At 39.0% G+C, this 72,089-nt stretch overlaps 1 protein-coding gene and 1 pseudogene across 2 annotated transcripts; one reads left to right on the top strand and one right to left on the bottom strand.

Moving 5' to 3' along the window:
• Nucleotides 1-28,601: 28,601 nt before the first annotated feature.
• PPP1R2 (protein phosphatase 1 regulatory inhibitor subunit 2) lies at nt 28,602-66,144 on the bottom strand. Its single transcript, XM_080656702.1, has 6 exons — nt 65,531-66,144; nt 40,772-40,879; nt 38,233-38,310; nt 37,613-37,707; nt 33,088-33,255; nt 28,602-30,465 (listed from the first exon to the last, which is right to left on the bottom strand). The coding sequence occupies exons 1-6, from the start codon at nt 65,653-65,655 to the stop codon at nt 30,419-30,421; spliced, it is 621 nt and encodes a 206-aa protein (XP_080512828.1). The 5' UTR covers nt 65,656-66,144; the 3' UTR covers nt 28,602-30,418.
• Nucleotides 60,489-61,453, top strand: LOC308242416 (polycomb complex protein BMI-1-like; annotated as a pseudogene). Its single transcript has one exon. The product of its transcript is annotated as a polycomb complex protein BMI-1-like (transcript).
• Nucleotides 66,145-72,089: the final 5,945 nt, after the last annotated feature.

The raw sequence follows: 72,089 nt of genomic DNA, 5'->3' as shown, positions 1-72,089 counted from the left end.
GACTCCCAGCTTTCTTATCTCTAGAAAAATTGTTAGAGTGAAGCTAGTAGGTGGGCTGGTGCCAGTGGCATGCAGCCACTGACAAAAGGGGTGTGTGGCACCACTGGCATTGGTTACATTGCTATACACATATAATCAGCCAGAGTCAACCCTCCCCTCCATTCATGGAGCAGCTGACCTCCCAGGCAACTTCTGGCAAAGAAGTTCTGCAGAGATGACCATGGGGCATGTGCGGACCTCCAATATTCTGGTGCAGCACTTAGAGTTCTCCTTAGCTGATTCCATAAATGGCAACCAAAAGGGGCCAGGGTGGGCAGAGGGACTGCACTGAGCTGTTGGCAGCTTGTGGATGTGACTCTCAAAGGCAGAGAGGTGGGTGGCACTATGGAGATAAACAGTTCACACCTCCCATCCTTCCTCCCACTCCTTAACTTGGAAACACAAGGTACTGTGGGATCTGGATTCAGCCTCCTGCAGCTGTTCTGCTATGGCTTGTGCTTCGCCAACTGCTTCCTGGGGGCTGTCCTTTGAGGAGTGGTTGGGGTTTGCCTTTAACTTACTATGTCGCAGCAAGACATTTGAACACACACCCAAACAGGGAGATTTCCTACATCTAGAGTCATAATTCTACAGAGCCAGAAGATTCAGGGAAGGACTCACCAGAATGACATGGCTAGCCTGCAGAATACGAATTAGAACAGGTCCCATGAACAGTGTCTCTCAAACTCATGAAACCATACTTGATCCATGGTCAGAAATACACTTTATAAGCTACCCAGTGAGTGTGAGTGTGATATATAATTATGTGAGGATAAATACATCCACATATGGCCCAGTCGGTGCGACTCAGCAGTTGAGCATCGACCCAGGAACCAAGAGGTCATCTGTTCTGATTCCTAGTCAGGGCACAATGTCTGGTTGCAGGCTTGATCCCCAGGATGGGGCATGCAGGCGGCAGCCAATCGATGATGTTTTTCTTTCATCAATGTTTCCATACCTCTTTAAAAATCAATCAAAATATTTAAAAATATATATTCACCTATTTAATTAAAACAGAAATGGCATGACATAGTACCACCTTTCCCAAATGTTATTCTCCATTTTCTACTATTGTTTTTTAAAAGCTGTTTTTGACCCACAAAATTGGTCTATGGTCAGATAAGCAAAAATTCCTTGTGTTATTTTTTTTTTAAATAAATCTTTATTCAGATTATTACAATTATTTCTCCCTTTTTCCCCCATAGCTCCCCTCCACCCATTTCCCACCCCACCTTCTGCCCTTACCTACCCCCCACTGTCCTCATCCATAGGTGTATGATTTTTGTTCAGTCTCTTCATGAACCCCCCATACCCCTTTCCCCCTGAGAATTATCAGTCCACTCCCTTTCTATGCCCCTGATTCTATTCTATTCACCAGATTATTCTGTTCCTCAGGTTTTTAATTCACTTGATTTTTAGGTTCACTTGTTGATAGATATGTATTTGTTGTTCATAATTTTTATCTTTCCTTTTTTCTTCTTCCTCTTCTTTAAGAATACCTTTCAGCATTTCATATAATACTGGTTTGGTGGTGATGAACTCCTTTAGCTTTTTCTTGTCTGTGAAACTCTTTATCTGCCCTTCAATTCTGAATGATAGCTTTGCTGGGTAGAGTAATCTTGGTTGTAGGTTCTTGCTATTCATCACATTGAAAATTTCTTGCCACTCCCGTCTGGCCTGCATAGTTTCTGTTGAAAAGTCAGCTGACAGTCGTATGGGTGCTCCCTTGTAGGTAACTAACTGTTTTTCTCTTGCTGCTTTTAATATTCTCTCTTTGTCTTTTGCTCTTGGCATTTTAATTATGATGTGTCTTGGTGTGGTCCTCTTTGGATTCCTTTTGTTTGGGGTTCTGTGGGCTTCCTGGACTTGTAAGTCTATTTCTTTCACCAGGTGGGGGAAGTTTTCAGTCATTATTTCTTCAAATAGGTTTTCAGTATCTTGCTCTCTCTCTTCTTCTGGCACCCCCATAATTCTGATGTTGGTACGCTTGAAGTTGTCCCAGAGTCTTCTTACATTATCTTCAACTTTTTGGATTTTTTTTTTTGCTTTTTGCTTTTTCGGTTGAGTGTTTTTTGCTTCTTTGTATTTCAATTCTTTGACTTGATTTTTGTGTTCCTCTTGTCTGTTTTTGGGTCTCTGTATAATATTTTTTATTTCAGTCAGTGTATGTTTAATTTCTAGTTGGTCCTTTTTCATCTCTTCGAGGGTCTCGTTATATTTATCGGCCTTTTCTAGGATATTCTTAAAAAGCCTTATAACCGTGGTTTTGAATTCTATATCCAGTCGTTTGTTTTCCTCCATTTCTTTCGTTTGTGATCTGATTCTTAGACGCCGCATTTTCACTGCTTCCCTGAGTTGGTAGATTTGTGTGCTAGGTTTCCAATTTGGCCCAGTGGGTCTGCCTCCCCAGTTAACCTGAGGTGGACACTCTTGGTGCACACCTTTGTGAACTGTGTGTACAGCCTTGTTGTAATTAAGTCTTTATTGTTGTTGGTATCACTGGGAAGAATTGACCTCCAGGCCAGTTGGCTGTAAGGATCAGCTGTGTCTATGCTGGGAGAAGTCCGGTGCTGGATACAGCCTTATAGGATTAGACTTGCCAAATTGCAATAGCCTCTGTGCTCAGCTTGGATGGGGTGGAGTCTCAGTCTTGGCTTCCCGTCAGCCTTGCCCTTGCGTGCACGTGTGTGCCTTTAGTCCTCTGCCTTCCCGGCTCCCGATTCTCCGCCCGAGAGTCCAGACTCCCCCCACAAGAGCGTGGGTCTCCAGGGGCTCGCCTGGAACTGGGGTTCACTGCAGTCAGAACTGGGGTTCAGTGCCGTCAGGAGCCTCTCACTCCCTTCCACTAGGGAAAGCCTGTGGCAACCTCCGCAGCCTTTGTGCGCACTGGCGCGTGCGGACTTTCAGTCCTCCGCCTTCCCCGGCTCCTGAGTCTCCGCCCGAGAGTCCAGACTCCCCCCACAAGAGCGTGGGTCTCCAGGGGCTCACCTGGAACTGGGGTTCACTTCAGTCAGAACTGGGGTTCAGTGCCGTCAGGAGCCTCTGACTCCCTTCCGCTAGGGAAAGCCTGTGGCAACCTCCGCAGCCTTTGTGCGCACTGGCGCGAGCGGACTTTCAGTCCTCCGCCTTCCCCGGCTCCCTAGTCTCCGCCTGAGAGTCCAGACTCCCCCCACAAGAGCGTGGGTCCCCAGGGGCTTGCCCGGAACAGGGGTTCAGTGCAGTCAGAACTGGGGTTCAGTGCGGTCGGGGGGTGCAGTCAGAACTGGGGTTCAGTGCGGTCGGGGGCTCCCTTCCCCCTTCCGCCAGAGAAAGTCAGCCAGGCTCTCAGCCGCCCTTCCTCTCTGCGCGCACAAAGACCCTTTGCCGTACCTCCAATTCTCTGTGAGCTTTTCTCTATCCTTCTAGTTGTAGAATTTTCACTCAGTCAGCTTTCCTGCGGTTCTGGATGGTGTCCGTTCTGTCTTTTAGTTGTAGTTTTGAAATTGTTGTGCGAGGCAGCAGTTTAGGTGTTTACCTATGCCGCCATCTTGGTTTCTCCTCTCCTTGTGTTATTTCATACCGAGTCATCTAACTCATGTTACACTACATAGTAAACATTTCTGAAAATAACAGTAATCATCACTCTTAGTTCAAAGAAGGTTTCATATTTCAATGTAAAGCCCATTTCAGAAAACAGTTCCTTTTCCAGCTCATTATTCTCCATCCATGCACACATAGCTGAAGCAAGGCTTCTAAATCATAACTCTATCATGTCAGTCCATTGCATAAAACTCTTCAGTGGCCCCTGTTTGCCAGTAATGACAATAGCTAACACACCATGCTTACAATGTGCTAGGTTCCCCTCATTCATCCCTCACAATACCTCTAAAGGGCTGGGTTATTTCCACACCTATCTTACAAAGATGATGAGCAACCAGCTCAAAGACCCACTGCTAGTAAGAGGCAGGGCTAGGATGTGAACCTAAGCAGCTGTCTAGTTCTCTTGGTCACCGTGCCACAGTTAACAGTAAATCCAGCTTCTTAAAATAGTCTCCCAACCTCAGCATGATGCCTCTTATACTCCAGCCTGCTGGGCAGTTGTATGGCCTCACACATGCTGTTCCCATGTCTAAAATGAGTCCTACACTTGGTTCACTTCTACACAAGCTTCACTCCAGGTCTCCCCTCACTCCCTTACACTGTCCTAGATGTCCTCTCTGCATTCTGTCTTTCCCTCCTTCCCCTCACTCTCCCTCATTCATCCATTCAATTCATTTGATAAATATTTACTGAATACTTACTCCATGCATGGAGACATAGCAGCAAAAGCATAGTTGCAAGTTAGCTCATATTTTCCAAAAAGGGGTGGGGAGATAATAAATGATTAAATACTATGTCAGATGGTGATACGTGTCAATGAGAAAAATAAAGTGGATGGGGGCGTGCACAGGACCAAGGGGCATGTGCCTATTTTATATTGGGACAATATGAAAGGGCTCATTAAAGAGGTGATATCTCAGCAGAGGTCAAAGGCAGCGAGAGGCAGCATGTGGTTCTCTGGAGGTGGAACAGTCCTTAAAAGAGACAACAGCCAGCACAAAGACCCTGAGCGGAGAGAGTGCTTGGAGGGTTCGAGGAACAGTAAGGAGGCCAGTGTGGCTGGAACAGAGGTAGCCAGGGGGGACCAGAAGGAAGTGAGGTCAGAGAGCCACCGCGGGACAGAGGCGTGGAGCTTCCTTGCAGGACACTTCGTCTTTTACCCTGTGTGAGGCGGGGAGCCTGGGAGGTTTCTGAGCCAAAGAGTAAACTAGTAGTTTTCTATTGCTACTGTAACTAATTACCACAATTTTGTGTCTTAAAACAACACAAATTTCTCCTCTTACAGTTCTAGAGGTCAGAAGTTAGAAACAGGTCTCATTGGGATAAAAGCAAGGTATCTGCCGGGCTGTGTTTCTTCTGAAGGCGCTAGGCTTGTGCTCTGGGGAGAATCAGAATTCTCCAGGGGAGATTCCATTTCACCTTTTCTAATTTCTAGAGGCCCTCCTTGTCCTTTTCAAAGCCAACCGTTTACATTTCTGTGGCCATTCTTCTGTAGTCACATCTCCTCTGACCACAGTCAGGAAAGGGTACCCACTTTTAAGAATTTGTGTAATTAGTTTGGGCCCACCTGAGTAATCCAGAAAAATCTCTGCATCTCAAGGGCCTTACCCACAAATGCAAAGTCCCTTGGTCATGTAGCATATTCATAGATTGCAAAGATGAGGACATAGACATTTGCGGGGAGGGTATTAACCTGCCTACAACAAATGACATGATCTGACTTGAGTTTTACCAGGATCACCCCACGTGCTCTGTGGGGAATAAACTGTAGGGGACAAGGGTGAAAGCAGGGAGACCAGGTAGAGGCTGTCAGAGTAATCCAGGAGAGAGTCGATCAAGGCCTCGGCCAGGGTGCCAGCGGTATAGGCGGTGAGATGCGGTTGAATTCTGGATGTTTTGTGAGGGTAGAGCTGACATAATTTGCTGATGAACTGGATGTGGGGTGTGAGAGAAGAGGAGTCAAGAATAAGCCCAAGGTTAACACCCTCTGCCCTTAGAGTACTTGATGTATGTTGTGTTTATTTAACTATCTCCCTAATAGGCTGAAAGTTCTGAGGGAGAAGGGCTCCAATCTGGCTTGTTCATTGTTGTATTCTCACATGAATGAGTGCATAGAACATAACAATACAGTTCTTAACTACTATTTACTGAGCCATTACTATGTGTCAGGCACTTTATATAATCCCATTTAATCATCAGAACGGCCTTGAGAGGTATGCACTATTATTATTCCCATTTACTAAATGAGGAGACAGGCTTGGAGAGATTGAATGACTTATACCAGTAAATAGAAGAGTGGAATTCAAATCCATATTAAATAAATGAATTAATTCATTAAAATTAAGCAAAGCTTGGGGTTAGCTAAATATTCTGACCACATATGAAATGGGAGATGGAGAAAAGTACATAGGTTTATAAGTACTTCCGTTTTAGCCATAGAAAAATAATGTCAAGAAACAGCAAAAGTTAGAGCCTTAAGAAGTCTCATCGAGAGTCAATCTGTGGTTTGGTTGCTGTGATGAGTGATGCAGACAGTAATTGCAGAAATATTCTGTAACCACTCCAGAGTCAAAGAAGAGAAAAACAGATGACATCAGGCAGACCGTGGTGGTACAGTGTAAAATGCCCAGACCCGAGAGGGAGGAGAGCGGGATTTTAGTCTCACGTTAGTCTCAACCACTGTTAGCCAATACATTTAAGGTATTTATTTCACCTTTCTGAGACCATCTTAACTATAAAAAAGATGTATTTTCTGCCTTATCTACCTTATAGATTCTTGGGAGAAACTAAATGTATTCAGCCAATGGACACCAGGCACAGGTCATGAACCAACAGACAATATCCTCACCCTCATGGAGTTTGCATTATAGTGGAAAGGGAGACTGACAAAAACAAGAACACATAAGTAGATAATTTCAAGAGTATTCATGGTGTGAAGAAAAATAAAACAAGACAGAGGTTATAGAGTGATCAGGGAGGAGGTAACATTGGATAGAGACTTAAATTAAAAAAAAAAAAAAAGAACAAGCTATAAAGTAATCTGAAGAAAGGGCCATCTAAGTAGAGAGAACAGAACTTAAGTTCCAGAGGTCAGAATGAACTTGGGATTCATATCTGAGGAATAGCAAAAGTGAGTAAGGGGGAGAGTGGTGGATGATGCTGGAGAGGTAGGCATTATTACTTTTAGTTATCAAGTTGTACAACTAATTGAGTTCATTAATCTAACTTTTCTAATCTAGAATCTGCAATTTACTTTTTAAACAAAAGTTACATATAAAGAAAACCATTTTTAAACAAAAAATAAATATATACTTATCATACAGAAAGTATTGTAGAATTCAGACAACAAATGAAATTAGGCTGCCCCCCCCCACAAAGTTCTGAATGATTTAAAAGTGCTTAAATATAAAGGGTTTAAATAAGCAATGAAGGGCTTTATCTGTACATTGTTCCTTCCTTTAGCCGACCCTCCCTCATCCCTAGTGATTCTTCTTCGTCCATCTAGTCCTGGTGAGGAGTAAAATGAGATCCAGGTCTGCCCAGAGTCCTCTATCCACACTCTGCCATCTGCATCCCTGCCCCCCTCCAAAGTGTACACACATAAAACCCAGACTGGGCCAAATCAGAGTCCTTGGGATTTCTGCCAAACTGTAGGGAAAGAATCCTCTCTCTCTCTCTCTCTCTCTCTCTCTCTCTCTCTCTCTCTCTCATCTCAAGCTTCTGAAAAATGCTGTGCAACGGGTACCAGCAGCCAACTCTACCATTAGGTGAAGAGAATGGAGGCCAACACAGAGAGAAGTAGAGTCAAAATGTGGAGACAGCCTGGTCAAGAATTCAGCCATAGCTAACATCAGATCTACCTCTGTTATAGGAGCCATAAATTCTATTTTGATTAAGAATTTGGTTTCTGTCACTTGCACCAAATGTGACACTCTTGATATACATACTTTCTATGAAAGACACTCTGTTTTTCTAAGACATCTATAATAGTCTGTGTCTATACAACATTCTTTATATAATGCTTCAAGAATCGGAAAAATTTTTTAAAATCAATACTGATGTGTATAATGAATAAAGATAAAAGTTAAAAATCTATTTTAAGGCACAGACTTTGTTAGTATTGTTGTTAGCCCATATTTTCAAACCTACAGAGGACCTCATGCTAATATTGAAGGCACCTTAGGAATGACCTAAGTCATGTCAAGCTTTCACTGTATTTGTTACTATTTAGCAAAAATGATTTCAATCCCAGTAAAACCTAATACATGTAGAACCATGGCCGTGCTATTTCTGCCATCTCTGTATAACAATAAAAAGGCATCATCTGTTTTCAATAGTGCAATGTGCGCCCATATCCACAAATCTACCATAGTCCATGTTTTTATAACTTCTCCCTTACTTTTACAATATTTAGCAAAGCCTATTTTTTGCTGTTTGAATATAGGAAGGAAATTGGAGTGTGTAATTGAAGCAAACCAGGTTGAGAATAAAACTATTCTAAAACCCAGTTGCCAACCAGCTACTCAATCACCTACCTTACTTAATTTGTTCTTTTGGTATCGAATAGCAGCCAAAAACAAATTCTCTTCAAAACTGGATCAAGATGCATGTGGTATGGATTAAAAAATGCTATTAAATAAGTCTTCCCATATAAATAAATAGCTTAAAAGGAACAAGGCAGAAGAAAAATCCCTGGGGATTTATGAAAATTTGGCAGACATGTGTATCATTTAGGTTATATAAGAAACTACCCCGATAATAAATAAACACACTGAAAAATTCCTTGGGTAAAGCACAGCATATTTTACCACCACTTGAAAAAGCATGTAAAAATATGTTTGTTTTTATTTTTAACCTTTCTAAATTCAGGCACCCACTGCCTTCAAGAAGCTATTTTTGGTGATAGAACAGTGTTCTGACACCTTTTCCCTGAGTAAAATTGACAAATCTGCTGAAATTAACATTTAAATCTCCATGGACCCACACGTCACTTAAAAATATAAAATATCATTGTGTTTTTCTGCTAACCAGCATTTGGAAGCAGACAGCTGTTCAAGCCAAGCCTACTCCAATCCTGAGAGAGAGACCATGTCATCACTATTCCCTACCTCCGTTGATTATTGCAAGGCCTTGCAGAAGGTGGGTAAACTTAGCTCAATCTAAAATGAACAGATGTGTCTGTGGTAGTCCAAATCCATCTGTTGGAATTTGCATATAGATAATACCTTGACAATCCTGCTAGTTTGCTTGGTGTTCAAGATCTGGAGAAAAGAGGATGGAAGAGCAATGCACCTGTAATTTTTTTTTTTTTACATCCAATAGAAAAACAGGTTCAAGGCATTAGAATCTAAGCAACCTTTCTCTTCCACCTTTATCCAGCTGTAAATTGACTCTGGGCTCTGTCATTACAGATTGGTGTCACATACTAGTGCTTCACTCGTCAATATACCTCAAGACTCAAGAATAATTAAACACCTATTGTGCACCTTTGTATGTGTTAGAAAATATAAGAAAGATGTCATTAATCCAGAGGAAGAAGAGACAAGTACACAAATAATTATAACATGGAGCAGAACAAGATAAGGGAGAAATAAGCATGCTATATACTGGGGACTGAAAGGGAAATAACATATATGAAAAAGTTCAATGAAAGAGGTGGAAATTGACCTAAAAGACAGAAAAGATCATGATAGAGGGTTGATAAAGAAAAGGAAATCAAGAAAGCAAGAACTATGTTAGAGAAAGAAGAGCAGTCTAACTTTAAAAATATATACTTTTTTATTGATTTCAGAAAGAAGGGAGAGTGAGAAAGAGATAGAAACATAAATGATGAGAGAGAATCATTGATCGGCTGCCTCCTGCATGCCTCACACTGGGGTTGGAGCACGCAACTTAGGCATGTGCCCTGACCAGGAATCAAACCATGACCTCCTGGTTCATAGGTTGACAGTCAACCACCGAGCCATGCCAGCCGGGCAAGCAGTCTAACTTTATTCAAACCCAGGGGACATATAGAGGTTAGAAATATGGCTGGAAGGTGGACCAGCACCATAGCATGAAGGATCTAAAAGCAAACTGTTTAGATTTTATCCTACACGTGTAGGAGAGCCAGGGGCTTCTAAACCAGGAATATTGCCTTTTTAAAAAATATATCTTTTTATTGATTTTTAGAGAGAGAGGAAGGGAGAATAGAGAGATAGAAGCATCGATGAGAGAGGAACATCATCGGTTGGCTGACTCCTGCACGCACCCCTATTGGGGATTGAGCCCACAACCCGGCATGTGTCCTGGCTGGGAATTGAACCAGCAATCTCTTGGTTCCTGGGTCAATGCTCAACTGCTGAGCCACAGTGGCTGGGCTAAACCAGGAATATTGTAACATATGATTACATTTAAGAGGAAATTAACATCTAGGAACATGGATGTGGCTTAGCAAGGGTAACAGAATCCTATATAATAAAAGGCTAATATGCAAATTGTCCCCTTGGGAGTTCAACCACTCACTATGACATGTGCTGACCACGAGGGGGTGGCGCGGAACAAAGGAAATGGCAGCTGGGGAAGGAAGGCCCCGGTCAGCAGCCGGAAGGTCCCAGTCGGCCTGATCACCAGCATGAATTTCATGCACTGGGCCTCTAGTAGTTGTATAAAGGATAGATTTACAGAGAATCTGTAAAAAGGACAGATTTAAGTGACATTTTGAAGGTAATATTGGCAGCTTAGTAATTGATAAGATGTAAGGGTGAAGACAAAGGGCATAAAAATTGACTTTGCATGGTAACATGACAGGAAGACACTACTTCACAACTTTGGTGTTGTTTAGTAGAAGTTTATGTTTAGTTTTGTACACATTGAGTTTAAACAAAAGAATGTAAGCTTAAAATCTACTTTTTCTCAGATATGCTTTTGAAAAAATCTGCTTTGACTGCTGAGTTCCAAAATTAGCTCTGAGCTGTCTACCTCTGTGCTCAAGTGTCTTGTTTTGGAGTATTGGAATATCCCCTTTCTCTAAGACCTGCCACTTTTACTGTCCAAAGTTTCATATAACAAAAAATAGGGGTGGTAATTGTAAATGTTTTTCTCAATAGCCTTTTTTTTTTTTTTTTTTTTTGCCAAGAGTAGATATTTTAATTTTAACTAAATTTTGGATCCAATAACTTTTGTTAATAAGATGTGTGAATAAAGAACTATAAAGTTTGGGGTTCTAACTTAATATTATATACTAAAGCTTCTGACCCTAAAAATAATTTTTCAGTTGTTGTGCCATCTGTTTAGAAACTAATTAATGGTTTAAAAATAGATGATCTTTGAAGGCACACAACATGAAAAAAATGGAAAATATTAATAAATCTCATAAACCCACACTATCAAAAAACACTAAGTAAACTTGCACTGCATTATAATGTGCACTGATAAGGAGGGAGCTACTTTAAAAAACAGTAAAGCAAGGTTATTGATTAGGTACTTTCATAGGTCTCTTTTCAAAATGTTATTGCTGATGATTAATTTTTATTTTTATGTATTTTTAAAACATTTATCTTTATTGTTGAAAGTATTACAGATGTCCCCATTTTCCCCTCCCATTGACCCCTCCATCCCACTCCCACCCCCTCCTTAGGCCTTCACCACACTATTGTCTGTGTACATGGGTTATGCATATCCTATGTAATAAAAACATAATATGCTAAGTGTCCGACTGTTCATTCGACCATTTGTTTGACCATTCCACCAGTCGCTATGTTGTGCACTGACCACCAGGGGGCAGACGCTCTAACCAGTAGGTTAGCTTGCTGCTGGGGTCCAGCTGATCAAAACTGGGCAAGATGGGCTGGACATGCCCTGGAGCTCTCCCGCAGTCCCTCCCCAGCTGGCATGTAAGTTCTTTGGTTAATCTCCTCCTCCCCCACCCTTTTCTCTCTGAAATATGTTAGTCTGTTGCATGCATCAATGTTTCTGGATCTATTTTGTTCATTAGACTCCACCTATAAGTGAGATCATGTGAAATTTGTCTTTCTCTGACTGGCTTATTTCACTTAGTATAATACTCTCCAGGTCCCTCCATGCTCTCTCAAAGGGTAAGAGATCCTTCTTTTTTACAGCTGCATAGTATTCCATTGTGCAAATGTACCACAGCTTTTTTATCCATTCATCTACTGATAGGCACTTGGGCTGTTTTCACATCTTAGCTATTGTAAATAATGCTGCTATGAAAGTAGGTAGGGGTGCATATATTCTTTCTGATTGTGTTTCAGGCTTCTTAGGATATATTCCTAGAAGTGGTATCACAGGGTCAAATGTCAGTACCATTTTCAATTTTTTGAGGCAACTCCACACTATTTCCCATAGTGGCTGCACCAGTCTGCATTCCTACCAGCAGTGTACTAGAGTTCCTTTTCCTCCACATCCTTGCCAGCACTTGCTGTTTGTTGATTTATTTTTTTATATATATTTTTTATTGATTTTAGAGAGGAAGAGAGAGGGAGAGAGAGATAAAAACATCAAGGATGAGAATCATTGATTGGCTGCCTCCTACACACCCTCCTGCAACCTGGGCATGTACCCTAATCAGGAATTGAACTGTGACCTCCTGGTTCATGGTTGACACTCGAACACTGAGCCACACTGGCAGGTTGTTTTAATTTGCATCTCTCTGATAATTGACATTGAATTTTCATATGGCCCTTGGCCATTTGTGTGTCCTCTTTAGAGAGTGTCTATTCAAGTCCCCTGCCCATTTTTAAATTGAGTTGTCTTCCTTTTGTTGAGTTGTATGAGTACTTTATATATTTTGGAAATTAACCTCTTATCAGATGTATCATTGGCAAATTTGTCTCTCATACAGTGGGTTCCATTTTCATTTTGATACTGGTTTCTTTTGCTGTGCAGAAGCTTTTCAGTTTGATGCAGTCTCATTGCTGATGATTAATTTCTAAACTTTATCTAGTAACATGTGCATTCATACCTATATACAAAAGGTGAAATTCCACTTCCTAACTCCTAAATCAATACTAAAAATTTTGTAAAATGTAAACATACAAATATCTGCTGAACCTCATCCATTTTTCTATCTCCACCTTCCCTTTTACAATTAAACTTCTTTTCTTTAATATGTTTTTTAAAAATTGATTTTAGAGAGAGTAAGGGAGTGGGGGGAAAACATGGATGTGAAGGAGAAACATCAATCTGATGTCTCCTGCATATCCCTTACTGGGGTTGGGTCTGCAACTGGGGCATGTGCCCTGACTGGGAATCAATCCAACCAGAGACCTTCTGATGCATGGGATGATGCTCAACCAACTGAGCCACACCAGTCAGGGTATAACTAAACTTCTTAAACAAGCTGCCTATATAGGCAGTATCTGTTTCCACATCCTCCACTCATTCCTCAGCCCCTGCAACATAGCTTCCACCTTCACAAGGCCAATGAAGTTAATTCTCAAGGTCATCATGAGACCCTAAATCTAATGAAGACTGTCATGTTAACCCTTTTGTTTAGGGGAATTAAATGAGTTAATTCATGTAATATACTTAATAGAGTATTTAAAATATTAAAGATATGTTCCAAACTCATCTTTAAATATATATATGTTGACCAATGTCACCCCAATACATTTAAAAAATAAATCACACTTCTTCACTTTAATGTGAGGCTAATTCTATGTTATGGAGAAACACTTTTACTAGGGGGCCCAGACTCTTATAATTTTTGTTCTATTAAACTTGGAGTTGTATATAGACATATATATCTCCTCACCAGAGATCAAACCTGCAACCCCTCAACCTTTTGGTGTATGAGAAAAAACTTCAACCAGCTGAGCCAGGGCCAAAATCATATTTTATTCGTCTATTAGCACCCCTGACTATAAGTAAATCAAGCAAATGGATCTTTTCATCTTTTAAAATAACTGAAAGTAATCACATTTTTACATTTACTACTAACTCAGAAAAATATCTAAAAGAAGAATTAGGGAGGTCATACAAAGATTAAAATGGCAGCAGAGTAGGTGGATGCTGCATGGACATGCTCCCAGGAACAAGCTGGAATTACAACTGAAATATCGAAAGGCTTCCTGAATAACCAAAAGGAAAATTCACAGGAGAGAACCCTGATACCCGAGGACTGAGAGTGGAGACTGCATAGAGACTGGTAGGAGGGGTGGAGGCATGAAAGGGCTGGCCGGCCACCCACAGACAGAAACTGAAGTCATGGAGAGATAGCTCAGCTGTTGGGGGGAGAAGGGGGAGGGCCACTGAGAACTCTGGGATCTAATCCCCAAGCTGGGCTCCCCAGCAGAGAGCATCAAATCTGAGGAAGGTACCCACATAACATCTAGCTGTGAAAAGCAACAGGGTGCTATCTGCCAGGGAGTGGCAGCTGAAAGTTTGGGCATCCTCTTGAAGGGCCAATGCACAAAAATTCCCTGTGGAGCCACCCACCTTGTGCTCTGGCAGAGGGAGGGTGAAGTGGATTGGAACTGTGAGAGCAGAACCCAGGACTGGGGACATGGGGGATAGAGCTCAGAAGGCAGAAAACCCAAGTTTCCTGGGCTGAGCCATTCCCTCACACAGCAGAGGAGGACATCTTTCCCATATAGTCATTTGCCTTGCCTGGGGAGAAGACAGTTGACACACCCTATTGGAAAACACCTTGACCTGAGGTTATTTAAGAGATAAAAAGTAACAATTAGCCTCCAGGCAGAAGAAACTGCCCCACCCTGTTGAAAAAACTCTCACCACACACCTGAGGATGATTGCCTGGGGACAATTCAAGTCAGAATCCTATTAGTCTATAGACAGAGGCAGTCTCTGGAGGCTTTGAATCTTTGCCTGATCCAATTAGTCAGAAATAGCCTTTAACACTGCCCTACACTAGAGATTGAGAAGTATAGAGGATCTATCTAAAACATAGACACAAACCCAAACAGACAACAAAAATGAGGAGACAAAGAAACAACCCCCAAATGAAAGAACTAGAGAATTCTTCAGAAGAAGAGATAAATGAAGCAGAGGTAAGAAATTTATCTGAAACAGAGTTCAGAGTAATGATTGTAAAAATGCTCAACAGTATGAAAAAAGATATAATAACTATGAAAAAAGAACAGTCTGAGATAAAGAATGACATAACACAAATAAAGAACACATTGGAAGGAATATACAGCAAAGCTGAGGACTGAATCAGTGAATTAGAAGACAGAGTTGAAAATATCACTCAATCAAAGAACCAAAAAGAAAAACAATTAAAAAACAGGAGGACAGCTTAAGGGAGCTGTGGGACAACATGAAACATAACAATATTAGAATAGCAGGTGTGCCAGAAGAGGCAGAAAGGGAGAAAGGAATAGAGTAGGTGTTTGAAGAAATAATGGCAGAAAATATCCTTAAACCTGGTAAAGGAAAAACTCACACAAGTTCAGGAGGCACAGAGAACCCCAAACAATAAGAACCCAAACAGACCCATGCCCAGACACATCACAATTAAAATGCCAAAAATTAAAGACAAAGAGAAACTCTTAAAGGCAGCAAGAGAAATGAAAACTGTTACCTACAAAGGAGTTCCCATAAGGCTGACACCTGATTTCTCATCAGAAACTCTACAGGCCATAAGGGAATGGCATGAAGTACTCAAGGTAATGGAAAGCAAAGATCTGAGACCAAGATTACTATATCCAGCAAGGCTATCATTCAAAATAGAGGTCAACTAAAGAGCTTCCCAGACAAAAAAAAAAAAAAGCCTAAAGGAGTTCATCATCACCAAGCCAGCAATATAAGAAATGCTGAAGGATTTGTTGTAAGAGATTACTGAGAAGAAGAAACAGAGAGAGAAACCTAGCCATACAGAATTAAAATGGCTATAAATAAGTACCTTTCAATAATAACCCTCATGGTAAATGTTCCAATCAAAAGGCATAGAGTAGCTGAATGGATACAAAAACATGACCCAACTAAATGTTGACTACAAGAGACCCACCTCAAAACAAAAGAAACACACAAGATGAAAGTGAAGGGATGGGAAAATTTTTTCCATGCAAATGGAAAAGAAAAAAAAGCTGGAGTAGCAATACTCATATCTGACAAAATACTTTAAAATGAAGGCCATCACAAGAGACAACAAAGGTCACTACATAATACTAAAGGGATTGATCCAACAAGAGGATATAACCCTGGTAAACATATATGCACCTAATATAGGTGCACCTAAATATATAAAAAAAACTTCTAGAGGACTTTAATGGAGAGATTGACAATAATACAGTCACAGTAGGTGACGTTAACAACCCTCTGACTTCACTGGACAGATCTTCCAGATAAAAATTTAACAAGGAAACAGAGACTCTAAAGGACACACTAGATCAGATGGATTTAATAGACATTTATAGAACATTTCACCCTAATGCAGAAGAATATACATTCTTCTCAAGTGCACATGGATCATTCACAAAGATAGACCACAAGTTAGGACACAAAACAAGTCTCTACAAGTTCAAGAAGATTTAAATCATATCAAGCATCTTCTCAGATCACAGTGGAATAAAGTTAGAAATCAACTACAGTAAAAACACCCCAAAATATTCAAACACATGGAGGCTAAATAGCATGTTATTAAACAATGAATGGGTTATAAACAAGATCAAGAAAGAAATAAAAAACTTCCTGGAAACAAATGAAAATGAACACACAACAACCCAAAATCTCTGGGATACAGCAAAAGCACTCCAGAGAGGGAAGTTCATAGCACTACAGGCATATCTCAAAAACAAACAAACAAACAAACAAACAAACAAAAACAAACACACAAAAAACAAGAAAAATCAGCAATAAACTATTTAATCCTACAACTTAAAGAACTAGAAAGAGAACAACAAGAAAAGCCCAGAGTAAGTAGAAGGAAGGAAATAATACAAATTAGAGCAGAAATAAGTAACATAGAGACTAAAACAACAATACAAAAAAATCAATGAAATCAAGAACCAGTTCTTTGAAAGGATAAACAAAATTGATAAACCATTAATCAGACTCATCAAGAAACAAAGAGAGGACCCAAATAAATAAAATCAGAAATGAAAATAGATAAGTAACCACAGACAAAAAAAAAAAAAAATAAGTAACCACAGAAATAGAAAGGACTGTAAGAAAATATTATGGCCCTAGCTGGTTTGGCTCAGTGGATAGAGCGTTGGCCTGTGGACTGAAGGGTCCCGGGTTCGATTCCAGACAAGGGCATGTACCTTGGTTGCGGGCACATCCCCAGTGGGAGGTGTGCAGGAGGCAGCTGATCGATGTTTCTCTCCCATCGATGTTTCTAACTCTCTATCCCTCTCCCTTCCTCTCTGTAAAAAATCAATAAAATATATTTAAAAAAAAAAAAAGAAAATATTATGAACAACTACATGCCAACAAGCTGGACAATGTGAATGAAATAGAGTCCTAGAAAAAATATAATCTCCCAAAACTGAATCAGGAAGAATAAAAAAATCTGAATAGGCCAATAACTACCAATGAAATAGAAGCAATAATCAAAAAACTCCCACCAAACAAAAGTCCAGGTGTGGATGGCTTCACAGGGGAGTTTTCCCAAACATTCAAAGAAGACCTAACACCTATACTCCTCAAACTATTTCAGAAAATCCAAGAGGAAGGAACACTTTCAAACTTTTTTTATGAAGCCAGCATTATCCTAATTCCAAAACCAGTTAAAGACACTACAAAGAAAGAAAATTACAGGCCAATATCCTTCATGAACATAGATGCTAAAATCCTCAACAAAATATTAGCAAATTACATCAAGCAATATATTAAAAAGATCATATGCCATGATCAAGTGGGATTTATTCCAGGGATGAAAGGCTGGTACAATATTTGCAAATCAATAAACGTGATACATCACATAAACAAATTGAAAGACAAAAATCACATGATCACATCAATAGATGCAGAAAAAGCATTCGAAAAAATCCAACACCCATTTTTGATAAAAACTCTCAGCAAAGTTGGAATAGAGGGAGCATATCTCAACACGATAAAGGCCATATATGACAAACCTACAAGCCAACATCATACTCAATGGGCAAAAACTAAAACCATTTCCCCTAAGAACAGGAACAAGACAGGGATGCCCACTCTCACCACTCCTGTTCAACATACTATTGGAAGTGCTAGCCATAGCGATCAGACAAGAAGAAGAAATAAAAGGCATCCAAATTGGAAAAGAATAAGTAAAACTGTCATTGTTCGCAGATGACATGATATTGTACATAGAAAACCCCAAAGACTCCATCAAAAAACTACTAGACTTAATAAATGAATTTGGCAATGTAGCAGGATACAAAATTAACACCCAGAAATCTATTGCTTTTTTATACACCAATAATGAACTCACAGAAACATAAACTAAACAAACAATCCCCTTTAACATTGCACCAAAAAAAATTAAGATACCTAGGAATAAACTTAACTAAGGAGGTAAAAGACCTATACTTGGAAAACTACAGGTCGTTGAAAAAAAAAAAAAAAAAAGAGAGAGGAAGACATAAACAAATGGAAGAATATACCGTGTTCATGGATTGGTAGAGTCAACATCATTAAAATGTCCATACTACTTAAAGCAATCTATAGATTCAATGCAATCCCAATTAAGATACCAACGGAATATTTCACAGACCTAGAACAAACTCTCCAAAAATTCATCTGGAATAAAAAAAGACCCCGAATAGCTGCAGCAATCCTGAGAAAGAAGAACAAAGTTGGAGGGGTCACAATACCAGATATCAAGTTATCTTACAAAGCCATTGTTCTCAAAACTATCTGGTATTGGCACAAGAACAAACATATAGACCAATGGAACCAAACAGAGAACCCAGAAATCGACCCAAGCCATTATGCTCAATTAATATTTGACAAAGGAGGCAAGAGCATACAATGGAATCAAGGTAGTCTCCTCAATAAATGGTATTGGGAAAATTAGATACGTGCAAAAAAAAAAAAATGAAACTAGATCACCAACTTACACCATACACAAAAATAAACTCAAAATGGATAAAGGACTTAAATGTAAGATGGGAAACCATAAAAATCTTAGAAGAATCCATAGGCAGCAAAATATCAAACATATGTCGTAGCAATATCTTTACCGATACAGCTCCTAGGGCAATGGAAACTAAAGAGAAAATAAATAAATGGGACTATATCAAAATAAAAAGCTTCTGCACAGCAAAAGAAACCATCAACAAAACAACAAGAAAGCCCACTGCATGGGAGAACATATATTCCAATGTTATCTCCAATAAGGATTTAATCTCCAAAATTTACAGGGAACTCATACAACTTAACAACAGGAAGATAAACAATCCAACAAAAAAAAAATGGGCAAAAAACCTAAATAGACACTTTTCGAAAGAGGACATAAAGGCCAAGAGACATATGAAAACATGCTCCAAATCATTAATTGTCCGAGAGATGCAAATCAAAACAATAGTGAGGTATCATCTCACACCTGTCAGAATGGCTATCATCAACAAATGACAAGTGCTGGTGAGGATTCAGAGAAAAAGGAATCCTTGTTCACTGCTGGTGGGAATGCAGACTGGTGCAGCCACTGTGGAAAACAGTATGGCGTTTCCTTAAAAAATTAAAAATGGAACTTCCATTTGACCCAGTAATCCCACTTCTAGGAATATATCCCAAGAAACCAGAAACACCAATCAGAAAGAATATATGCACCCCTATGTTCATAGCAGCACAATTTACTATAGCTAAGATTTGGAAACATCCTAAGTGCCCATCAGCAGAAGAGTGGATTAAAAAACCATTGTACATCTACACAATGGAATACTACTCTGTGGTAAAAAAGAAGGAATTCTTACCATTTGCAGCAGTATGGATGGAACTGGAGATCATTATGCTAAGCAAAATAAGCCAGTCAGAGAAAGATAAATATCACATGATCTCACTCATTTGTAGAATATAATGAACAACATAAACTGATGAACAAAAATAGAGCCAGAGGGGGGGGGGAATATTTTAGAATATAATAGAAGTAATCCTGTTATTTGCAGAATATTTCCTACAACTTTTGTGATATCATACTATGTTAGTACAGTTTGGTAATATTATACTTAAAATTCTTTTTTTCTTGAAATATTAATATTTATTGCATGTAATATTATATTTAAGATAGTTTTTCTTGAATTATCGGTGTTTAATGCATGTAACATTATATTTAAAATAGTTTTTCTTGAGATATAATGTTTATTGCATGTATTCATATATTTAAGATCATTTTTCTTAAAATATTAATGTTTATTGCATGTAACATTATTATATTTAAAATCGTTTTTCCTGAAATAAAAAATAAATTTAAAAAAAGGTCATGCACATGAAGACTCACAAGAGACAGGAAAAAGTTATGTGAAACGGGAAGCAGAGATTGGAGTGATATGTCTACAAGCCAAGGATTCATCTTGGAAACAACACCAGAAGCTGGGAGAGAGTCATGGAACAGATTTTCCCTCTGGACCTCCAAAAGGAGCCAACCCTGCGGACACCTGGATTTCAGAATTTTGGCCTCCTGAAGTGTGGGATAATAAATGTCTTGTTTTAAGCCAATAATAATAATAATAATAATAATAATAATAATAATAATAGAATTAAGTAAAGTATGTCCTTCCATTTTAATTCTTCATAAGAATCTCACCAACATGTGTAATTTTCCAGAATTTGGACAGAAGAAAAATCTAATTGTTCAAAGTATTCCAAGTCTGGTTCTCAAAATTCATAGAACTTTTCTGACTCTGTTCTAGTTTGGCCACGGAACCTGACAACTGATATCTTCTCAAAAGTATAAAGAGCTTCCTAAAACAAGCTGGGCTGGGAGTAGTTTGAGGAGTGCTACATAACCACCCATTCACCCTGGCGTGAGCTTTTTGGTGATTACAGTCAGAAACAAAGACAGGAAGCTGGAAATGAAAACAAGCTTCTTGGTGTCAAGCAAAATAGTCACAAAGCCCACATCCAGAGCTGGTAACCACCCTCAGATGTCTTACTTTTGAAAAAGACCAGCATATTAAGGCCTAGGGAAAAGCCCTTCAAGGGACTCTTGAGGGTAAGATTGTATTTCAGACAGTATAATAATCAATGTTCAGAGCAAACTGGAGTCAATAAGTTAAGATTCTATCTAGGGTCCTTGGCTTGTGAATATTAGAAAATGCACCTTCTTTAGCAAGATTTACTTCCAAAATGCTTAAAAGTCAGAGATTTGGTACTAGGGTTGTTTTGAGAATTTTACTTGGGTGAGATTTTCAGATAATCCTGAATAATGAGTTCTTAACTCTCTCCACACTGAAAAAAATATATATAACCACCAAGCCAAGACAAGGCCACAGCTGTTCCATCCAAAGAGGGATTTATTGTGAAAAATAAGGAGTCAGAGAAACTAGATTCTAGTCTTTCCTCTGCCAAAAGTCAGTTGGGTAATCTTGACTTCTCTTTGCCTGGGGTGACTTCTTTGCAAAACAAGGACATTAAGCTACTTGATTTTTAAAATCTTTTCCAGTTCTAGTGTTCAAACATTAAGTATGAATATTAAAGGATAATAGGATGGAAAAGGTAAACCACATTATGACAATTCTTCTCTTTATTCATTCAACCAACATTTATTGAGGCTTCTGCAAGTACTGGAATAAGTAAAAGAACTCCTGCCTTCATGGAGTTTTCTATTTAGTGAGGAAATCAGGCAATAGCCAAGCAAATAAAATAAGGAAACAAGAGTCTGAGAACAATAGGAAAGACATCTTTTTTAGGTAGGGTGGGCAGGGAATAATACCTTTGGAGAAGTTATGACTGTACCTAAATAATGAGAAGAAAAACAATATGAAGAATTTATGAAGAGCATTTCAGGCAGAGAAACTTACTAGTGTCTAGGGTGCTAAAAAACTGTGAATGTGAGAAACTGGGAAAAAAAGATTGTAATAATAAAGCAGGAGAGTGGTACAAGATTTGAAGAGTAGGTGGGGGCCAGCACAGTTTTGCCATTCTAATAATTTCTGGACTCATTCTTAAGTAGTATAGAAATCACTGTCAGGCTTTAAGTAACACTTCTTGTTATAGAAAAAGGACTGGAAAGGGATATACTGGGAGTGGGGAAATCACTTAGGAGGCTGTGACAGGAGTACAGGCAAAGTATACGTAATGGTGGCTTGAGTAGGACACTGCAGTAGGGATTGGAGAAGGGGAGAGATTTAATATACCATGGAGGTAGAGTCAAAAAGGTTTACTACTGGACAGTTTCTGCATACTTGAAAGAATGAAAGCAATCAATGTTGAGAAATAATATTGTACTAAGTTATTGATTTGGGGAGAATGTTTTGAGGGGGGATAGAACAGTTTAGAATAATTGGGGGAAAATAGAGTTGTTTTGGACATGGTGTTTGTTATCTGGGAGACATCTTATGTAAGCAATGGGCATCCTAAACCCTCTATTCTACCAATCTTGTTTTGATTTTGGGCACAGTAATTACACACCTTTTTTCTAAGACCCACCTTTTATTTATCTTTTTATACACACTATCCAGCATATACCTGGGCATATAGTTGGTGCTTAATCAATGTTTAATAATGTCCTAAAAAATAAACATCTTTCCCCTTCAACCTTACATTTACCCATGTGCCTTCATCTAGATCATAAAATTCCTGATTATTCTAGTCTAGGTCTACATACAGAACAATGCTAGGTCTACATACAGAAACTTAGAATAAAAGGGAATACCATTCTGGGTCCAATTCGCTGTGCAATCTGGCCAATTGTGTATGTATTTTCCCTAAGGCTGCTTTTAAAATTTCTAGATTGAATTCCACACTTTGTGATTTACCATGAAAAACTCAAGACACTTAAACTTGAGGAAGTAGGGACCAATTTGCTTGTCAAAGTTATCACTGAACCAGAACACATTACTTGAGTTTCAAACTTGAGTGGGACTCCCATTAATTGTGGTCTTGACCAGATCCTCTCTCCAACCCCAATAACATGATTTAGGGATAAATGACAGCAGCAACTTAATTGGCAAAAATCCACAAATATGTTTCAACTTCTGAAAGCCAACATTTTAGATTAGGTTGTTTTTTTAAAAATCATTTGAGATTTCTGATTTTTGTAGGATATACTTTGCCTACTAACAATTTTGTGGTAGATGACTAAAGAGATACTACTTTTTTTTTTTTTTTAGGGAAACTACATAAAAATCTGCTAAGTAACAAAGTCTTGCTAATAATTATCCCAGCCTTCCCTACCAGAAAGGCCCCCAGAGAATGCCTGGAGAGAGTAATTATATTGCTTACTTCTTCCTTGTTCTCCCAAAGCAGTACTACCTGCTCTGTATGTACATGAAAGTTTGAAAATTTCTAAAGGCAGGGAGTTTTATGTTCACATCTCCCAATTAGCTTGGCCTGCTGCCCTACAATAAAGAGCTTACTTATTTTTCACTTGGGCATCTCATTCATGGAAAGATGAAAATATATTGTCTTTTAAGTAATTGCTTATGTAAGAGATACTCAGATACCAGGGAGTGCAACTAAGCAAGAGTATAACTCAACTTTCTTCTTCCTTTTTGCTAGGTCTATTATTGGTAACAATTTTTTAAGTTGAACAATTTTACTTGACCAAAACATGCTGCAAAGCTGCTTATAATCTCCTTTGCCTAAAAGTGAGGTCAAATGATATTAAGATACAAAAGATCAGCCTGCTCAATCCTCTTCTATTTCCAGTCAACACTCTGTCATCACTCCAAAAAGAATTAGAGAATAAAAATTTATAGGCCTTCTCTTCCAATTCCAGTAATTCCCAGCCTATACAGTAAAAGACTAATATGCAAATTGTCCCCTCAAGAGTTCGACCCGGAGACCTGCGCTGACCACTTGAAGGTGGCATGGAACATGGCAGGTGACTAGCGGTGGTGGCGGGGTGCTGAGGGAGTGAGGGGAGGAGGCGGGGAGGCGGGAGGTGGGGAACTGCGTGCTGGTGGTGCACGAGGAGGCGAGGAACCTGATCAGCCCTGATCGCCAGCCAGGCCTATGGACCCTACCTGTGTGTGAATTTCATGCACCAGGCCTCTAGTTGGTAATACAACTGAAATGCTTAACACTCACCTGGCAGACTTAACTGAAAAAAATTTCATGTTGGGCAGTTGAGATAAAATCATGACTAAATATTGGCCAATTCCACCCTCACTTAGCTATTCTTAGAATTACCTACCCCAAATAATTTCTCAAATAAAAAACTAGGTGAGTCAAATCCACATTTAAAGTGTAGAAGCCAAACCCCACACCCTCAAAACATTTTGGCTGGGGTAGGAACTAAGGCTTGCAGCTGTGACCCAGACTAGGGAGACTTGCTATCTGCTCTTTTATTTTCCCAATGAGTAGCAGATGCGCTCTTGTCAGCCAGTTATGCAAGAGCTGATGGGGAGGACAAGGCATTTTAGAAAATTGCTTAAAGCAGCAATTCTTTGCACAATACAGGCATACCTCAGAGATATTGTGGATTTGGTTTCAGGCCACCGCAATAAATCGAATCACACAAATTCTTTGGTTTCCCAGTGCTGGCGCAGGGTCTGGTCTTTAATTTGTAAAAAAAATGCAGTATCTGATGAACTGCAATAAAACAAGGTATGCTTGTAGTCATAGCAATACTAAACCACAGCAGCTTATACTAACCATACTCTCATCTGTCCTGGATATGAATTTTACAGTTTCTTGAATAATTTACCAAAAATTAAGGTCTTATGCTTGGCAAATTAGGTACAATCCATAAACATTGTGCAGTTATTTCTATCACATCTTCCCTCTTTCAATGGGTAAACTGTTCTTATTTTAGGAGCTTCAACTTTCATAAGATATTGGAGACCCTAGTCTACCTTCCCTATTCCTATTTGGGATTCTACTTTAGGGAAAAGGGAAAGTGGAGTGATTATGGTGAAATATGTTTAAAATTTTCTAGGTTAAACCAAGTTTTAAACACATACTTTATGCAGGATGTCTCAAGCCCTTTAATATGATGATGTGCATTATCATGTCTTCAAGGGGGTAGGAGAATAAAGTGTATATATAGTATGTGCAAAGCTTATGTGCTCATGGAATCCTTTTCATGGAATATGCTGTGGGACTGAAGGTTTCATGGAATTCAGCAGTGATGTTCTTTAAATCTAATAATAAAATAAATGGTATAAATGGGATTGTCAAAGAATAACTTTAAACTGAAGATTAAAGCAAAGTGCTATTTTTCCTTAGATTTTTATTTTGTTTACATTTTCCCCTTTAAATTGGTACACTAAACACATTGTAATAAAATACTGTGATGCCCTGGCTGGTGTAGCTCAGTTGGTTGAGCTTTCTCCCATGCACCGAAAGGTCACAGGTTAGATTCTGGTCAGGGCACATGCTCAGATTGTGGGCTCAATCCTCAGTAAGGAATGTACAGGAGGCAGCCAATCAATGTTTCTCTTCCCTCTCCCTTCCTCTCTCTAAATCAATAAAAACATATTTTAAAAAATAGTTATATGACATGCTTGTTTTTATAAGCTAGCTTGGTATTGATGAAAAAAATCCAGTTCTGAGTTTAAAACATCCTGCTTAGAAACAAACTTGCAGAATGAGCAAAATTACATGCACTTAGACATCCCTAGCCATAGAATAATTGTGCTTTTGAGATTTTTCCTAAATGGTATAAAATCCTCAAATAATTTCCAAATTTTCCTACTAAAAAAACCTTCAAAAACCTAAAAAATGTTACTACTAAAGCAAATGAATCCAAATAAAGTTTAATTTGTAAGGTGTAACTTCTAAAATGAATTTTCTATATCGAAAAAAGCATGGATAGAGTATAAAATTTATAGTTAGATCTGAAATTAAACTCTGTAATTTAGCATGTATGAGACATACATTGAGACTGAAAAACTTGGCATTTTCCTCATTTACAAAGTACTGGTAATACTGCTTGCCCTGGCTGGGTAGCTCAGTTGGTTAGAACATCATCCAATATGCCAAGGTTGCGAGTTCAATCCCCAGTCAGGGTATATCCAAAAAGAAACCAAAGAATCCTATCTGATAAAGAGGTAATATGCAAATTGACCATCACTCCAACACACAAGTTGGCCACCCCCATGTGGTCATAAGATGGCCATTAAAAAATGGCCAGCAGGGGAGAGCAGTTGGGGGGGACCAGGCCTGCAGGGGAGGGCAGTTGGGGGCAACCAGGCCTGCAGGGGAGGGCAGCTGGGGGCAACCAGGCCTGCAGGGGAGGGCAGTTGGGAGGGACCAGGTCTACAGGGGAGGGGAGTTGGGGGGGACCAGGCTGGCAAGGGAGGGAAGATAAGGGTGACCGGGCCAGCAGGGGAGGGCAGTTTGGGGTGACCAGGCCTGCAGGGGAGGACAGTTAGGGGCAACCAGGCCTGCAGGGGAGGGCAGTTAGGGGCAACCAGGCCTGCAAGGGAGGGCAGTTAGGGGGGCCAGAAGGGGAGCAGTTAGGCGTCAATCAGGTTGGCAGGGGAGTGGTTAGGGGGTGATCAGGCTGGCAGGAAGAAGTGGTTAGGGGCAATCAGGCAGGCAGGCAAGTGAGCAGTTGGGAGCCAGCAGTCCTGGATTGTGAGAGGGATGTCCGACTGCCCGTTTAGGCCCAATCCCGGTGGGCAGTTGGACATCCCTCAAGGGGTCCCAGATTGGAGAGGGTGCAGGCTGGGCTGAGGAACAGCACCCCGCCCCCATGCACAAATTTCATGCACTGGGCCTCTAGTGCATATATAAGTAGAATAGCAATTAGATGTTTCTCTCTCTCTCAAATCAATAAAAATATTTTTTAAAAAAGGAATAATTGCTTTACATGGTTGGTGTGATTATATTAGTCTTAGCAAAATGCTGGGCAAGAGCAAATAAAAGACTCCCAATAAATTGTATCTTAATATTTCTATCACAACTAAGCAAACTACCCTACCACAATGTAGTCCAAAATCCTCTCCTGGTATCCAGAACTCTTGACCAATGGACCATGATCCTGAAATAGCTGGGTAGCAAAAAAAGTAAAATCCACAGATAGGCAATTGTCAATCACTGTATTTTATTACAATACTAGGGGCCCAGTGTACGAATTCGTGCACCTTGAAAGGAACTGTGGGCTGCAAGCTACAGTAGGTACAGGGGCAGGTCTCAGCCTATCCTTCGCGCGCCCCCCCGGGCCCCTCCCATCATGGCCCCAGGTCCCGTCTGCTGGAAGCCCTCCTCCCTCCGCTGCCACTCCCACACACTGATGGCGCCGGCCCTCCTCACACCTGCTGATGGTGCAGTGAGCAGGGCCAGCGCCATCAGTGGGTGTGAGCGGTGGCTGCTGCCCCAATTGCCCCGGAATAGGGGGAGGTGGAGAAGCCCTCAGAGGAGATCAGGACCGGCACCGGGCACTGGCAGTGGGTGCGAGTGGCAGCTCCGGCTGCAAGTGCAAGTGGAGCCAGTGCCAGCAATGGGTGTGAGCAGTGGCTCTATCGCCAGCAGTGGGTGTGAGAGGCGGCTGCCAGCCCCGATCGCCCCTCAGGAGCAGGGGGAGGTGGAGAAGCCCTGAGGGGCGATCGGGGTTGGTAGCTGCCACTAGCACCCGCCGATGGTGCTGAGCGATCGGGGCCGTTGCTGGGTGCAGGCAGTGGGTGTGAGTGGGGCCAGCACCAGCAGCAGGTGCAAGCGCTGAGCGGGACCATGGCGTGCGGGAGCAAATAATTTTCAGTAAACACCAGAGGCTTGCCCCGATGACAGCGACCAGCACCCCGCCTTGGTCTGGCGCCCCTGCTCACCTGCTCCACCATCCTGCCACGGCCGACACCCACCATGTTCCACGAGTGCCCCCAGGTGGTCAGCACACGTCATAGCGACTGGTTGTTCGGCCGTTCGGTCTATTTGCATGTTAGGGTTTTATAAATATAGATATTTAGTGTACCAATTTAAGAGGAAAAATGTAAACAAAAAAGTCTAGGGAAAAATGGCACTTCTTAATCTTCAATTTATTCTTACTTTAATAATCCATTTACACCATTTTATTATTAAAATTTCAAGAACATCACTGCTGAATTTCAGACTAAAATATGAATGAGTAGAAATGATGACACCAAAAGAGTTAAGCTGAGGAATATTGATTAAAAAGTTGAATGTAAAATCTACCTTGGCTAGAACTAAACATTGATAGGTAACTTTCTCCAAAGGGAAAATCTAACTTGAACCATAAAGGTTCATTTTTTATATAGTCCAATACCATGTTAATTAGAAACTCATGATTTGATAAAAAGTTTTACTTGGTTACATTCGATTCCTAAAATCCTACTGGGCATGCTATTTGCCATATCTTACTTTTCTGAGATAACTATCTACATTTTTTTTTTTTAGTATTTATTGATTTCAGAGAGGAAGGGAGGAGAGAGGGATAGAAGCATCAATAATGAGAGAAAATCATTGATTGGCTGCCACCTGCACACCCCTACTGGGGATCAAGCCTGCAACCCAGGCATGTGCCCTTGACTGGAATCGAACCCAGGACCCTTCAGTTCACAGGCTGACGCTCTACCCACTGAGCCAAACCACTAGGGCTCTACATTTCTTAAAAACGAGAAATGAGTTTGCCTGGGACTGAAGTTTCAAGAAATAGTTTGGTGCTACTATTAGCTAACATGTTATAATTAGAATACTATACCTGCAGTTCAGAATTGTTTTGAATGGATTTTATTTTAGAAAGATCTTCAAAATAACATTCTTGTAACAGAAAATAATTATCCCGTTTTTAAAAAAATGTTTTTATTGATTTTTTAGAGAGAGGAAGGGAGAGAAACATTGATGTGAGAAACGTTGATCAGTTGCCTCCCGTAAGTACCCTGACCAGAGATCGAACCTGTAATCTAGATATGTGCCCTGACTGGGAATCGAACCAGGTGACCTTTCGGATGACGCTCAACCAACTGACCACTGGCCAGGGCTCTCCCACTTTTTATTTATTTGACATACTGATATTTCCATAAACTTGTAAGTGGAAGATAAGCTGTTCAGTAAAAGCCATTTCATATGTACAATATACAGAAATTATTTAAAAGTCTGTTCATATAATGGATTCTAACAAAAAATTAAGATACAAATAATTGACTAAAAATGAAACTATCATTAAACCAAGAAACACAGGATCTGCACTTCATTCCGGTGTGTGTGTGTGTGTGTGTGTGTGTGTGTGTGTGTGTATGTGTGTGATAATCTCAATCTTACTGTGTTAGAAGAATAAAATACATTTGCCATAGTATACATTATTATATTCCCTTAAAGCAGAGAGTAAAGTTTTAAATTAAAAAGTGTTCATTAGGAACTATCTTCATATCACTAGTTACACACCATTCTCTCATCATGCAAACAAAACCTCAGTTATTTCCTAAGGTCTATTTAAGTCAAACAATAAACTAGTAATAGCAAATTAATTAGCAGGCTGTAAATCAGAGTGGTGTAGAAATTCTGCAGTTGCATTGTATTTCCTGTTTATAGTACTGCTATTAAATCCATTTTCTCCACATATTAGAAGAAAAAAAAATAGGCATTGATAGTCTAAATAAGATTTTCATTGTTGCAACAAATGATAGAATATGTGAGAGAAGGACGAGTTCCTAATGTTACAGCAATCTTTATGATCTATATATATAAAAGCCTAAGCAACCAGTCGACTGGTAGCTATGACGCACACTGACCACCAGGGGGCAGATGCTCAATGCACAGGAAATATGGAACAGACTAATGAATCTCAGAGGGGAAGGGGCAGGGGGGAGGGCGGAAAGAGATTAGCCAAAGATCTTATATGCATACTAGAGGCCTGGTGCACAGACTCATGCACCACTACGCCCTCTCGCAATCTGAGACCCCTTGCGGGATGTCAGACTGCTGATTCTGGCCCAATCCCCACAGGCCAGGCCAAGGGACCCCACTGGTGCACAAATATATGTACTGGGCCTCTAGTCCTTTAAAAAGGTAAAGGATTATTGTGTGCATATATGTGGAAAGGAGTAGGAAACAAAGGCAGGTGGTTAGGACAGACATATAAAGGGAATGCTGAAACTATACTAGAATTATATTTGTAAAAAAACTGATCTGAAGTCTGCCAATCAAGTGTACAAAAAAAAGCAGACATTAGTGCAAGTTTAACCTGATAATTTATTTGTGAATAAATCTAGTTTTGGTGAGGAAAAAGTTTAATCCTTTCCCTGAAAACATAGACAAACTCAAAAGGAATTTTAAAGGTAGTAGGCCAGAAAATGCAATAGTAATTCTTGTAATCTTTTTTATTTAAAGAGAAAAATCAAGTTGAAATGTGTTAAAATACTTTTCAGATTGAATATCAGCCTATATAATCTGTTGTTCCAATTGGATTTTGACTTAAAAAATTTTTATGCGAGCTATGACATCTAGAAGTGAAGAAAATAAATTAAATCCCCTCCCGCTTCCCAAGATATTATTTAACCTCTAAAGCATAAAGAGCTATGTAATATCTTATACAAATTAACCAGTGTTCTTAAAAAAGTAATGCAGTTTTGGACTGATGATATTATGCTGTATTTGTGGTGAAGTACTAGGCACAATAATATATATATATATATCAATTAGGCATTTTCAAGTCTAATTAGTCTCTAAAGTTATTTAATTCTTGGCAACATTGGTATGCATTTTGGTACTTAAGTCATGAATTGTAGATAACAAGAGCAGTAAAGTATAGTAACAGGGGTTGTATCAACAATGAATGTTGAACAAATCTCTTCTATGAACTCTGTGATTTGTTTTGCAGTTGGTCACCTGTAGTAGATCCTGCAAAGATAAAAGAAAAACAATCAACATAATTTGTTTGTTGTATATTGTCAACCTGGGAACTCCCTGAGCTAAAGTTCCCTTCCACTGCCATTGATGATTAACAAATAAAAAGATCTAAAAAACAAATATGGTATATTTCATGTAGGGAAAGTAGTCTGATATGAATGAATCTGCATACCCCCTAAATATTCTAAAGAGCAGAACTGGAGTGTCGACTTGGTAACAAGACAAAAAGGTTTCAGAATGACATTTCTGTGAGTAAAGCAAAGGTGGATAGTTGAGTTAATTACAACTCAAATACCCAAAGCTATAAAAAGATTGGCATTTATGATATCAAAATTATAAAATATTTCTTCAGATTCTAAATATGCCACTTTTTAAAAATAAAAACAATAATAAAACAGAGGTCAGGGGAGAGGGAGGAGAAGAATATTGCTAAAAAAGTAATGGGTTCTATAAAATCTGGAGATTTTAAAAGCTGATATATTTTTTTAAACCCAAAAGGGTAGAGGATAAATAAGGAACTTTCTTCCCTGTTTATTTTGTAGTCTTTTTATCTTTGTGTACTTTATGAAGCTAGATAAAACATATTCCCATGTAAGTAGTACTTCATCTCCAATGAAGAAAAACAAAGCACTGAGCTAATACAAATTTTAATCATTATCATTAAATGATAAAATATATTTATGTACTGTATGTGTGAAATCTAATTTCTTACAACTAGAAAGACAAAAAGAGCTACTTTTCAAAAGCTGTGGTTTAAAAAAAGAAATCCCTTTAACCTTTGGCACAGTGTTGCTGGTGCAAATTCCCAGAGGCAAATAAGGTAAGTATTCACAGTGTTTGACCAGAGTCATTAAGAATTGATATTGAAAGTCTGAGCAGAAACTGATGAAAACCCATAACCAAAGAAACATTCATTTTTAATACATCAAAATAAATCACTAAGATATAGGCAAATGGGAAACAAAGGCCAATTAGGAGAAAGGCCAACTAAAAATGGGTAATAAATTTTAAAAAACATATTAACTATTATTCAAAATAAAGTTTGTTCAAGTTAAATATAAGCTAAACAGATTATAGTGTATAAAATGGAAATGAAATGCTGAATAAAGTAAACTGTATCACCCTGGCTGGGTAGCTCAGTTGGTTAGAGCACCATCCCAATATGCCAAGGTTTCAGGTTTGATACCAGGTCAGGAATCAATCAGTGAATACATAAATAAGTGAGACAACAAATTGATGTTTTTTTTCTTTGTCTCTCTCCATTCCTCTCTTCCTCTAACATCAATAAATAAAAATTAAAAAACAAAACAGAAAACAAACTATATAAAAGGCTAAATAAAGCTTAATACGGAATATCAAAAAATACTGTAATAGTATTTTTATTATAATGAGACAGTTATCAGATTCTATCACAGAATCACTTATTTTCACATATGCTCACCAAAACAATATAATAATTTACTTTCCTAAGACTTAGCCATCCAAAGCACAACAAATAAAGTTACATCTCCACTGAAAAGCATCAGTTTGCAACTACAAAGAGTAGGTAAACAGGCACAACATCTGCATTAGTGGTGTAGAAGATTCACCTTCATGGAATACCAAAATAACAGCTTGTTAAAAATAAATAAATAGCCGAAACCGGTTTGGCTCAGTGGATAGAGCGTCGGCCTGCGGACTGAAGGGTCCCTGGTTCGATTCCGGTCAAGGGCATGTATCTTGGTTGCGGGCACATCTCCAGTAGGAGGTGTGCATGAGGCAGCTGATCAATGTTTCTCTCTCATCGATGTTTCTAACTCTCTATCCCTCTCCCTTCCTCTCTGTAAAATATCAATAAAATATATTAAAAAAATAATAAATAAATAAATAAATAAATAAATAAAATCTAGCGTTGGTAGGCTGCAGGGGCATACTGTCTGAGACTTAAAAAAACAAAACAAGCACTGGCCTGTGTTGCTCAATGGTTAGATCGCCTGAGCACCGAAGGGTCAAGGGCATGTACCTGGGTTGTAGGTTCCATTCCTGGCCCCGGTTCAGAGCATGTGCAAGAGGCAACCAATCAAGAGACAAATGATGTTTTTCTCTCTCCCTCTGCCCCCTTCCACTCTCTCTAAAAAAACCAATGGAAAAAATATCCTCAGGTGAGGATTTATAAAAAACCAATTAGCCAAATAACCTGTCAATCCAACAGTCAAAAGAATCAACACTGAAAACATAACATACAATTTGCACCCAAAGGGATAAAACAAATCTTCCATATTAAAAACGTTTCTTTTTAAAACCTTAAACCTTAACTTAGATTATGAAATATCAAACAGGATCTAAAACATTAAAAACAAAATACAGCTTAATATGAAGGCAAACATCATTGCTTAAAATCAAGTAAACCAAAACACATAGCCATGTAATATAAAATATGGTCTTAAATCAACTCAGGGCATAAAAACCTTGTTATTTTGAGATTGGCCACAGGTGTTTAAATTTTAGAAACTTTTGGCATAATTGAATGCCAGCAAAATATTCTGAGGTACTTCAAGTTTAAAGCAAAATAAAGTCTATTACTTAGGCACAAAGGATTACAAGAGTCTCAGGAATATTTCTTAAACATCTAACCTTGATTTGAGTCTTCCATATTCATACTTTCTCCAGTTGCACTCTCTAACATTTCTTCATCTTCATCATCTTCATGTAGGTCTTTTGAAATTAATTGTCTAGCTAATTTCATATTCAGTCCTTCATTGTAGTGAAGCTTCCTTTTCATTTCAAACTGTCGCTTTTTTTCTGTAAAATACAAATAGACTTAGGAAGTCTTTAGCTCAAGGACTGGCAAACTTTACAGCCTATATCTGTTGTTACTGCCCAAACAAAGTGACGCTCGTTTGTTTTTGTAATGCTTAAGGTTGTTTTTGTGCTCAAAGGCAGAACTGAGTAGTTGCAATAGAACAATATGGCCTATAAAACCGGAAATATTTACTTTCTAGTCTTTACAGAAAAAGTTTGTCAACTTCTGCTTTAGATGGTTTAGGTATGTCTTAATTGGAATACAGGAATAAAGCCATTTAGTAGCTCTATTTGTGAAGAATATTTAAAGATATTGAAAAACTTTCCAGAATGAGTTGAATGGGGAAAAAAAGCAAACTATAATACCGTGTGTGTGTGTGTGTGTGTGTGTGTGTGTGTGTGTGTATGTGTATTGATAATCTGAGTAGAAATTGATGAGTATTATGTAATAAAATAATAGAGTTGGTAGTAATTACATACAAAGCCTGCATATATGTGCATGCATACACATGGAGAGAAAATAAGTAACAGTGGCTAATTCTGGGCCAAGAAACTATGGGATAATTTTAATATTTTCAAGTTTTTATTTTTATAATTAAGAAAAAAATTTCTTTAAGGAATTCTTACTATTCATTAAGAAATTACTAGGATTTAAAACAATACTGGCTAAAAACACAACCTCATCCCCAGAGTTAATTTTAAGAAAAACCTGTTATTATAGTTATTATAGTGAAGTAATTATGGACTATTCTTTTATTTATATTCACCATAGAAACATTAAACAAGCAACAAATAAACATAGCTGATCATAGTTAATTAACAGACAGCATTTTAAAGATCAACTGTTTATGAAGAAATAATTCTAAGATTTTAAAATTTCTTAGACCCGTAAATTAAAAAAACAAAAAGGGGTTGATATAAAAATTGCCAACTATTTATTTTGTCAAACAAGAGAGCATTCAAACTCATTCACCATAGTTTTATTATGGCATTCATAAAAACATTTTAATGCCAAAAAGGCACAAAGAAATAGAAATCTCTCAGAATACGGCTATTCAAAGTACTTTCTCAATGTCCTCTAATTCCAAGTTTTTATCATTATGTATACTTATGTTTTATAGGCATTTATAGTTCATATCACCACTCATCAATCACTTTCAGGGAAGTTCTGAGACCAACATCCATTTCAGCATTCCATAAAGATCTTGCCAAGTATCTTTCTTCTTCACTGCTTATAGATTATTTTGTGATTTGTTTTACTCTTTCAGAGTACCATATTGTAAAGAGGAATGAAATTAAGAAAAAAAAAAAAAAAGACCATTAAAAAGACCAAGTTCTCATGACTAAATTTTTAGTTATGCCTTTAAGTATTCAGATGATGTAGTACAATATAAAGAAATAAAACATTCTTTTTTTTTTTAAATATATTTTATTAATTTCTTACAGAGAGGAAGGGAGAGGGATAGAGAGTTAGAAACATCGATGAGAGAGAAACATCGATCAGCTGCCTCCTGCACACTCCCTACTGGGGATGTGCCCGCAACCAAGGTACATGCCCTTGACCGGAATCGAACCTGGGACCCTTCAGTCCGCAGGCCGACGCTCTATCCACTGAGCCAAACCGGTCAGGGCGAAATAAAACATTCTAATTGCCTCCTATACTATATAAATTTACTAAAAAGGTAACACTTTTTCTCATTACAAAGTAACACAATTTCATGAGAGAAGCATAGTGAAATTCTGCCATGTACAGAGCAGGTTTACATAATTTAAAAATGATTATAAAGTATGAGTTACAATTTTATCCCCTATTCTTGATCATAGATTCCTGATTTCCCTCTTTATATTTTCAATGTTTTTTTATGATGTAATATACATACATTTTTGTGTATTTGTTCTATTATCTTCGTAATATTAACTAGGGTGGTTTCAAACTGTGCTTCATGACTATTTAGTGAGTCACAACTAGCATTTAAAGAAAAAAAGTAGAACAAAAAAAAACCTGAAACATCACATTTAGTAAAGGGGAATACTCTTGTGCACTTTTTATTTTTGTAATTTTATGTACACATGTATATTAAAAGGGATTTCATTTAAAATGTTTAAAAAAATTAAACACTGGGAAAATGAATTTCTAGATCAAAAGATGTTTTGTTTTTAGTTTTCATTTTTCATGCCCACCAACAGTAATATGAGTAACCTATTTCTCCACATTCACTCCGAAAGAGGTATTATCATTCTTTTTAATCCTTGTTGATCTAAAAGGAAAGAAAGGTACCATGACATTTTTAATTTGTAGTTCCTTATTCCTAGGAGTTGATATTATAGTATTTTTTTTGTGAATTATATTTATAGTCTAAGAAAATTATTTCTTTTTAATTTTAAGAGATAATAAACTTGGTTTTGCTTGTTATAGATATATTCTAGTTTTGGAATACTCAAAATTTATTACATAATTTAATAAATTTCTATTCACTTCATAGAAAGCTGCTAATATACAAATGGTCTTAGTCTTCTTTGAATATATTCATTTTATCTATAATCCTTGTATGGCAGAGCAACATAATGCAGAGTACAAGGGCATTCAGGTTTCAGGTCCAGATGTAATAATAATGAACTAACCACATGGACTAGACAAGTGAATTATCCTTTTTGTATTTTCTTTTACTATCCTACAAACTAATATAATGGAGAATATATATAAGTTCTTAAAAGTTAATATTTACTGGGCACTTATAATATGCCAAGAAGCAGTGCTAAGTGCTTTAAACTCTTTATGTAATTTAATACCAATGGCTCTCAGTATTTCTAAAGCTCCCGATTTATAAATGAGGAAATGTAGATTCAGAGAAATTAAGCAAATTACACAAGTGACATACCTGGGGTACAAACTTAGGTCTGTCTGACTCCATAGCCAGTATCTTAATTGTTATGCTATCAGTTACAAGACATTTTTTCTAAAAATTTGTCAATAAACAAGGCTTTTTAAGACATGTAATTTGTTTATAAGTAATAAACATCTATACATATATACACATCAGTAACTCTACTAGTGGAAACTGAACATGTGAAATTGCCAACTACTCAATAGTTCCCCCTGCTGGCTAATTCCCAGAAGTACAATTTAAAGAAAAAACCCTTAACGAAAAATGTCAATACAGTATAGGTTAATAATAAATTCCCTGTTCTCAATAGATCATGTTTTCAGAGAATAATGAAGAAAACAAGATATAGATTTTCTATCTGAAACCCTTTTAAAGGTCTTTTGGGGTATATGTTGGGAAAATATAAGTCAGGAAGTCACTGTGGGTACAAAAAAATATAATACAACTTGAGATTTTGCTATTCGTAAAATTTCTATTTTGTACAACAGGCTCAGTCCATCATAATTTCATTGAATAAGCTATATTTTAAGGATGTGAGGAAGGAATAGCAAATTATATCTTAGCAGCTGCCTATGACAAAGATTCTGAACTTCTTTTACAATATAGGTAGTCCCCACATTTCAAAGCTCCAAGTACACTGCTACTCTTTTCTTTCTTTTTCTGTGAGGGTATGTGGGTCTTTCTTGCATCTTTTTTTTCTACACATAGGCTTGTGGTTTTTTTTCCTTTTAAAAATAGTTTAAATTATATAAACAACTTTTAATTCTTAAAAAGATTCTGCATTCATATGGTTCAAAAGGTATAAAAAGCAAGGTGAAATATCTTCCTTCTCTCCAAACCTCCATACATAACCGCTGTTACTGTAAAAACAGAAACAATGAGTAGATAGCAATGCCTTAACTGTATACGTGCTATATGGGCTACAAAGGCCTTTTCCATCCTTGTTGAGAGGTTATCTTTATCTTCTTTCCTATGACACTATCGTTCTTTGTATGATGGAACCTAATAAAAATCTTCTTACTATGCCTGACTATCTGGGATCATTAAGTTTTTCTGCCTTGAAACAGAAAAAGTACAAACACCTTGCAAATTAGCTTTTATTTCTATCCACTTTAAGACCACCCAAACACTCAATGACTCTAAAATAATTAATCTAATAAATATTTACTGAGCATCTACTCTATGCCAGGCGCTAAGAAAAGTACAAAGGAAAAAAAAAAAAGTACAAAGGAACACCAATAATTACTTTAAAGATGGTAATATTTTCCCAAATTCTTGATATCGAGGTGAAAAAGACTGTCAATACAATAAACACACATAAGTAGAATTTGAATTTAAATATGTTGCTCTCAATCTCCCTTATCCACTTTCCAAAAAAAAACAACAACCATTTTACAATCTTCCAAATAATGGGTTTATTTTAAGCAAAAATTATTAGCATAATGCTGAAAGCAGAACAGGAAATAAACTACCTTGTTCTTCAGGTGAGAGGTCACTGTCTTCATCTTCACTGCTTTCTTGTACATGAACCTGATACTTTGGCTCCGAGCCTTCAGCAGCAGCTAATCTAAACAATCATTTGCAAAGAAATCAACACTCTGATATTCTTATATTAACTCAGTGACTTGTTCAACTTTTGAGTACCATTAAAACATCATTAACATAAGGTCATTAACATACTAGCTATAACTTGATGAGGAAAATAAAAAGCAAGAGAGTGAACATGGGTGTAGAAACCAAAATGCAACAAGAAGACTGGAGGGTGAGAAATCAATGAACAGCAAAGAAATAGAGCTTTTGTTTAGAAATTCAGTTATTTTTGCCTTTCTCACATTCATCGTTAAAACTCAGGAGGCAGGATATTAAAAAAACAAACAAACCACAATCAGTGTATTAGGCTCTGGTACTCTAATCTTTCTGTCACCTGCATACCTTGATTTTAATCTAGAAACAAGACTATAAAAGTTGTTATGAAAAATCCAGATATACTTAGCACATGCTTTTTATTTACACTTGTACAAGTAAAATGCCTTTAACGCTGCACAATTAAAAACAGCGTAAGTGAAAATGCTTTATAGTCATCAGTACTTACTTCTTAGCTAACGTATCTGGGGTCAGGGCTTCAGTGTTTTCTGAATCACTCAATGCATCTTCATCATCACCTATCATACTAGGACAACAAGCAGATTATAATTAATAACAGAACTATAATTTCTCAAGAAGAAAAACAAGGTAAATATAATCCAATTGACTTACTTAAAATACCAAGACATTTATAGCTCTGTTGTCATCTTTGAAGTTTTAGTTTCAATTCAATGCAAATATTTAAAAGTAAATGATTAAAAAACAACAACACTACTGCAACCATGAAGATAAATATTGAAAATCAAACCATCTGAAAAAAATACTTCGATTATTCCATCCAGTGGGGGTGGGGGTGGGGGGACAAATAATGCAAAAACAAACACACAAAACCACCTCACTGTCTATTTTAGAATATGTACTGTTACATAACCTGAAGATGAGACAAAGGGATCTATGCAGACATAAGGTTAGGTAAAAATAACAAAATATTTATTGTCTTATTTTCCATACAAACACTATAAACCTACCTTTTTTTTTTATTCCTCACCTGAGGATATTTTTCCATTGCTTTTCAGAGAGAGTATATGGGGTGGGCGGGGGGAAGAAACATTGATGTGAGACACATGTATTGGTTGTCTCCTGCATGTGCCCGAATGGGGCCAGGGATCGAACCCGCAATCCTTTGATGTGTGGGCCAACACTCATCACTGAGCAACAATGGCCATGGCTATAAAAAGCATCTTAAAAACAAACAAACCAACAAACAGCTCTCCAAGAAAAAAAAGAGCTAGTAAAACTGAGCACCACATCAAGAAAAAGTAAGCACATATATCTGTACATATACACAGCCTCAATCATTTAGGGACCAAATAACTTTCGAGACTCTCAGAGGAAGAATATGGGTAAGGTAAAGAGAGAGAAAAAAAAGCGTATCTACCTGTGGAGAGTGGCTGCAGTGTTCAGGCAGGATCAAGCCTTGGACTGACTTGTGGCAAAGCCACATACAAGTCCCAGCGTGGAGGGCAAAGCCCTCCCACCCAGCACAATTACAGCCAAAAGGCTATGGTTGTAAGCTTGACCTTATAGTCTGACCCTGCAGTCCTAAGTAGCTAAGGGATGTGGGCTGTGGGGGGTGCAGCAAGTGCTGCCATAACAAAGCTTGATAGAGTTCAGAGAATGGCAAAACCAGGAAAGAAGCAGATTTGAAATTCCCAAGAACACTGTAAACATCTTGCCCTTGTTTTGCTTTGTGTGATCTGACTATAATTTAAATAAAGCTTTGGCTTACAGGCTGTGTCACTGTTTCCACATCCAGGCACAGTGATCTACCTGGTCCCAACTATATTCTCTTGTGTGTCTTCTTTAATCGTTCACTGCCCCTCCTCAGGTTCACCACTGGCCATGCTGGATACAGTTCATCTACCATTCTGATTTATTATATTTTAAAAATAATGAGTACAGCTATTTTTTTGAATCATGTTAGATCTAAAGTCTTTAGGTATACAACATAGTGGTTAGACAATCATGCTTTTACAAAGTGTTCCCCCTGAAATTTCCACTACCCACCTAGCACCATACATATTGACTATATTCCCTATACTGTACTTTTATATACCGTGAAAGAAGTGAAGGGATTAAGAGGTACAAATTGGTAGTTACAAAATAGTCTACTACTTTTATTGAAAAGGAAAAAAACCCCGACTTTGGCTTCTGGTACAATAAATGTTTTAAGATATGTTTTAAAGTATATCTGTAATTAGGAGAAAACAATATAAACTTTTCATAAATAATATGTCTATTTCTTCCCTCAAGTTTATTAGTATTAGTGTTTCAGTATTTGTACTTCCTATTTCCTTATTTCTTTCTACCCTTGCCAAAATCATCATGTTTATTCTTTTTACTGTTTTTGTTATCATCAATTTATCTCAACTTCGCTTCTTCCAAAGATTTCATCCATTGATTTAAAACAGAATTTCTTAACTCTATTTTAACAATAACTTCCGGATTTATGAACTTACACTTCAATGACAAAATATTTCAGTCCTGAAAATCTTTATTTTTTCGATACAAATTAAGGCATGCTCTGCATTAGGTATTTCTAGAACACCATCTTCTCAAAATGCTTATTAGCATATTATTTTTGTTTTTATACTAATCACTGCCACACACTATTATTTTAAAAATCTTGGAAGACTCAAAATTGCCAACAATAACAATGCACTTATCTAAACTACAATATTATGTAAGTAAAAAAGAAGGACATCAAACAGTATTAATGACCACTTGTCTTTGAATGGGTTAAAAAATAGTTAACATCTGTGAAGTTATTTTCTGCAGAGACTGATTTCTATTTTGGAAGCAAACAAGCCGATTTTAAAGTTACATATTAGTTATATTATTACACAAAATTTGCAGTTGGGTTATTAGTTAGTGCTCCAGTAACACATATAAAAACAAACAAATTCAAATCAGCTGTTATCCAGAAGTTCATATCAAATGCAAAATGTAAATAAGTCAAAAAAGGAATGATGTCTACAAAACATTACCGGTGGTATGGAGTGCTTGGTTCATCTATTTTCATTAAACCATAGTCTTTGTCTGCTGGATGATATGTCGCCAGGATGTTCATTTCATCCCATTTCTGGGATTTTTTACTAAAATTAAAAGAAAAAGAAAAAATTTTTCCTCAAAACAATAAAAGATAAAAAATGTGCACATCTGAAATTCACAAACATCTAAAAATATGTTTTGATTGATTTTTTAGAGAGAAAGGGAGAGGGATAGAGAGATAGAAACATCGATGAGAGAGAAGAGTATCAGTTGGCTGCCTCCTGCACGTACCCCTCTACTGGGGATCAAGCCCACAATCGGGACATGTGCCCTGACCAGGTGACCTTTTGTTTCCTAGGTCGACAACTGCTAAGCCATACCGACTGGGTGAAAATTCACAAACATCAGTTTCTAGTTGACTGCTAACTTCTATTTTTACAACTACTTTATTAGAATAGAAACTGACTTAGGATAAAAACTGTATGTCATCAAAATAAAATCTTGGTAAATCCTATCTAATAAAAGAGTAATATGCAAATTGACCATACCTCCGTTACACCCACAAAGCCATGCCCACCAGCTAATCAGGAGTGAGTATGCAAATTAACCCAACCAAGATGGCTGCAGCAACAAAGCGAGCAGGAGTCTTGGGTTTCCCCGGTAATGGAGGAAGCCAAGCTTTCCGCACACCTTGGTAGGCCTAGGCCTCCACTCAAGGCTACAAAGTTTCAATTATAGAAGATAAATAAATCCCAACAAAAATGGCTATGGCTACAGATCAAGCAGGAGGCTTGGCTCTGCTCTAGGCTACAAAGTTTCCATTATAGAAGATAAATAAATCCCAGATACCAGGGCCTCCGCTTGGGTCACTGGAGGGCATGGCCAGCCTGCAAACCACCAGAGGACCCTCACCCAGGCTGCCCCACACCCCAAGGGAACCCCCACCCTGATCTGGGACACCCTTCAGGGCAAACCAGCTGGCCCCCACCCGTGCACCAGACCTCTATCCTATCTAATAAAAGAGTAATATGCAAATTGACCATCACTCCAACACACAAGATGGCTGCCCCCATGTGGACACAAGATGGCTGCCACAAGATGGCCAGCAGGGGAGGGCAGTTGGGAGGGACCAGACCTGCAAGGGAGGGCAGTTGGGGGTGATCAAGCCTGCAGGGGAGGGCAGTTAGGGGTGACCAGGCCGGCAGAGGAGGGAAGTTAGGGGCGACCAGGCCTGCAGGGAAGGGCAGTTAGGGGTGAGCAGGCCTGCAGAGCAGGGCAGTTAGGGGCAAACAGGCTGGCAGGGGAGCAGTTAGGCATCAACCAGGCTGGCAGGGGAGTGGTTAGGGGGTGATCAGGCTGGCAGGCAGAAGCAGTTAGGGGCAATCAGGAAGGCTGGCAGGCGAGCAGTTGGGAGCCAGCAGTCCTGGATTGTGAGAGGGATGTCTGACTGCCAGTTTAAACTGGCAGTCGGACATCCCCCAAGAGGTCCCAGATTGGAGATGGTGCAGTCTGGGCTGAGGGACACCCCCCTCCCCCCCATGCATGAATTTCGTGCAACGGGCCTCTAGTATTTTATAAAATACTTAGTGCCCACATATTAAAAACATATTCAGAATCTTCACCAGGCATTCTATATGACATATTTAGTCTTCACCTGATCTACAGAATTAAAACAGTAAAAATTGAAATTTATAAATAGTTAAGGATTTTTGTTACTATATATTAGTAACAGTAACAGTAACACTGTGGTTAAAAAAATCACACAGGATTTTTTTTGGCCTAATTTTTTCAGATATCCATACTAATAAAAAGAATCAGGCTTTCTCTCCCTCTCAGGAGCACACCCACACGCTGCCCCCCTCCTTTTTTCCCCACAGGAATGCATCTCCTAAACTCTAAAGGGCCCCATGAGGCTTGCAACCAGGGCAGCAATGGGCAGCTGCAGTTCATTCCAGCCAAACTCCCTGAATCTATTCTCAAGGCCCCTTATTCTCTGAATTTCAGTGAACCAAAGCAGCCTACCTAGGCTCATTTCCCCAGCCTTTGTTTCATTGTCACCAGCTTTAATAAACGATCTCTAATATTCAACAAAAAATCAGAACGTTAAATGATAGGGAAAACTTAAATTCATATACCACTAAATAAAGATTTAGGTTGCAAAAAAATAAAATTATAGCTCAATTTTTTTAATCTAGATAAAAAAGGCTTTGCTCAGAAATGGAATACAGCAGTCCCCCCTTATCTCTGGGGGACACATTAGAATGCCTGAAATTGCAGATAATACTGAACCTTATATATACTATGTTTTTCCCTGTATATACATACTTATAATAAAGTTTAATTTATACTAGTAAACTCGGCACAGTAAGAGATTAACAATAAAATAGCACAATTATAACAATATGCTGTGATAAAAGTTATGTGAATGTGGTCTCTCTCAATATACTGTACTCATCACCTTTCTTGTGATGATGTGAGATGACAATGCCTACGTAATGAGATGAACTGAGGTGAACGAATGTAGGCATTGTGATATAGCATTAGGCTACTATAAGGGTTGCTTCAACAAAAGCACTGTGATACCTGAATAGTTGATCTGATAACCAAATGGCTACTAAGTGACTATAGGCAGGTAGTATACTAGTATACAATGTGAATATGCTGGACAAAGGGATGATTCACACTGAGGTTTAATCATGCTACTTAGAATGGTGCACAATGAATTGCTGAGCATTTTTTCAAGTCTCTTGGCCATTTATTTGTATGTCCTCTTTGGGCAAGTGTCTATTCATGTCCTCTGCCCATTTTTAAATTAGATTGTCTTCCTTTTGTTAAGTTATATGAGTACTTTATATATTTTGGAAATTAACCCATCAGATGTATTATTGACAAATATGTTCTCCCAAACAGTGGGTTTCCCTTTTCATTTTGATGGTTTCTTTAGCTGTGCAGAAACTTTTTAGTTTAATGTGGTCCCATTTATTTATTTTTTCCTTTGTTTATCTTGCCCTAGGCCAGTGGTCGGCAAACTGCGGCTCGCGAGTCGTGGTTTGCCACTCTGTTGACTAATGAGTTTGCTGACCACTGCCCTAGGCGATTTATTGGTGAAAGTTCTGCTACAGGAGATGTCTGAGGTTTTGCTGCCTATATTTTCTTCTAGGATTTATATGGTTTCACGACTTACATTTAAGTCTTTTATCCATTTTTAGTTTATTCTTGTGTATGGTATAAGTTGGTGATCTAGTTTCATTTTTTTTGCATGTACCTGTCCAATTTTCCCAGCACCATTTATTGAAGAAACTCTCTTTACTCCCTTATATGCTCTTGACTCATTTGTCAAATATTAATTGAGCATAATGGCTTGGGTCAGTTTCTGGGTTCTCAGTTCTGTTCCACTGATCTATATGCCTATTCTTGTACCAGTGCCAGGCTGTTTTGATTAACAATAAAACATGGCTTTGTAGTATAACCTGATATTGTCTTTTGATACCTCCAACTTTGTTCTCCTTTCTCAAGATATCTGTGGCTGTTCGGGGTCTTTTTTTGTTCCATATACATTTTTGGAGTATTTGTTCTAGATCTGTGAAATATGTCATTGGTATTTTAATAGGCATTGCATTGAATCTATAGAATTAGATTGCTCAGGGTAGTATGGACATTTTAATGATGTTACCTCATTCTAATCCATGAACACGGTATATTCTTCCACTTATTTGTAGCTTCCTCTATCTCTTTTTTCAATGTCCAGTAGTTTTTCTAGTACAGGTCTTTCACCTCCCTGGTTAAATTAATTCCTATCTTTGCTTATTTATTTATTTATTTGCAATAATAAAAGGGATTTTTTTTTTTTTTTTTTAGTTTCTCTTTCAGAGAGATCATTATTGGTGTATAAAAATGCCATTGATTTCTGGATATTAATTTTGTATCCTGCTACTTTGCCAAACGCGCTTATCAAGTCTAGTAGGTTTTTGGCGGATTCTGTAGGGTTTTCCATGTGTAATATCATGTCATCTGTGAATAATGACAGTTTTACTTCCTCCTTAACAATTTTAATGCCTTTTATCTTTTCTTCTTGTCTGACTGCTGTAGCTAGAACTTCCAGTACTATGTTAAATAAGAGTGGTGAAAACAGATATCCCTGTCTTGTTCCTGTTCTTAAGGGAAACACTTTTAGTCTTTGCTCCTTGACTATGATGTTGGTTTCAACATCACTAATCATCAGAAAAATGCAAATTAAAATGACAATGAGGTATCACCTCACACCTGACAGAATGACTACCATCAATAAATCAACAAACAACAAGTGCTGGTGAGACTGTGGAGAAAAAGGAACCCTAGTACACTGCTGGAGGGAATGCAGACTGGTGCAGTCACTATGGAAAACAGTGTGGAGTTTCCTCAAAAAATTAAAAAATGGAACTGCCATTTGATCCTGTGATCTCACTTCTGGGAATATATTCTAAGAAGCCTGAAACACCAATCAGAAAGAATGTATGCACCCCTATGTCCATAGCAGCACAATTTACAATAGCTAAGATCTGGAAACAGCCCAAGTGCCCATCAGCAGATGAGTGGATAAAAAAGCTGTGTACATTTACACAATAGAATACCATGCAGCTGTAAAAAAGAAGGACCTCTTACTCTTTCAGACAGTATGGAGGGACCTGGAAATTATTATGCTAAGTGAAATAAGCCAGTCAGAGAAAGACAATATCACATGATCTCACTTATATGTGGAATCTAATGAATAACATAAATTGATGAATAAAATAGAACTAGGGGCATGGAAACATGGAAAGGACTGATGAAGCTCAGAGGGAAGGGCAGTGGTAGTGGGATGGCAGGAAGAGATTAACCGAAGAACTTACGTGCATATATGCATTACCCATGAACACAGACAATAGGGTGGTGAAAGCCTGTGATGGGGTGGGAACTTTGTGGAGGGGAGCAACAGGGGACATATGTAATACTCTCAACAATAAAGATAAAAAAGAAATAAAAATAAAATAAAATTTATGAATTGCTTATTTCTGGAATTCATTTAATATTCTTTTTTTCTTCTAAAATTTTATTTTTCAGTTGTGCTGTTTACATTCAAAATTATTTTGTATTAGTGTCAAGTAAACAGCATAGTGGTTAGACTTTACAAAGCATTTTCCCCAATATTTCTAGTACCCTCCTGGCACCATACAGAGGCATTACAATATTATTGACTATATCACTTATGCTGTACTTTACATTTCCATGACTATTTTGTAACTACCAATTTGTATTTCTTTAAAACTATTTAAAATATATTTTTATTGGTTTCAGAGAGGGAGAGGGAGAGACAGAAATATCAATGATAAGCATCATTGGTCAGCTGCCTCCTACACACCAACCTGCTCAATCTCCTACTGGGGATCAAGCCCACAACCCAGGCATGTGCCCTTGACCAGAATCAAACCCAGGACTTCAGTCCACAGGCCGATGCTCTATCCACTGAGCTAGACTGGGTAGGGCCCAATTTGTATTTCTTAATCCCTTCAACTTTTTCAGCCAGTCCCCTAACCACCTTACCCTCTGGCAACCATTAGTCTGCTCTCTGTATCTGAGTCTGTTTCTATTTTATTTGTTTATTTTGCTCTTTAGACTCCACATGTAAGTGAAAGCATATGGTATTTGTCTTTCTCTAATGGACTTAATTCACTATGCATAATACCCTCTAGGTACAAATATGCTGTCTCAAATGGTAAGGTTTCATTCTTTTTTATGGTCAAGTAATATTCCACTGTATATATGTACCAATCTTGTTTATCCACTTGTCTATTGATGAGTGCTTGGGTTGCTTCCATATCTTAGCTATTGTAAGTAACACTGCAATAAATATAGGAATGCATATATTCTCTCGAATTAGTATTTTTGGTTCCTTTGGATATATTCCCAGAAATGCAATTGCTGAGTCTCAAGGCAGTTCCAATTTTTATTTTTTAGGATCCTCCATACTGGTTTTCATAGTGGATGTATCAATCTGCATTCCCACTAAAAGTGATCAAGGGGTCCCTTTTCACCACATCCTTGCCAGCACTTATTGATTTACTGATGATGGCCATTATGATAGGTGTGAGGTGGTATGTCACTGTGGTTTATATTTGTATTTCCCTGATGATTAGTGATGCTGAGCATCTTTTCATATGTCTATTGACCATCTGTATGTCCTCTTTGGAGAAGTGTCTATTCAGGGCCTCTGCCCATATTTTAATTGGATTGGTTGTTTTTGGTATTGAGTTATATGAGTTCCTTTTTGTTGTTAATTCTCACCCGAGGATATTTTTCCATTGATTTTTAGACAGAGTGGAAGGGGGGGAGAGACAGAGACATCGATGTGAGAGAGACACATTGATTGGTTGCCTCCTGCACATGCCCCAACCAGGGCTGAGATTAAGCCTGCAACCGAGGTATGTGCCGTTGACCGGAATCAAACCAGGCACCCTTCAGTTCATGAGCCAACTAAGCCAAAGTGGCTAGGGGGAGTTATATGAGTTCTTTATAAATTTTGGATATTAACCCCTCATCAGATGTACCATTGGCGAATATCTTCTATTCAGTAGACTGTCTTTTCATTTTGTTCAGTTTCCTTTGCTGTGCAAAAATTTTTAAGTTTGATGCAGTCCCATTTGTTCATTTATTTTCTTTTTAAATTTAATAAATCTTTATTGTTAAATTACAATTGTTTCTCCTTTTTCCCCCCATAGCTCCCCTCCACCCGATTCCCAACCCACCCTTTGCCCTTACCTCCCCCCACACTGTCCTCATCCATAGGTGTACGATTTTTTGTCCGGTCTCTTCCTGCACCCTCCATACCCCTTTCCCCCTGAGAATTACCAGTCCATTCCCTTTCTATGCCCCTGATTCTATTATATTCACCAGGTTATTCTGTTCCTCAGATTTTTAATTCACTTGAATTTTAGGTTCACTTGTTGATAGATATGTATTTGTTGTTCATGATTTTTATCTTTACCTTTTTCTTCTTCTTCCTCTTCTTTAAGAATACCTTTTAGCATTTCATATAATACTGGTTTGGTGGTGATGAACTCCTTTAGCTTTTTCTTATCTGTGAAGCTCTTTATCTGACCTTCTATTCTGAATGATAGCTTTGCTGGGTAGAGTAGTCTTGGTTGTAGGTTCTTGCTATCCATCACTTTGAAAATTTCTTGCCACTCCCGTCTGGCCTGCATAGTTTCTGTTGAGAAATTAGCTGACAATCGTATGGGTGCTCCCTTGTAGGTAACTGTTTTTCTCTTGCTGCTTTTAATATTCTCTCTTTGTCTTTTGCTCTTGGCATTTTAATTATGATATGTCTTGGTGTGGTCCTCTTTGGATTCCTTTTGTTTGGGGTTCTGTGCGCTTCCTGGACTTGTAAGTCTATTTCTTTGACCAGGTGGGGGAAGTTTTCAGTCATTTCTTCAAATAGGTTTTCAGTATCTTGCTCTCTCTCTTCTTCTGGCACCCCCATAATTCTGATGTTGGTATGCTTGAAGTTGTCCCAGAGTCTTCTTACACTATCTTCAACTTTTTGGATTCTTTTTTCTTTTTTTTGCTTTTCCGGTTGAGTGTTTTTTGCTTCTTTGTATTTCAAATCTTTGACTTGATTCTTGCGTTCCTCTCGTCTGCTGTTGGGTCTCTGTATAATATTTTTTATTTCAGTCAGTGTATGTTTAATTTCTAGTTGGTCCTTTTTCATATCTTCCAGGGTCTCGTTATATTTATCGGCCTTTTCTAGGATATTCTTGAAGAGTCTTATAACCGTGGTTTTGAATTCTATATCCAGTGGTTTGTTTACCTCCATTTCTTTTGTTTGTGATCTGTTTCTTCGTCTCCCCATTTTTCACTGCTTCCCTGAGTTGTGTGCTAGGTTTCCTATATGGCCCAGTGGATTGGCCTCCCCAGTTAACCTGAGGTGGACACTCTTTGTGCACCCCTTTGTAGACTGTGTGTACAGCCTTGTTGTAGTTAAGTCTTGATTGTTGTTGGTATCACTGGGAGGAATTGACCTGCAGGCCAGTTGGCTGTGAGGATCAGCTGTGTCTATGCTGGGAGAAGTTCGGTGCTGGAGACAGCCTTATAGGATTAGCCTTGCCAGATTGCAAAAGCCTCTGTGCTCAGCTTGGAAGGGGTGAAGTCTCAGGGCGGGGCAGACAGTCTTGGCTTCTGGTCAACCCTGCCCTTGCGCGCGAGTCTCCAGACCTCTGCCTTCCGCAGTTCCCGAGTTTCCGCCTTACAGTCCAGATTCCCCCAACGAGAGCGTGAGTCCCCAGGGGCTCGCCCGGAACTGCGGTTCAGTGCAGTCGGAACTGGGGTTCAGTGCAGTCAGGAGCTTCTGACTCCCTTCTGCTAGGGATAGCCTGTGGTAACCTCTGCAGTCAGTCTTTGTGCACACTCGCGCCTCCAGACCCCTGCCGCTGCGACTCCCCTGAGTCTCCGAGTCTCTGTGTGCCTTTCTCTCTACCTGACAGTCCAAACTCCCCTTGTATGAGCTTGGGCCCACAGGGTTTCGCCCGGAACTGAGGTTCAGTGCAGTTGGAACTGGGGTTCAGTGCAGTTGGGGGCTTCTTTCCCCCTACCGCCAGAGAAAGCCAGCCAGGCACTCCGCCGCCCTTCCTCTCTGCGTGCGTGTCTCCGTACCTCAGCTCTTTGCCGCTCCTTCTCCATGAGCTTTCCTCTTTCCTTCTAGTTGTAGAATTTTCACTCAGCCAGCTTTCCTGTGGTTCTGGATGGTGCCCATTCTATCTTTTAGTTGTAGTTTTGAAATTGTTGTGCGGGGCAGCAGTTTAGGTGCTTACCTATGCTGCCATCTTGGTTTCTCCCCCCATTTTTTTTTTCTTTTGTTTCCCTTGCCCAAGGATATATATCAGAAAAAATAGAGCTTTAAGAAATGTCTGAGATTTTACTGCCTGTTTTCTTCTACAAGTTGTATGGTTTCCATCTTATATTTAAGTCTTTAATCCATTTTGAGTTTATTTTTGCATATGGTATAAGGTGGTCTATTTTCTTTTGCATTTATTTGTCCAATTTCTCCAACACCATTTATTGAATAGACTGTCTTTACCCCACTGTATGTTCTTGCCTCTTTTGTCATATATTAATTGACCATATAGGCATGGGTTTACTTCTGGGCTCTCAATTCTGTTTCATTGATCTATTTATCTGTTTTTATGCCGATACCATACTGTTTTAATTACTATAGCCTTGTAGTATCATTTGATATCAGCTGGCATGATACCTCCAACTTTGTTCTTTTTTCTTAGGATTGCTGTTGCTATTCAAGGTCTTTCGTGGTTCCATATAAATGTTTAAATTATTTGTTATAGTTATGTGAAAAACACCATTGGTATTTTGATAGGAATTTCATTTAATCTATAGATTTTTTTGAGTAGCATGGACATTTTAATGATGTTAATTCTTCCTATTCAAGAACACAGTGTATGCTTCCATTTATTTGTACCTTCTTCAATATCTTTTGTCAGTGTCTTATAATTTTCTGAGTACAGGTCTTTTACCGCCTTGATTCAATTTATTCCTGGGTATTTTACTTTTTTTGATGCAATTATAAATGAGATTGTTTTCTTAGTTTCCCTTTCTGATACTTCATTATTGATATACTAGAGGGCCTATCAGGGCCTTCCAGCTGCTGGCCAGGGACTTCCTTCCCCAGCTGCTGGCTGCTGGCCGGGGCCTTCTGTCGTTCCATGCCACCCCCTGGTGGTCAGTACGTCATAGCAAGCAATCGAACTCCCAGTCGAACTACTGGGGGACACTTTGCATATTAGCCTTTTATATATATAGATATATATATAGAAGGTAAAGATGCAATCAAATTCTTAATATTAACTTTGTATGTTATTTTACTGAATTCATTCATCAGTTTTAATAGCTTCCTGGTGGAATCTTTAGGGTTCTCTGTATACAGTATTCATGTCATCTGTAAATAATGATAGTTTTACTTCTTCCTTTCCAACTTGGATGCCTTTTATTTCTTCTTCTTGTCTTGAGTGCTGTGACTAGGACTTCCAATATTATGCTGAATAAGAATGGTGTCTTGTTCCTGATCTTAAGGGAAATGCTTTTAGTTTTTCCCCATTGAGTACAATGTTAGCTGTGGGTTTGTCATATATGAATTTCATTATGTTGAACTGTATTCCTTCTATTCCCACTTTGCTAAGAGTTTTATCATAAACTAGAGGCCCAGTGCATGAAATTCGTGCACCGGTAAGGTCCCTAGTGGCTGCTGGCTACTGGCCAGGGCCTCCCTCCCTTCCCCTGGCCAGCCTGTCCCCTGGTCAAACTCCTGGAAGAACTCCGGTTGAGGGGACAATTTGCATATTATGCTTTTATTATATAGGATGGGTGCTAGATTTCGTCAAATTCTTTTTCTGAATCTAATGATATAATCATGATTTTTGACCTTCATTTTGTTTATGGGGTGCATCACCTTATTTGATTTACAGATATTATATCAACCTTGCATTCCAGGAATAAATCCCACTTGATCATGGTATAAAATCTTTTTAATGTATTGCTGAATTCAGCTTGCTAATATTTTGTTGAGGATTTTTACATCCATGTTCATCAGGGATATTGGCCTATAATTTTCTTTTTCTGTAAATTCCTTATCTGGTTTTGGAATCAGGGTAATACTGACCTCGCAAAATGAGGTTGGGTGTCTTCCATGTGGAATTTTTTGGAATAGCATGAGAAGGATAAGTGTTAGTTTTTCTTTGAATGTTGATAAAATTCACTTGTGAAACCATACAGGACTTTTGCTTGTTGAAAGTTTTTTGATTACTGCTTCGAATTCGTTGGTTGTAATTGGTCTGTTTTAGTCTTAGAAGACTATATGGTTCTAGGAATTTACCTATTTCTCCCAGATTGTCAAATTTGTTAGCATACAGTTGTTTGCATCTATTTAATATTTTTGGACTGCAGGTAATTTAAACCAGGGGTCCTCAAATTTTTTAAACAGGGGGCCAGTTCACTGTCCCTCAGACCGTTGGAGGGCCGGACTATAGTTTAAAAAAAAAAACTATGAACAAATTCCTATGCGCACTGCGGGCCCGGGACGAGTTGGCTGCTAAGCAGGACAGGCAGCGGCACCCGGCGGGCCGGATAAATGTCCTTGGCGGGCCGCATGTGGCCCGCAGGCCGTAGTTTGAGGACCTCTGATTTAAACTATGGGAAGTGAAAGCGTGGACAACGGGGAATTACAAATAAGATAAATCTACTTAAGAGAACTAGAAATACTTTATAAGTACTTTATGAACACTTGTTAATATCCATTCAACAAAGTATTTGCACAAATATTAAGATGTTCAATAATTAATGCCTTAATTACAAATCCTTATATACTCATTAAAAAAAACATAAAGGTCTCTGCTGACATTTTGTCACATATACAGTTTATCACTTGGTTATATAATTTGAAAATAATACTACTTTAAAAAGAATCAATGTAGATTTTACACAGATTCAAAATCATACCTTCTGCATTTGGTCCACACTGTTGAAGTTTAAATGTAGACAATTTTAATTTTCCCAAATCTACTAATACCCTGATCCTGAAATGCTCTTGGAAAATTACATACTTAAATTTTAACATTATACTCACTTCGCTATGTTCTGAGTCACCTTAAAAATTACATGTGCCCATTCATCGCAAGTAAGCCTTACTTTATGTTCTTTTGGTGCATTAATTCTAAGCACAGAAATAAAATTTCTTCTTTAAAGAGCTTTTATTCACTCAGCATAGAACTGAATTTTCAACTCATCAAATTTAAATGTTAGTATTAAAAAAACACTTGATTGCACTAGACTGAGTAAATACATCTTGCTTTATATTGATCTTTTTAGATGCCAAGTTTCAGACTGTCTTATCAGTAACAGTCTTGTGGCAGGAAAAAAAAACACACACACCAAAAAATTTAACTGTGAGACAGATATTTAAGGTTCAAGTTCCAGTCACCTTTCACTAGTCCTGTGATCAGGGGCAAGCCCAGAAAACATCCTCTCTTGGGCTATATTAACTCCACATGGAAATTATAATAAAATGGAGTTTTAATAGCAGCCTTTCTTACTATACAGAATTGTTGAATCAACTGGAATATGCCCAATGAAACCAAATTATAAAAGTACCTTATAAAATTATAAAAGCTCCTTATACAAATGATCTTAATGATCTTAAAATCTAAAGTTTTGGGTTAAAAATCCTGAAACCAGATCTCACTTAGCACCGGAGAGAATGGTTTGAGATAAGGCATTCTGAAAACATAATTGTTTTTGTACAGAATGTCTACTACCTTTGCCCTCCAAGGCTCAATATTTAAGATCTGCCATCGAATGAGGTTTCTAAAAAGCAATCAGCTTTCTATTTAACTAAATCTACAGTTTCAAACATTTTATTTTGCTAAACAGTTCCATTAACTACAGATTTCTGTAAATTTAAACAGCAAATGATTAGGTTTGCCCATGGTCATATTCTATAAAAGAAAACTTACAGTGGAAAGAGATACACTTCTCTAATTACTTTATTTTTTAAAATATATTTTTATTGAATTCAGAGAGGAAGGGAGAGGGAGATAGAAACATCAATGATAAGAATCATTGATCGGCTGCCTCCTGCATGCCTCCTACTGGGGATTGAGCCCACAACTTGGGCATGTGCCCTTCACCAGAATCGAACCCAGGACCCTTCAGTCCACAGGCCGACGCTCTATGCACTGAGCCAAACCGACTAGGGCAGTGGTTGGCAAACCGTGGCGCATGAGCCACATGCGGCTCATGAGCCGCGGTTTGCCGCTCTGTTGACTAATGAGTTTGCCGACCACTGGGCTAGGGCTCTAAAGATTTTATTTTATTTTATTTTATTTTTTTTTAATAAATCTTTATTGTTCAGATTATTACAGGTGTTCCTCTTTTTTTCCCCCTAGCTCCCCTCCACCTGATTCCCCACCCCACCCCATGCCCTTACCCCCCGCCACTGTCTTCATCCATAGGTGTAAGCTTTTTGTCCAGTCTCTTCCCGCACCCCTCACACCCCCTCCCCCCTGAGAATTGTCAGTCCACTCCCTTTCTATGTCCCTGATTCTATTATATTCACCAGTCCATTCTGTTCTTCAGATTTTTTATTCACTTGATTTTTAGATTCACTTGTTGGTAGGTATGTATTTGATGTCATTTTGTTGTTCATAATTTTTATCTTTACCTTTTTCTTCTTCTTCCTCTTCTTAAAGAACACCCTTCAGCATTTCATGTAATCCTGGTTTGGTGGTGATGAACTCCTTTAGCTTTTTCTTGTCTGTGAAGCTCTTTATCTGCCCTTCAACTCTGAATGATAGCTTTGCTGGGTAGAGTAATCTTGGTTGTAGGTTCTTGCTGTTCATCACTTCAAATATTTCTTGCCACTCCCTTCTGGCCTGCATAGTTTCTGCCGAGAAATCAGCTGACAGTCGTATGGGTGCTCCCTTGTAGGTAACTAACCGTTTTTCTCTTGCTGCTTTCAAGATTCTCTCTTTGTCTTTTGCTCTTGGCATTTTAATTATGATGTGTCTTGGTGTGGTCCTCTTTGGATTCCTCTTGTATGGGGTTCTGTGTGCTTCCTGAACTTGTAAGTCTATTTCTTTCACCAGGTAGGGAAAGTTTTCTGTCATTATTTCTTCTAATAAGTTTTCAATATTTTGCTCTCTCTCTTCTTCTGGCACCCCAAAAATTCGGATGTTGGTACGCTTAAAGTTGTCCCAGAGGCTCCTTACACTATCTTCATATTTTTGGATTTTTTCTTTTTGTTTTTCTGGTTGGGTGTTTTTTGTTTCCTCATATTTCAGATCTTTGGTTTGATTCTTGGGGTAGGTTGATCTACAGTTGAGTTTCGGTATATTCTTTATTTCAGACAGTGTATGCTTAATTTCTGACTGGTCCTTTTCCATTTTTTTGGCATTCTCATTAAGGTCCTTGAAGGTCTCATCAAGTTTATCGGCGGTTTTTAGAAGATTCTTGAGTAACCTTATAAATGTGGTTCTGAACACTATGTCGTCCATTAGTTTGCTTTCCTCCATTTCTCTCATTCGTGACATGTTTCTTTGTCTCCGCATTTTGCTGCTTCCTTATGTTGATGGAGTGGCTTTGTGTGGTAGGTGACCTATAGGGGCCAGTAGCTCAGCCTCCCCAATCACCTGAGGTGGACGCCTTTGGTACACCCCTTTGTGGGCTGAGTGCAAAGTCTTGGTGTAGTTAAGCCTTGATTGCTGTTGGTACACTGGGAGGAATTGACCTCCAGGCCAATTGGCTGTGAGGACCCGCTGTGTCTATAATGGAAGAACTGCTGCGCTGGAGACACGCTTATGGTGCAGGGCTTGTTTCAGTGGGGCTTTGGTGCTCACTGAGTCTGCCTCTTGAATGTATCACTTATGGATGTGAGGAGTTGAAATCTGGTGTCTCACACTGACCACTAGGTACACTGGCTTCTGGATCTCCAATGGGGTGCAGGTCAGCTACTGTCTGAGGCCACCCAGCAGGAGCTACAGCAAGAACTACAGTTTTCTCCTCTTTGCTTGGAGTTTGGAGGTTTTGGAGCTGTCTGACCCGGGCTGCAAGTTTGCTAGGTTAAGCTGCGATAGGGCAGGCCATTCATATGCTAAAGCTGCTGCTTGGAGCTTGGGTGGGTTCGTAGATTGTGCAGGGCGGGGTCTCAGGGCGTGACTAGGCTAGGGCGTGGCAAACAGCGATGGCTGCCGGTAAGCCGGCTCTGTGGCTCCGACCCTGTCCCCGCGTCCCGCGCCCCAGCACAATAAACAATTGTTCCTGCGCGCAGCCCTGCAAGCAAGCCTCCCTCACTTTCCGACCCCACGGCAGACAGTCCAGCTTCTCCCTGTAGGAGTTTGGGTTCCCCGCGTCTCCCCAGAAACGAGTTCGGAGTAATCGGGAGCTTATCTCCCTTCGGGTTGAAAACAGCAGCGCTTTCAGTCACCCGTTGCCAGCCCAATTCGAGCGTCTCCGTACCTCAGCTTTTCAGCGCTTGTGCACCCCTCAATGCTGTTTGCTCTTTCCTTCTAGTTGTAGAGGGCTCTAAAGATTTTAGATAGAAATTATAAAGGAGCTTCTGATTAGAAGGACAATGAAAGAAAAGGATTCACGTTTTAAGAAAAGAAGATTAATTTTGTGAAGAAAGCAATTTGAAAGCAACAAAAGAGAGACCCATGATCCAGTAACTAAATGTTCCCCCCTGATAAGACAATGCCTCTGAAAGAGTTAGAAGCAGAAAAGCACAGCTAAAAGTTGCATTAAACCTATGTAAATAGTCCCACTAAGATTTCCTATTAAGGATATTGTAAAAGAAAACTAGCACATCTCTATGTAAAGTTCAAAAGCAGGCAAAACTAAAGTGTAGGGATATATAATTAAGTGATTACCATAAAAATCAGGATAATGGTTATGATAGCAGGGAGGAGAAAGGAGACTGATTGGAAAGGGCAGGAGGCATTTCTGAGGTAATGGAAACATTCTTTTTCTTGACAATGATGGTGGTTACAGAGACGTTTGTTTTATAACTTCTTAAGCTTGAAAATATACTTTTCTGTATGTGTATGAAATATTTAAAAAACACACATTAACGACCTTGTTGGTCTCAAAGTAAAACAGGTTATTTCCTAAATGATGTTAACAATATTGAATTAAAAATGACATTGTATTGTTATTACTGCTTAGGAGAGAAGAATGAAGATGGAACTTTAGAGTTTAAAAGGTATCTCTAATTGTGGGGGGCAAGGGGACACCAAAATACCTTGTAAGCCTGTTTTGTGAGCGAATTATACAAAAATAACTGTATGACACAAGCAGAAATGCTTTCTTAAAATTAAGGATGAAATTTAAAAATTATAATCCCAGCACCCTAACGGTTAGGCCTAACCCATTAACAATTTTGATTTCTGCATACTTTCAACTGTGTATAATATATAAGAAAAAAATACATAAGCTTTCAGTATATATAAAATGATGCAACATTTATAAAATACATGTATGTACTGATATAAAACCTATCAGTATATGTATTTTATCATAATAAACTGCTTGTATTTTCTAGTATTTACCTTTTTAAAAAAATCTTCACCTGAGGATATGTTTTTATTGATTTTAGCAAGAGAGGAAGGGAGGCCCTAACTGGTTTGGCTCAGTGGATAGAGCATTGGCCTGCGGACTGAAGGGTCCCAGGTTCGATTCCAGTCAAGGGCATATACCTTGGTTGTGGGCACATCCCCAGTAGAGGGTGTGCAAGAGGCAGCTGATGGATGTTTCTCTCTCATTGATGTTTCTAACTCTCTATCCCTCTCCCTTCCTCTCTGTAAAAAAATCAAAAAAAAATATATTTAAAAAAAAGGAGAGGAAGGGGAAAGGGAGGTGGAAGGAAAGGGGAGGGGGGAGGGGGAAGAGGGGAGGGGAACGGAGAGAAACATTGATCAGTTGCCTCTTGTACTCACCCCAATTGGGGATCCAACCTGCAATCTAGGCTTTTCAGTCTTTACCTTTTTAATAACTGCACTAATATTCAACAATAAACTCTTAACCTAATGTTAGATATTTAGATTAAATCCAAGGGTTTTGTATTTAAAATAAAACAGAAATGAACATTTTTGTGCATATTTTATTACATGATGTTTTTAGGATAATTTGCCAGGACGGGCATATCTGGATTAAATTTTATCAAAAGCTTTATACTTTACGTCATGTTGCCATATAGCTTTTTAAAAAGAGAGGACTATTTGTAATGTCCCAAATAATTACTAAAACTTTGCCAGGATCAGATATTTGTGTATGTGTGTTTTCCACCTGAGCAGTATAAATCAATATTTAAAAGCTGTTTTGTGTTTCTTTGATTGCCTAATAATATGAAAAAATATTTATTTTACTTTCTTGCATGAATTGCTTAAATCCTTTGCCTACCTATTAGAACCCTCTTATAAATTTTAAGAGATTTAATCCATATTATACACAACCCAAGGTATTTACATAAGGTATAAACCACATTATATGTAACCCAAATTTTTCCCAGTGTGTGTGCCATTTAGTTTATGTTCCACTAGAAACAGAATTAAAGTTTTATATATTCAAAGCTTCACTCTACTTCAACACAATGCTAAGAGAAAAAGAAATCTTTAGGATTATTCAGATCCAAAGCTGATAAAAGTATCTTGCAAACACAGGAATTTAAATAAAGGCATAAAACAAAAGGCTCCAAACAATGGTAGGACTTCTTAGGTGGAAAGTAGTGAAATAGAAGAACTGTTAGCAGAGTACACGGGATATGGAAATTAGCATCTCTAAAGTTTTGGCAGATTAATATTAGCTGTAGAGTAACAAAACCCAAGGAGTGAACTTGAGTTTAATCCCAACAGTATCAGGAACTGTTCCTGTGACCTTCTTTAGGTCTTTATCTCCACTTACAAAAAATAGGGGCCCCACCACATGCACTGCAGATCTGCTGCGAGGTGTAAAAGCACCTGATGGTTTCAGTTTCTTTCCTCACTCTGGCTGAGTAGTTTTCCTGCAGCCTAAATCTGGCCCAGAAAGTCACCACTCTCACTTTCACTTTGATAGCTCATATGATGCCATCTCAAAAACTTACTCATACTTTCTTGTTGCTTGTGACTTGTTCCTTTGACAGTTTTAGCCACCCTTGGAGTGGGAAGCAGGATTTTGCTTCAAGGTGTTAAACTTTAATTGCACATTTCAAGAAATGGTTCTTTCTTTAAATGAAGATTCAACTTATGTAGGGTGACAAAGTACAAGTCTTTGAAGCCTGACACCATTACTGAACTATTAAAGTAAGACTTAACAATAAAAGCAATTAGTAAATAAAACTCACTGTTGGAAAACTTTACTCAATGAGACTTTGACACATCCCTTTATAGACCAAAAAAGACAAACTTAAAGCATGCTTATATGCCTGGCCAGTGCTGTTCAGTGGTTGAGCGTCAACCTATGAACCAGGAGCTCAAGGTTCGATTCCCAGTCAGGGCACATGTCTGGGTTGCAGGCTTGATCCCCAGAGTGGGGCATGCAGGAGGCAGCTGATCAATGATTATCTCTCATAACTGATGTTTCTACCTTTCTCTCCCTTCCTCTGTGAAATCAATAAAAATATACTTTTAAAAAAGAAATTAATTCAAGCACATTTTTTTCAAACAGAATTTGCCTACATTACTAACCCAAGACTACTACAGAATTTGTATTGAACACAGTGATTCTACTGAGATGTGGGAAAAATTAGATTTTTATTTTTATTTACTAAAATAAGATTAACATTTGAAGTTGAGGTACTGGGTTAAATACTTTACATTTATTACCTCATTTAATAATTAAACTAGGCATGAATATAATGAATAACTTACTGGCAGTCACAGAACTAATAAGTAGCAGACAGGATCTAAACCCAGGTAATCTAGTCTCTAATTAATTACTAGCCTACATACTTCTCATAGGATAGCGTTAGTAATATTTAATATTAATATATATTCAACAATTCCAAATGCACATTCTTCTCATTTTAATATCTCCGAAAACAGAATATATCTTAAAATAGATAGCATCTTATAAATTGGCAGTACTTCTTTCTTGGTAGTACATAAAATCATGTTACAGCTTAGAATAAATGGGAGTCTTGATTTTGATGAAACGCACATACTTACTAGATCTGTTAAATGAGATCAGCGATTTTAAATCTTTTTCATCTCATGGCACACATTAATTACTAAAATTCTGCAGCACACCAAAAAATATATTTTTTGCCCATGTGAGAAAATAAAAAAGGTGTAATTTTGATTCATTCACACCAGATGGCTACTGTTTATGTTGGCTATTGTCATTTTTTAATTTGACAATCTAAGGGAAAAGAGGTCAGTGCCCCTGACTAGATATTGCATTATCTTAAAAATTTTTGTGGCACACTGCTTGAAAATTGTTGCATTAGATCTTAATGAGTTATGTACTATATTCAAGGTATCCTGAAAGAATGGGAATTCCACAATCATGGGAGGTAACAGTAGAGTTCTAACTATTTGAACAGTGTGTTGCAATGTACTGAGATTTACCTATTCCTAATTACGTGGATCTGCAGATTCTATCCAGTTTAATGGTATCTTGAAGAAATTAGTCATTGAAGATAATAGTACGAATGCAAAGTATAAAGAGAATATTAAGAAAATAACAGCAGAGAAATTTAAAAAAAGATAATTTGACAAGAACTGTATAAATAAATTCTAAAGACCATTCGAAATATGGCATTATATGAACTTTACTTTAAGTGTATATTTAGCTTTGAGATATTATCTCTAAGTCATAGAACATTACTGAAAATAACCAGAATTAACTTACATCCATGGTCTTTTTTATATTAAAATGAGATTCGTTTGCCTTATACTCTGTTCCAACATTTAAAGGGTTCTCTCTTCCACCACGGAGAGGAGGAGGAAGAAGAGAAGGCCGGGCTCCGGAGGCAGCATGAGCAGAGCTCGGCGCCTCTCTCCTGCGTTCGTTGCCCATTGACAGTGGCATCTGCAGCTCGCTTCAAGATGGCCGCTTGGCTCACATTCATTTTCTGCTGAACGACTTTTAACTTTCATTATCTTTTCCGCCCGCTTCGATCACCTCTCGCTGGCTGCCTTTTCCGGGATCTTTTATTAAGCAGAAATGCATCGAACAACCAGAATCAAGATCACTGAGCTAAATCCCCACCTGATGTGTGTGCTTTGTGGAGGGTACTTCATTGATGCCACAACCATAATAGAATGTCTACATTTCTTCTATAAAACATGTATTGTGTGCTACCTGGAGACCAGCAAGTATTGTCCTATCTGTGATGTCCAAGTTCTCAAAACCAGACCACTACTGAACATAAGGTCAGATAAAACTCTTCAAGATATTGTATACAAATTAGTTCCAGGGCTTTTCAAAAATGAAATGAAGAAGGGATTTCTTTCTTCTCATCTTTCAGCTGATGCCACCAATGGCTCTAATGAAGATAGAAGTTGCAGATGAAGATAAGAGAATTATAACCAATGATGAGATAAGCTTATCCATTGAATTCTTTGATCAGAACAGATTGGATCTCGAAGTAAACAAAGACAAGGAGAAATCTAAGGAGGAGGTGAATGATAAGATACTTACAATGCACAGCAGCAATGACTGTAATGCACCTAAGAAAGTTTCTCAGAAGTAAAATGGACATACCTAATACTTTCCAGATTGATGTCATGTATGAAGAGGAACCTTTAAAAGATTACTATATACTAATGGGTATTGCCTATATTTATACCTGGAGAAGGAATGGTCCACTTCCTTTGAAATACAGAGTTCAACCTACTTGTAAAATAATGAAGATCAGTCTCCAGAGAGATGGACTGACAAATGCTGGAGAACTGGAAAATGACTCTGGAAGTGACAAGGCCAACAGCCCAGCAGGAGGTATTCCCTCCACCTCTTCTTGTTTGCCTAGCCCTAGTACTCCAGTTCAGTCTCCTCATCCTCCGTTTCCTCACATTTCCAGTACTATGAATGGAACCAGCAACAGCCCCAGCGGTAACCACCAATCTTCCTTTGCCTGTAGACCTCGAAAATCTTCAGTAAATGGGTCGTCAGCAACTTCATCTGGTTGATACCTGAGACCTTAAGGAAAACAATTTTAAATCCCTGATTTATATAGATATCTTCATGCCATTACAGCTTTATAGATGTTAATACATGTGACTATCGTCCAATTTGCTTTCTTTTGTAGTGCATTAAAGTTGGCTATAAAAGATGGACTAGATGTGATATTGATATGGACGTTAATTGAAAAGAAAGATTGTTCCTATGAAGAATTGGTTACTGAGAGGTAGACAAGATTTTTTTGTTAGGAAAGATATGAAATGGTTTCTGTAACCGCTGTTTGGATTTGAAAATATTCTGCAGTGGATATAAACATTTGGCCATAGTTTGTTAATCTCAACTAACGCTGCCTACGTTACAGTCTCCTTGATTGTTCTTGTTATTAAGCTGTTTTGTGAACCTGTAGAAAACAAGTGCTTTTTATCTGAAAATTCAACAAACAGAAAGAATACGCATAGAATAATGCATTCCATGTAGCCATGTCACTGTGAATAAAGATTTCTTGCATATTTAGCCATTTTGATTCCTGTATGATTTTTACTTCTCTGTTGCTACGCAAAACCGATCAAAGGAAAGTAAACTTCAGTTTTACAATCTGTATGCCTAAAAGCGGGTAACTACCGTTTATTTTACTGACTTGTTTAAATGATTCGCTTTTGTAAGAATCAGATGGCATTATGCTTGTTGTACAATGCCATACTGATATATGACATAACAGGAAACAGTATTGTATGATATATTTATAAATGCTTTAAAGAAAATATTGTATTTCATGCATTCAAAAATGGTTGTTAAAATTCTCCCAACCGGTTCAACCTTTGCAGATACCATATGTTTGAGCCTTTTCGGCATAGAGTATTTTTAATGTGGATATCTAATTCTAAAGTCTGTTCCTTTGGAAGTAATTGGTAAATCATATTGACTTTCTCCAGTGATATATGTTTACTTTTAAAATATGTTGCAGAAAAACTTTTAACAAAGGGATTTGGAAATAGTGTCTTCATTTCCCAATGCTTATGATGAAATTACTGTGTTTTAAAAATGTATATTGATCACTATGATCTTAAGACAAATTTTAAAATAAATCAGCAAATTGCTGGAGGAAGACATTTTATCTAAAATTATTTTAATATGTGGTATAACAGTAATTTAAAATTTAAGAGTTGCTTTTATAGTTGTAAACAATGGCATATGCCGTCTCTCTAATGTCTAGAAATAGAAGCAATTTATCATGAGCTTCTACAGGTATTAATTTTTAAATAGAGTGAGCATATTGAATTTAAAATATGAATAACCTCAACAATTTTCAGTTTGTATTTTGCTTTGGTCGAACTTGGTGTGTGTTCATCACCCATCAGTTATTTGTGAGGGTGTTTATATGAATATTGTTTCATGTTTGTATGGGAAAATTGTAGCTAAACAATTTCATTGTCCCCAGTCTGCAAAAAAAGCACAATTCTATTGCTTTGTCTTGCTTACAGTCACTAAATCATTACTTTACATAAAAAAAAATAAAGTTAGACCATTACACTTATTAATTTCTGAATTTTAAGTGCATTGTAATTAAGTTATTTATTTTCAGTCCTTTTATATAAGAGGGGGAATATTGGTTGTATTAAAATTACACATTACAAAAAGTTTGTTTCAAATGTGTTCAATTATACTTTTATTGTTTCAGCTCAAAGAGGCTCTCATAAAGTCACTAATATTGTTTGCATGAGCTGTGACATAAATACATAATAATGTATATTGTACAGCTGACCCTTGAACATTGCTGGGGTTGAGGTGCCAATTTCCCCAAAACTTAACTACTAATATCTTACTGTGACCAGAAGTCTTGCTGATAATGTAAACAGTATTTTATATGTTATATGTATTACATACTGTATTCTTAACTTAAGCTACAGGAAAGAAAATGTTATTAAATCAAAACTGGGCCTATGCAGTTCAAACCCATGTTGTTCAAGGGTTACTGCATTAACAATATAATCAGTTTCTCTGCTTTACCGTCATGTGACACTGATTATTACTTGGAGTCAAACATCACCAACCTCAATGAATTAGGTAGCTCCTTTTAAAGACAAGACTATAACCCTCTAACTAGAAAAGCAATCGAAGTCACCCATCTTGTAAAAGGCCCCTTTTGAATGAATCTCCCGATAGCAGCTCCTACAGAAGGAGTAGCCCTATGTAGGTGAGTCAGTCTAGTATAGTGACCTTCAAAGTAGAAAGATCTGGAGGTAACCCCAATTATATGGAGTGGGGCCATAGGATTTTATGGTAGATCAAAGTTGAGAATAAATAGAAGCTAAGAAAACAGAGAAAAACAGAAGAAAATTATAAGCCACTTGGTAGCCAAACAAAAAGTTCACACTGAAGGATATCTAAAAACATAAATGCCAGTAAGAACTGTATTCCTGCTGCATAAGAGCCTTCTATAGTTTGACTTTTTTTTTTTAAACTATCTTGGTATTCCTGTTATAGCTATGTTCTGTTAAGATTCTGCTTTTTAAATCCCACGACCTACAACCATCGACCACTACTCCTCATCCCCATTTGAAGTGGCTTATCCCAAACAGAGGTTGGAAAATTGTGTTAGAGAATGTAAGAGACCAAGAGTCAAGCATTCCAGAGTGGAGGTGGGGGAGTTGCTAGACAAATTAAGGTCCTTTCCAACCCCAAAGGTCATGATTCCAAGCTGTGATCCTACTTATGTTTTCTTCAACACAAATCCACATAAATTTACCATCACCAAGTAGTAGCTAGCTCCTTTTATAGACCCAAAATGGTCCTTTAAAGGGGTGTGCCCTAGTTCCAATACTCTAAGTTTTCCTGAACATCCTCATTTTAACTTTATGACTTTACAGATTTCAGTAAGTTTTCTTAAGCCTTATTTCCAAAATGTAGCATCTTCATATTTTTTAGTATTTTATACCAAGCCCTCTAGCACTGCTAACCCAGTGGAATATTTTATAGTATATATACTGTATTGCAATTTTTTTCTTTTAAAATATATTTTTATTGATTTCAGAGAGGAAGGGAGAGAGAAACATCAATGATAAGAGAATCATTGACTGACTGCCTCCTGCACGCCCACACTGGGAATGGAGCCCATATGTGTCGACTAGGAATCCAAGATGCTCAACCACTGAGCCACCCCAACCAGACTGCAATTTTTGTTTTTTTCATTGAGCATTGCTCCTTGGGTATCTTTCTCTGTACATAAACATCTCATTCTCTTTAAAAGGCTGGTATGTTGTTCCATTATACAAATGTACCATAATTATTAATGGACTGTGGGTTGCTTCCAATTATTTATTATTACACACAATGCTATGAGTCAACATATTTTTACACGTGTACCTCTGAGTATGCAACAGTAGCTGCATTATTAGTGGATTATTTTAAATTGCTACTTTCTGAACTGTCTGAGTTTAGATATGTCTTGAAAGAAGAACGAAGACTAGAAAGCACTCAAACTCTCCCTGCAGATGCAAATATATTTAGCAATAAGTAACCTTCCATTAACTATAAATAAAAAACTTGGAAATTTTTCGTTCCTCTTAGCTGCAGAGACCCGAGGACCCGAGACTTCGCGCATAGCACGATGCCTTTGATAACGTTCACGTAAAATTTAGAAGGACACTTAAAAAAATGAAGAAATTGTTTCTTTTTTGGAAACTAGACTTCCCAGGCCAAGGGTTCCCACGCCAGGAAAATACTTTAATTATTGAAGAATTTTAGAAACCTCGGATACGAGATTAAGAAATAATAAACGCTTAACAGGTGAAGCTTTGAAACTTCAGTGTGATTCTTTAATGTTCCCAATATCCGAAAGTTCAAAGGTTATGATGTGTGCTTTAAAAATATTATATATGCGTATGTACTTAAAAAAAAAAAAAAGATAAACACTCCATAGCTCCTGCCTTCTTTAGGCTCACCCCACTCTCCGGCCGGCCAGAAGGAGCCCCGAGCGGCGCCCGAGCAGCATCCTCGTAGCCGCCCCGCCCGTCCGCCGCCCGCGCTCGGGGCCGGGGTCGGGTCGGTAACCGCCGGGCGACGAGCGGCCGTCCCTGGAGACTCACCTCAGTTCTTCGTCGACACTCTTGCTGGGCTGCTGCTCGGCGGAGGCTACCACAGAGGAAGTCGTAGAGGTCTTGTTCTTCAGGATCCCCTTAATGGGCCGGTGCGAAGCCGTCGAGGCCGCCATTGCCCGCCCCTCCGGCGGTAGGCTCAGTGTCGCTGCTGGGCGTCGGGTCCAGGAAGGAAAGGGATAGGCGCGAGCCGAGACTCGCCGGGCAGCCGCCGAGCCCGCCCCGGGCTAAAGCGGCCGCACCTGCTGTCGCGGAGGCGGCCACCGGCGTCGTTCCCACGACACAACGACCCCGGCGCTTTGGCGTCTAGCCGACGCCGCGCGGGCTGGCGGTTCTACGCGCGCCCCTGGCCACCGACACTGTACCGCGACCCGCGGAGAGAAGCCGGCCTACCGCTCCAGCGCGGGAGCGACGCCGACACCGAAGCCAAGCGGGACCGCCCTCTCGCGATATCTAGGGGAGGCGGGGCGGGGCGGGGCTAGAACAAAGCCAACCTGCTAGCCCCGCCCTCTCCTTCTCTCTGTGGGCTTGCCGCTACCATTGGCGCGGAAACCCAGGAGCCGCTTCAGAGAACCTCCGGAGAGGTTCCTGGCTTGCCTCTGTGCAGAGTTGTACATCTCTCCAAGCACCCTCAACCCCACCACCTTATGAAGTCCATATTGTTATTTCTGTATCTTATAGGTGGGAAAACTGAAGCTCAAAGGTGACATCATTCCTCAAAGATACTGCGTGACTTGCAAAGAAATAAGTCTCCTCTTTCCTAACACTGAACTCGCATAAAAAGTTTAACACACTGTTATAAAATCGTGGAATGTCAGCATTGAAATGATCCTTAGAGACCTATTGTGAAATCATAGAATACTGACTTTTATGAAATCTTAGAATATCAGCACTGAAATAGTCTAATTTATTTTTAGAAATAAATTTTGGAGAAATTGAAGGACACAGAGGGGAAATGACCTCACCACTCTGTCACACAGCCCATCCATAGTGCGTGGTCATAGAACTTCAGCTTTGTAGTGTGATGTTTGCACATTTTACTGCATTCTCCTTCTGTGTTGGTAATTCCAAGGAAGGTACTACTGGCAAAAGTTCCTATAATTGTGGTTTATAATGTCTTCCCCCCCAAAATCTAGGGAATTCACGTAAGGTAACTATGTGAATTAAAGTAAAATAGGCCAGAAGCCTTGGAAGCTATCTAGGTCTTTGTGAAAGTCTCAAAGAAGAAAAACAAAAAACAAAACCCTCATACACTCTCTCCAAGTTTTTCTGTGTCTGGGTGTAAATAAAAGATCCCAAGGACTTTGATAAGAGAGAAGGAAAGCTCAAGGCTCTAGGGCAGGGGTGGGGAACTTTTTTCTGTCAAGGGCCATTCGGATATTTATAACATCATTCGTGGGCCATACAAAATTTCAACTTAAAAATTAGCCTGCTACATTTGGTCAAACATTTAATCAACTCACCCCTAATGCCTTGCCAGGGCCAGACCAAATGATTTCGAGAGCCTTATATAGCCCGTGGGCCAGATGCTCCCCACCCCTGCTCTAGGGTGTGAGAATATGTGGGTGTCCAAGTTGGGAGTGGTATGGATGTCATGAGGGGAAGCGGTTCTATGGAGAATAGGGAAGGGCAGAATTTCAAAGCCCTAGGAACAACCTCAGAACTATGTTGTACCTAAAATTAAGCACGGGCCAGCGGAGGGAGTGGTGTCCACTCTAGCCACCCAGCCTCTCTTCATGCAGTGTCAGTACTGGAAATGTATAGTTGGGAAAAGAGGAGGTCTCAGCCATTAAGCAAGTTGCTTCCTATTATGTGTTGAATTATGTATCCCCCTAAAATTAAGCTATATTGAAGTCCTAACTCCCAATACCTCGGAATATAACCTTTTTTGGAAACAGGGTAGTTGCAAATCAAATTAGTTAAGTTAATATGTCATACTGGAGTAGGGTAGGCCTCTAATCCAATATGACTAGTGTTCCTATAAGATAGACATGTGGAGACAGATGAGGAGGACTCCATGTGATGACAGAGGTTCTCAGTGATGCATCTATAAGCTAAGGAACACCTGGGCTACCCAAGGCTGGGAGATGCATGAAACAGATTCTCCTTTAGGACTCTCAAAAGGAACCAGCTTTGTTGGTACCTTAAGTTTGGACTGTGAGACATTAAATTTCTGTTGTTTAAAGCCACCCAGTTTGTTGTATTTTGTTATGACAGCCCTATACACCTCCTCCAGGCCCCAACTCCTCACCACCAGGCTTTTTCTCACCACTCTTTCCTGATCAGGCCTCTTCATCGTCCTTATGACAGTCCAGAGCAGACTAGTCCACCCAGACCTGGCTCCTCAGCAGACCCACCCCCCTGTGAATTCACAAACTAGCAGGTCTGGAAAGGACCTTGTCCATCCCACCAGGTAGCTATCCAATCCCTTCTCCAACAACCCCAGTGGCCAGGAGCTCACCACCCTACAACACAGCTCATTTTGTCTTTGGACAGCTCTGACTAAGAAAGCTTTTCCTCAGATTGAACTGACACCTGGTTCCCAGCAATGTTTGGCTACTGGTGCACCGGGTGGGAGGAGAGAATGGGGATGGGGAAGGGCTATCTCTCTTACCCCACTGGCAGTGTTCTCAAGTCTCCTATTTCTAGGCCCCAAATCTCATCTCCCTTAACTCAGTCTCTGTGCCTGGAGGAGCAACATTTAGTTCATCCGCCTTAGGACTCTGCTCCTCAGGAACAACTTCAGGGTTCATGAAAATAATTCTGTTTTTGTTGTCTGGCCCCCAGCTTGTAGCTGAGTGTCTGGCCTTGGTAAAGGAATGAATGCCGAATGGAGATAATAGAGGAGGAAGTGAGCAGGCAGGGCAGAAGAGCAACAACTTTGCCAGTCAGAGCTGCTGTTTTCCTTAGGCATTTCCCCAAGCAGAGGCCTTCACAGCCACCCCATGGCACCTCCCTCTCTTGGCCTCACCTCTGTTTCTAGCCAGAGCTTTCCCACTGTTTAGTGGATCTGACATCACACTCTGACAGCCCTGCCCAGCCCCTGAGGCAGAGAGAGGGTTCTCACTGAGGGCTTAGCAGGATGGTCCCCTCCCTTCCTGAATCCTTTCTACCACAGGTTGCCACACTTGCCTCTCTTGCCCTGTCAGCTGGAGCTCCAGTCAGCGGTGCTCATCCTGTTTTCAAGGGAATACATAAAACTTCCCTTCATGTTCTAAATTATTGGGCTGATTTGCTTTGCTCCTGGGTGTCACCTCCCTGGACCTACCCTTGACTGGGCCCTTAATTTAGCACTGCCTTGCTATCAGACACTCTAATGAAAAGGACTGCCACAGTATGACACAATGTGTTTTATTACAGTTAATAATACACTGGAATGGGAGTTCTCTGAAGCATTTTGAAAAATGTCTCCCTCATTAAAAGTCAAACATTTGCTTCTTGCATTATTTCTTCCACTCTGAACCCCACTCAAAGTGCATGCAGAAGAAGAGGACTTCCTTAATGTTCTTTTAAAAAAGAAAATATTAGTGTGACTGCAAGATTGTAAGTGCCCCGTACAGCTTTTCTTTATTTTATAGAATCATTGAACCACTGTATTCCTCAGTGTAACCCAAAGAAGATTGCCAAATGCTTCTAAACAGAGCTCTTCTTCAATGCCTCGGCTGAGATCTGCTCTTGTAGGAAGTCATCTCAACCACGCCCTGAATTTTGCTGTATTTGTGTTATGTTTCCTGTGTGTCCAAGAGATGGATTGTGAATAGAACCTTCCATTCTGCTTTCAGTTTTCGGAAGTAGCTATTGAGCTCAAGGCAAATCATATATTTAAAAACACATACACATTTAAGGCTTACCTGACAATTATTTCTTCTCTCTTTTTGAAGACTTCATCAATTGCCAGATTCAAGACTATTTACAGGGAAGAGAAGAGGAGACACTTTTAATGTACCCCCTGAAGTGACTGAGCCAGTTGGCTCTCTGCTTATTGGAACAGGCTACTGAGGTCAATGCTACTTGATTTCTCACCGAGAAGAGAATTCCAAAGCTGGAAATAGCTTCTCTGGCTGGCTCCACCGTGCCAGCCTAAATCATCCACCAGGGTTCACCGAGCAGAGACACAATAGTGCCCACCCCCCACCTCTGGAAAAATACCCACAGGTTGTGGCTTAATGACCACTGAGTCAGCAGCATCTCTTTCTTTGCCAAGAATAGCACATTGTTTTTTTCTTTTTGTTTTTGTTTTTTAATCAGGTAATCCTTCCATGAGACTAGAAATGACAGATTTTATAGTACATGATAGAAGTTCATGGTAGCAGGGGCAAGATTATTTGAATAAAATACAGAAAGTATTGGGGAGAGAGAGAGAGAGAGAGAGGAGAGAGAGAGAGAGAGAGAGAGAGAGAGAGAGAGAGAGAAAGCGAGCGAGCCAAGGACAAAGATTAATCATTTTCTGTTTACAAAATGGCTATGATTTGCAACTGTGGCACTCTCCATCTTTCTGTTCTCCTCTAAGAGATCTACCGGAAGGATTCCTTGGCCTTGCCACAAAAGCCTCCAAGTTGCCAATTTCTTTCTGAGACTGCACACTTGTCGGGTATACAAAGATTTCACTAGTCCTGAAGTATTTCCTGACCTTTTAAAAACTAGTTAAATCAAGGGAAGCTGGAGAAGTACTTACTCTTTTCCAAAGCCTATCAGACAAAAAATGGAAAGAAAAAAGAGGCAGGACATGTAGTGTAAATAGTCTTGGAATGATAAATAGGAAATGTCCAATATTTTCTTGGCCAAACTACAAATTTCTCTTGTGCCTGCTAGAAATCACTCCGTTTTTTTGTGACTGTAAATTTTCCATGTGTCAGCTGGTCTGGTGTGCAAATCTTGTGAGAAACAAGCAATGCCCTTTATTGTAATTTTATTGTGTTAATTTTGCCAGGTTCTAATGCATTTTACTATTCTGTGAACTCATAATAGGATAAGGAGTATAGACTGTGATTCAGAATACATATGATGTAAAAGTCTATATAGTCATTGTTTACAATAGGAAGACTTTTGGCTTTAATTCTTGTATTTATTCTAGTGTGAAATTTCTCAAATATGTAATAATATTATTATTGATCTAGGCACCAATCTCCTTTTTTTCTTTACTGTCTATTCATCTTCATACTGCTCTCATACTACAAAAAAAATTGGCTACATAATGGATCTTAATTTATTAAGCTCAATTCCACTTTGCCAGACACAGTGTTAGGCACAGGGCAAACTATTAGACCTTTCTCTCCTTTTGTCTTTTGCTCTAGGAACTCAGTCTTCAGTGACTCCTCATTGCATAGCATACATTCCAAACTCCTTGGACCTTCACAATCTGGTGCCATCTGTTTTTGCAGGCTCCCTGTCTTTTCATATCCATTTCTTTTCTCCCTATGTTCTTCACACCAGTCAGACTACCCTTGTGAGGTGCTAGAGTATCCCATATTCCTTCATGTTTTAATGCCTCTACCAATCTGTGTGAAATGCCACCCCCTATTCTTTCCCCGGAATTACCCCAGATTAAAGATTGCCTTCTTCCCTACTCCTCTCAGGCAGAGTCAGTCTTTGGCTGCACTGAGATCCTGAGAAGCTATTTGCATTCCTCTATCTCATCTATACTAATAAAAGGGTAATATGCTAAGTAGACCGGATGTTTGCCGGACATCCTTCCAGACAAAGCCACAGTGGCTGTGAGGGCTGAAGGCACGCAGCCACGAAGGCCGGCAGTGGCAGCAGCAGCGGGGTGATGGGGGTGTGCCTTCCCCTGATCAGCCTGGTTGCCTCTCGCAGAGGGAGGCCAGAGGCAGCAGCAGTGGCAGGGTAATGGGGTGGGAGGAGGGCAGCACCTTCCCCTGATCGGCCCAGTCACCTCCTGCAGAGGGAGGCCAGACTGTGGCTTAGGCCCGCTCCTCGCTCCCGTCAGTAGGACATCCCATGAGGGCTTCCAGACTGTGAGAGGGGGCAGGCTGGGCTGAGGGAAGCCTGGATCCCGGGTGCAGGGGCCAAGGCAGAGGTGGTTAGGGGTGATCAGGCAGGCAGGCAGGCAAGCAATTAGGGGTGATCAGGTAGGCAGGCAGGTGAGCAGTTAGGAGCCAGTGGTCCCAGATTGCGAGAGGGATGTCCAACTGCCGGTTTATACATCCCCCAAGGGGTCCTGGATTGGAGAGGGTGCAGGCTGGGCTGAGAGACCCCTCCCCACCCATGCACGAATTTTGTGCACCGGGCCTCTAGTAGTATCATAATTCTCTAAGAGTCTGTCTTCCACGACGGCCTCTTCGGGAGCAGGCACATTTCTTCTAACACCCCAACAGCATCACTTAATGAATGCAGTGTCTGTCCATGAGAAGCCCTTGGTAAGTGTTGATTGAATTAGTGAATAAATGAATAAGCTGTTCTAAAATTTCCTCCCCAAATAATGGTGCCCTTAAAAAGGCATTAAAGGAGGAGGTCATTCTTTCAACAGTCAGTTAAAAATCTTCATTGAGGGCTTGGTATGTGCCAGGCCCTTTTCTAGGTCCCAACTATT

This window comes from Plecotus auritus, assembly GCF_963455305.1.
Source record: "Plecotus auritus genome assembly, chromosome: 2".
NCBI lineage: Eukaryota > Metazoa > Chordata > Mammalia > Chiroptera > Vespertilionidae > Plecotus > Plecotus auritus.
Note: the sequence above shows the minus strand (reverse complement) of the source record. Positions and strands in the feature narration are given on the sequence as shown.

What these genes read in the sequence shown, in the direction of transcription:
- PPP1R2 (XM_080656702.1), bottom strand. Translation starts at nt 65,655, where the DNA reads ATGGCGGCCTCGACGGCTTCGCACCGGCCCATTAAGGGGATCCTGAAG. An exon ending in CCAAGCACTCCATACCACCG is followed by an intron (nt 38,311 to 40,771) that starts GTAATGTTTTGT and finishes TTGTTGTCCTAG; the next exon opens with TATGATAGGTGATGATGAAG. An exon ending in TATGGAAGACTCAAATCAAG is followed by an intron (nt 30,466 to 33,087) that starts GTTAGATGTTTA and finishes TTATCTTTGCAG; the next exon opens with GATCTACTACAGGTGACCAA.